General features: G+C 34.0%; 1 long non-coding RNA gene across 2 annotated transcripts; it reads left to right on the plus strand.

Annotated features, from left to right (window-relative positions):
• The first annotated feature begins 12633 nt into the window (after nt 1–12633).
• On the plus strand, nt 12634–36699 carry LOC131858039 (uncharacterized). 2 transcript variants are annotated; one of them, XR_009358842.1, is made up of 3 exons: nt 12634–13206; nt 18800–18900; nt 36496–36699. It is a non-coding gene; the product is annotated as an uncharacterized LOC131858039 (long non-coding RNA). The 2 variants fall into 2 exon arrangements; XR_009358843.1 differs by lacking the exon at nt 36496–36699 and having other exon boundaries at nt 18800–19678.
• Nucleotides 36700–72089: the final 35390 nt, after the last annotated feature.

Below are 72089 nucleotides of genomic sequence, written 5' to 3' on the forward strand. Positions count from 1 at the left end.
CATTTGTTTTTGTTGTTTTATGAATTGCTGGTATTGAGCTCTAGTCCAAACTGGCATGTGATTGCCTCGAAAAATTTATCAAGTTTTGACCTTCTAAAAACAACTCAATAGGTGATTATTGGTTTAGGAAGGTACGCTTTGTTGATTTTACCACTATTATTGGTTCATTGTGATAAAACGTCTCTTTGTTGAAAAGCACGTCCTTGTAAAATTTCTCCGTCAAATTCTATCCTACAACCACGTAAATAGTGATAAAACGGTGTAGGAATGTCCTGTGTTTTAACAAGATCTTGTGATTGATATACAAGAATCTTATCCTCTTCTGAGTAGATTTATAACTGGGTTTTGTTTTCTTAAGCCAATATTTAAAAGTCATATAAGCATATGATAGTTTACAAGTTTGTTTGATTCCAATGTGAGTGCAATTTTGATTTTGATAAAACCTAGGTTCAAAATAGGAACGATATATCCAAGATAATGAACAAAAGGTGGATTGATCAAGTTTTGTGATAGAGGATTTGATATATCCTGATGAGAAACTGATAATGATGTTGATTTTTGCACTTGAGATGATTGAATCACTATCTTGTTGAATGTTTTATGCTTATGGAAACCTTTTGGAAATAGCCTTTTGGATTGGTAACCCAATTATCGAACTAGTTTGAAGATCTGCGATAATTTAAAGACAAATCTACTCAAGAAGGGTTCTTTATACTTAATTTGAATTTTTGGTCTGATATGCTCTGCCTTATATGCGAGAAAGAATTTTGTGCTAACTTTTTGGTTAAAAGTGCTACTTTGTTGCTTGAAAGTACTGCTTTGTGATACTAAAAGAGGAAAACTTTGTTATAAAAGTGTTATTTCATGTTTGAAAGTGCTAATCCACTGATCAAATGTGTGAACATATGACATTAAAGTGCTACACTATTGTTCAAATGCATCATTTTGCATAATAAATGCGTGATTCTGTGCCTCAAAAGCGTTGTTCTGACTGTGTTAAAGGATTTTTCAATTTTTCTAGAAAGTTGTTAGATGTTTGCTCATTTTTAGATGATGATTTTCTTCAATTTTTGACCATTTTGAGCATGTTATAGACATAGAAGAAACAATGTTTGAAAAACAAAAATGCACAAGTAAGCACGAATCCTATGGCAGGCTGCGACAATAATTATTGAATCTCACATGGGGTTTCCCTCGAGGCTACGCTATTCAAAGCAGATATTTAGATGCTTGACCCCACTGGATCCACCCTCGACACTCACTTCTCTGGGGCAGCCAAGCACCAGTTTCCATGAAAACTCCCCATGGAAAACTTTATATCTCTACTAAGAACTGTATGTGTGTGAGCCACTTCAGAGATCTGACCTCCTGCGCCAACAATTAGAAGGATTTTGGCAACTAGTACAAGTGGTTTTTAGTAAAGACTTTTGGTCATGTGGCCATACATGTGGCACTTTTAGCTCTGTAAATACAAAAGGTTCCCAACCTATAGAGGTTACACTCCATAGGGTTTATGGGGAAACATAGTGTCGGTATGAACTTATTAGCACATGTTGTTTATGACTTTCATCACAAACACGATTTATTTATAGTGGATCAAAAGGACTCGATATTAGCCCGTTTCCACTTAGGTCAGTCCCCTCTCACTGGCCCCCTTAAGGCAGCTCGGGAAGGTAGGCCCTCTAAAGGTTACACATTAAAAAAAGAGTAGGTCTGATTTTCTTATCACAGTATGAGGGTGAGAGCATACTTACCTACTACTTCATCAAGCACAGAATAAACAAGTTTATTTTAGCCTTCTACAATCTATGTGCAACTACTTTAAAGAAGTCACTCAAAATGCAAGTTGCATGCTATCAATTTGTCCCCTTAGTTAAGCTACATGAGTAAGATATGATGTGTTACTCTCCAAAATAAAACTCCTAATTAACTATGTGAGGAAATGCATGAAATTTTCTTTTAAAATAATCCTGCACACATATATGTTAGTAGTTTGAAATTTTCAGTTCTTGGACATTCGGACTTGCAGAAAAGTTTGTTAGCTGAGAATAAAAGAGCTATCTTAGCAAATGCACGGTCTTCCACCTCAAAAGTGCTGACCTAGGTGACAAAAGCGTGAACCTGTGATACGAAAGCGCTACTCTTCGGACTAAATGAGTGATTTCATAGACAAAAGCGCTAGAACCTAAATGACACATGCATTAACTTGTGAGACAAAAGCGCTAATTTGAGAATTAAATGCATTGATTTGCAGACAAAAGCACTCACCTAAATGTCAAATATGCTAACATGTGAGACAAAAGTGCTAATCTATTAAATGAAAGCGCTTTCAGAATTCACACAGGTGTGAATTTGGATTACAAATGCATTAAACTTATGTTTACGATAACTAGACAGGATATTGGAAAGATATATGTGAGGCTCCAGCCCCACGATGGGCGCCAAAATGTGTCGACTTGAATTTCATCTTCAGAATACTACCTGCAACATATTAGTTTCACAAAATACAAAGGAAATGCTACAGGAAATCCAAACTCAAGCAATGAAACTACATGAAATGAATATAAAATAAAAACACTATTATTACCTTCATGATTTAAGTCTCATTGTGTCCTAACTCCACTATTCCTGGTTGCAGGTGATTTGCTCTCAGACAAGCACTGGAAGCTTCCAAGATCGCATATGAAGAATGGACTGATAACTGATAATTAACTAATACTATGATATGCAATGCAAATGATTATTCTAAATGAGAAATGTTGAATTGCTTCAAGATAAAAACTCACAGGTGCATAAGTTTACTCAAATTGTTAACTTGAAGACTAACTCTTTCTCAACTCAAACTCCTACTTTTATATACTTTGAGAGGATAAGATGATGTGTCTAAGATCAACGGTCATGATTAGATCTGCAAATTTGGATGGTTGTGAGCAAAGGTGAAGGTTGAGAGAAAGGGGGAAGGAGAAGACAAGTGGTAGTCATCTCACCTTGACTAGGTTGTAGACTGAGGAAATCTAGGGATGGTTGGAGAAGATTTAGGCATGAGAGGACAAGTGGACTCAAGTCCTTCCTAAGATATAGGGATGTTGGAGAGAATATAGAAGAAGGTTAGGAAATATGTGTACGTACACAATATTTCATTTATTTTGGAAGTTGAAGATAAGTGGCTAATAAATGTTTTATTTATTTTAATTTTGTTGAATTAATTTAGCCACATGATTGATGAGTTGGCAATGGAAAGATGAAATTGAGATGGAAGATGAGTTGGAAAAATGATTAAATAATTAAGAAATTATTTAATATAATGAGACTATAGGATATAAGAATAACCATTAATAGATATTTAATTAATTGACTAAAAGAAAAGGATAAATGAATTAATTAATAAAATATTTTAATTAAATTAATTAACAGAAGAATATGAAATGAATTAAATAAATTAATCTTTTCAAATTAACTATTTAATAGAAGAATAATTATTAAATAAATATAAAATATTTATTTAATTGCTCATAGCCATTTTTATGTGTATACAAAATGAACTGGAAATAAAGGGGAAAAGGGTTAGAAAGATCTAAATCTACTCCTAAGGGCAGCGATATCAACAAATAATGCTCTGATGGACGGATTCCAAATAAACCAAGCTCTACTTTGCCATGATAATCTACAACTCCGCAAGAACCGGTGCAATCTTCTGGGGATGCTAGAGGATTTTCAAATTGAGAAAGTGCATTTGAATACCCAAAACAACGCAATTCAAATGACCATCCACAACCTAACTTAGCACAAGTTTAGTGGCTCAGGCTAACTTTACACTGCAACTTACAATCAATTAGATGCAAAAAGTATGAAACATAGAAATTCATCAAACTAGTCATTACAATCAAAGCACTTTATCTAACAACTGAGAAAATAAAATTCTACTCTAAGTGAGGAAGGTGAAACCATGCAAGTCTTGAAAAAATAACTTAAGTGGACACCATCAAAGAACAATGTTTCATTGTTATTGTCTCAAAACTTATCGCAACAATTTCATACAAATCTCTCTCCTTTACAAATGAGGGGGGTCACCCCTTTATAGAGGCCTCAGGTCATGATTACATGCAAAACCGTAATTAGGGTTTCACCCTAGAAGATTCCCCACTCAAGATGCAACAAGGTGGGAATTAACAATAAATACCCCATAAAGCCCATATACAATTAATTGCAATCCTTCCAATAATGGCACCCATAAAGCATTAATTAACCATTACATTCAAAAAGTGCCCACTATGCAATGAATGTACCCTCATGCAAAAATTGCCCATGATGCCATAAATGCACCATCATCTCTTGAACGTGACGACTGCATGCAGAAGAAATCTGCCATAATGCCATAAATGTGATGACTACATGCAAAGAGATGCTTCATTAATTGAACGTGCATTGACTTGACTGCCACTTGGCGAGAAAACCTTGGAGAGAGAAAACTTCAGGAGAGAAGAATTTGATCCATGAAGAATTTTCTTGGAGTTTCTCAAACTTTCCTTTCTCTTGAGGAGATTTTTAATGATTTTCCACCATCTCTTATTTTTTAGGAACTTTCCCAAAATAGGGTTCTAGGTTACAGGAGAGAGAAAAGTCTCCCACGAATCCAAATCTGAAAGAATTTTGATATTTGGATGTGATTTGATGCCCAAAAATTGATTTTTCAAATTTTTTCCCGAGGGGAATTTTCTCGTTCTGTTCATCTTCGATTCCTCCCTTGCCTTGGAATTTTTATCTTCTTCCTTGGGCGGAATTTTCATGTCATGGATGAATTTCATCTTGGAAGGAAAATTTGTTCCTTACCTTCATTTGGCACCCATTCCTTTCTCGGAGCGCATTTTCTCCATGGTGAAGGAATTTTGATACGGAGGAAAAATTCCTCCTTAACCTCATTTTGACCTTGATTCTACTTTACCCATTGAGGAAGGAATTCCTTCATGCCTTAGCCAAATTTCACATTTCCCAAGAATTTTGTCCTGAAGGAAGGAATTTCCAATACTTAGTCAATTTTCACTTTCCTAGAGTTCTGTCCTGAAGGAAGGAATTTCCAACACAGTTAATTTTTCCACTTTCTTGGAATTTCTTCTTCTTGGGTGCAATTCTTCCCTAAGGAAGGAATTTTTTTGAATTTTTAAAATTTCTTCCTGAACCTTGATTTTTATATCATGTTTCCAACCTTGGGCACATTTTGGAACTGGAGAAGAAATTCTAGAAATTTGTTCCTTGAGGAAGGAATTTTTGTGCTCTTTGAATTCATCATGTTCGTAGGGAGCTTTTTGACCAATTTTTGACATCTCCTATTTTTTAGGAACTTTCCTAAAATTTAGGTCCTAGGTTGAGGAGATAGAAAATTCTCCTACGAATCCAAATCTGCAAAAGATTTGAAATTCAGATGAGATTTGGTGTCTAAAAATGGGTTTTAAAAAAAAATTCTTGATGGGATTTTCTGTTTTTTCAATCCATTCGTAACCTTCAATCTCCTCATCGACCCTTGGATTTTCATGCCTTAGATTGTTTTTTTCATTTTTCCACCTTAGGCATGAAATTCCCTATGTGTTCGAATTTCATCATTTCCTTGATTCTCTTTGACTTAGCCATTTCAACATTCTTCCTTGCCCAGGGCGCAATTCCTTAAGGAGGGAGGAATTCATGATTTTTTAAAATTTTCCATGTATTCTTCATTTTGGCGCCCCTTCACAATGCTTGGGTAGATTTTGACCATGAAGAAGGAATTCACACTTTTTCCATTCCTCCCTGACTTCTCCATTTTGGCGCCCTTTTGAGGAGTAGGACGAATTTTTGCATAAGGGGAGGAATTCATCATCTTTCACACTTTCCATGCATTCTTCATTTTAGCGCCTTAACTCACTCATGGGTGGATTTTTACATAGGTGGAGGAATTCATGATTCTTTCAATTCTTCCTTGACCACTCCACTTTGGCGCCCTCCACAATGCTATGGTAGAATTTTCCATGTGTGGAGGAATTCATGATTTCCTTTCTTCTTCCCAACTTAGGTGAATTTCTGAGCTTCTTTCAGATTAGGCTACCATATATGGATTTGAGGTGATTTCCCAGACAAGACAAATTTCTCGAGCTTTCCACTTCAGGAATGAGCTTCCAATACTTAGCCAATTTTGACTGATTCTATCTACTTTTCAAACCTTATGGATTTAAAAGTAGTCGTGAATGCTTGATCTTCATTGCCTGCTTGAATGGTCCTGTAAAAAATAAAATTTCCAAAAATAGAAAATTTCAGAACGTCAACGTTATACCCCAAAACATGACACAAGAATGACTTACTATAAATAGAAACTTACTAAAAATAGAAATTACTAAAAAATAGTAAGTTTGTTTTTTGGAAAAATGAAGACATTCCAGGACTCAGTAAAATCCCTAAAAAATAGGAACTTTCTAAAAATAGAAAGTTGCTCCATTTTTGCTCAAATTTTATTGGGAGGCTCCTCGAAGGGTTTTGATTCTAGTTCCATGTTCATTTTTTCCAAAACCCTAGCAGAAACTCCTAAAATCTAGGACTAAAGGTAGAAACCCTAAAATTGACGAAATAAGCCCTAGACTTCACCAAAATCACTCCAATGAAAAGAAGACTTGACCAATTCAACCGCCTAAACACCTGCAAAGAAAAGAGATTGGAGAGATTGCCACCAAAAGACCCCAAAAACCAAAACAAAAGACCTTGAGGGCCTAAAAAGTAGGGGGTCCCCATATGGAATGGGGCGATGTGTGAAAATGTCACAACATCTCTTTAGTGGTAAAACCCTTTTGATACATTCACGATGAATAACACTCTGATTAGGTCTGAAATGTTATATAATGGCTATAAAAGATATCATGACCTTGTGTTTTTTCATTATTTGACAACACCTATCGTTCACCGCTCTTACCATCTTGGTCTGTCTTTACTGTTCTTTCACTTGTATGACCATATACTCTAAAGTTGTTATACTATTTCTTTGTGTTTTCCTTGGCTTTGGACTGCTTTTTATCATCATTCTACTGTGTTCTAAGACTGCTTTGAGCATACATTTGTGTTCATATGCGTAATATGGTTGTTCTCTATGAACTTCAAGTCTGAGATCCTCTTTTGAAGTGCCATGACTATTGATAGATTGTCTTGTGAATGCTGATAGTTTGTCTTGTGAATATTTGCTGCTATGAGATCTTCATGGTTTGATTTCTTGTCTCTGATTCTTTTTTCTTCAAATAGTCATTATGTTTATGATTGTTCTTTCAAAACACTGTTCTTAATGTTTTTTGAATTCATTGTTTTCAACCTCCATTGTCACTATGTATTGGTTGTGTTTCTCTGTCTTTTGTAGCCTTGAAGGGACTGAGACTACTCCTTATAGCTGTGATTGTACTATGCATGAGGCTAGCTATCCTTATTGTGTTGATGCCTTAAAAGAATAACTCCTCTAAGGTTTTGAGAGGAAGCTTATAAAGATAATAATAATAGGATTATATTTCTCCCATATTTCTTTGTTGCTTTATGACTTTGATTGTATTTTCTATGTATAAACAGTGAATTCGTTTACTGTCTTTTGGCTCATGTCCTAAACACCTTTTTTATTATGACCTTTTAATGATCTTATTCCACCATATACTCTTTGTCTAATGGGTCTCTGTCTTAGATCTGTTCATTTGTGTTTTTCAATGCTACCCTTTGTGACTATGAATGTGCTCTTCATTGTTCTTGGCTTCTATTAGTAGGCAACAAAGCTGCAAGGTTTTGGTTCATTATTATTTCAATGTTTGTGTTGATTCAATGATATTTCTTTTTCGTTTGTGATATTTTTTGATGTCTTGGTTGTTTGAAGATTATTTTTCATAGTAATCTCTAGTTTGTTCTAGGTTTGGAAACAATTTAAGAACAACAATAATGCCAATATTATCATTATCCTAGAATTTAACAAATTGATTCTACTAATAATAAATGAAAGATATCGAAGTACCCCAAAGAATCTTGATTGACAAGGCAATTATTATATGTACTGAAGTAAGCTCTTTGAGTTACTTCGATAATGAGGGAATTGCTCATTATAACATCAAAGTTAGCAGAACGTGCATTATAACTTGTCAAATCAATAATGCTACGCACGCTTTCTGGGCTTTTGTTTTAGCTTCAAAAAGCTTTCTGTTTCACTAGTTCTGTAACCTGAACTTGACTATGAGAAACAACACCATGGGCGGAAATAGGAGAAGATATGAGCCAGGAAGTTGCAAGGAGTGGAAACAGAAAGAAGAGGTGTGGGAAATTTTGCAGAAGGGTGGTCTTTTGAGCTTCCTTGAGAGACTCCATGGCCGTGATGGAAAGATAACCAGCTTCTTTTGCAAAAATTGGAAGAAGGGCAAGCTTAAAATGGGCGACCAACTGGTGGAAATTGACGAAGAGTTAATAGCTAAAGCTACGGGACTCAAAAGGGAGGGCTGCAATTTCTACAGAGACAGGAAGGTCAGCAGGGAAGCCATTGAAAGGTACCCGGTCATAGAGAAAGAGAAGAAAAGACTGGTAAAGTTGAGCAAAACCTATTACCTGCCTAGGGCTTTTGCAAAGCCCTGGCGGGAAATTCTCTTTGTTTTAATGAGGTATATAACTCTAGATGGCAGGTTTACGAAAGTATATGGATATCACTTTGTCCTCTTAAATCATTTTAGGCATAACGATAAGGTGAATTTCCCTTATTTCTTGCTCTGTTCTATGAATGCATCCCTAAAAGCATATAAAGAAAATCCTCGGGGTGACACTGCAATGCACCAGGGACTTATGGTCCTCATTTATGATCATCTAAAGGCCAGTAAAACCAATCGAATGCAGCTCTCTGTGGATTCGGAAGAAGAAATGTTTGATTTTGATTTCTCGGAGGAGGAGGATTCAGATAATGATTCCTCGACTGAAAATGAGGGAAGCTCTGACGACTCAGAGTATGAGAGGAGCAAGAAGAGGAAATCAAGACCCTCTTCTTCTAAGAGTAAAAAACGCCAAAGCAAACCCTTGATTAGTATTTCTTCAGAAGAAGAGGACTCTGATTTCCCTGAGGAGAAGAAGAACCCTAAGGGAGTGTTGAAGGAAAAAAGTAAAATCCAAGCCCAACCCAGGAAGAAGCAAAAGAAAATAGAGGAGATTGGCAAAGATCCGGAGGACACAGACAAGGAACCAAAAGAGGACAAGCAAACAAGAACTCTGGAAGCTGAACAAAGCCTGGAGATGGAGACTATGGAGGAGACCCTCAGGGCCGCTGACACTATTTCTGCCCTCCATATTGCTAAAGATGAACAGATAACCCCTGATAAAGTTACTTCTTCTCCTGGTCCTCACCTCGAGGCCTTGAAGGGTTTTATGAAAACCATTGAATGGCTTATTGACGAGAATAAGAATACTGTGGATGAATACAAAAAACTCTGCAACAGAGTCATGATCCTGGAGACTATTAACATTGGAGAGGGGAACACTATGGCCAATTATATTGAAGATTTGAAGAACACAATTGCCAAAGCGGAAGACATCAGAGATGCCTTTAATCCTCGGTTTGAGAAAATTGAAAAGGAGATACAGGATAGAAAAACCTTGGAGGAAACTAACGAAAAAACGCTCTCGGATACAGTTGCCAAAGTGGACAAGATAGAGGAGTGCCTCAAGAACATTGCGGAGCAGAGTCTCAGCATTCTGAAAATCTCAGCCAACAACACCCATACCGTCATCAGCAAGCTCGATGATGAAAAAGAAACCCAGGAAATTGACCTGGATGCAGAAGGAACCGGGGAAGCCCAAGGTCCCAGAACTCGCACCCGTGGAAAGAGGAAGGAAAAGAAAGTGAATAAGGACCTGGAGGAGCTAAAAGCAGTTGGGGCGACCTATGACAAGCTGGTGACTAAGGCAGAGGATCTGCTGAAGAAAATTACTATGTAGTGTCTCCTTGGGTTCTTAGCTGTTTTTTGTTGTTTAGCTGTTTTTTCTGTTCGCTGGTTTTTTGGACCAGTTGCTTTGTATGAGGACTCTATTTTCTCAGCTTTTTATTTTAACTATGTTGTAATGGTTTCGGGTCCGTAAAACCTATTTTTCATTCAATCAGAACGAATTGATTCTACTAGATATGAACATTCTCACTTTCTCATTAGATTATAAGCTATGTACACCTTTCTTTCACAATTAATTTTTAAAGCTAACATTTATTTCTAAACTATCTAAACACCAGTAATGATTAATTAATCTAGATTAATTTATGTTGTATATAATTTATAATTAGTAATAAAGACACTTCTTCATCAAAAATAAAAAATATTTCTAAAAGAATTAGTGTGTCATGTGACATATAAATCATGTTTAAATTGGACAAGCAACTAAAACCATGATAATAAAATCCTAATAAAGAAGAAAGAAAAATTATAATAGTTGAGAAAGAAAAAGAAGAAAATGATTGCTAACCAAATATTGACAAATTACCAATAAAAAATAAAGAAAAAGTTGTAATGAGTGAATTCATAAATAGAGTAAACCATCAAAATATATTAAAATAACATTTTCTAGCTAATATTAGCAAGAAAACATGAACACTAAATTTAGACAGTTAAAATTTAGAAAAAAAAAAAATAGTTAACAATTAATTTAGATAGTTAACACTAAATGCCTCAATGTTGATTATTCTAGGGTTGATTTGCGCACATTTCCAAAAGTGCAAATAAAAAAAAAAGTAATCCTAAATTTACAATATAAAAATTTTTAACAAAAAATGTTTTACTTAATAACAATCTATGTAAGGAAAGGAATGTAGACTACAAGCCACATTTAACAAATCTACAAGATACGCATGAATAATTCAAAATGAAGTAGCAATCAATCCATTGGTAATTGTTAAACTTGAAACATATGTAGTCTACAAATGGTGGAATCCTTCAAAATAATGGAAACAACAAGCACAAACTTCTACAAGAATGCGAACAACAAATGCAAAGAAATTGGGTGAAAAAGGACTCACATACAACCATGACCTAAATAGTAAATACTTAGAATGTGCTATTTAAATCTCACCAAATTAACTAATGATATTTTGTTGAATTTAAAAATATGAGTCAACAATATCTGTAGTGTCAAAAATAATAATTAAACTAGCAATCGTAGTACATGAGGTAAATCAATAAGTCATTTACTAAGTGATTTGTATGTGCAACAAAGGTCTAAATGGAGAAGTGATAGCTTCAAATCAACCATGCATTCACATATAGGGGTCTAAGCATGATTGAAAGAAAGCCTCTAAATTAGTAAGATAATAAAAATTAATTACCAATAGGCTCATGTTTTGTTTGCAATATGGAGAGAGAGAGAGAGATATAGATATAAGAAGTGACAAGTAGAGAGAGGGAGAGATATAGGGGCAGAGAGATGGAGATATAACAAGATACAGATATGGGGAGAGATGGATGAAGAAATATAGAGAGAGGAAGGCAGAGGTAGAGATGAATACATATAGGAAGAGAGAAATAGATAGTGAGATAGAGGTAGAGGTAGAGATAGAGATAAGGAGAGAAGTAGAGATAAAAAAATAGAGATGGAGAGAGAGAGATAAAGAGAGAGAAATAGGGAGAGATAGATAGAGATATGGGAAAAGAGGGAGAGAGATAAAAATATATGGGAAAAAGAGGGAGGGAGGGAGGGAGAGAGGGAGGGAGAGAGAAGGAGAGAGATCAATAGAGAGAGAAGAGGGGGAAAGAGGGGGAGAGAAGGAAGAATGGGAGAGAGATGGTTCAATATATAGAGAGGGAGAGATATGAATAGAGATGGAGAGATATACATAGAGATGTATCTATCTATCTATCTATCTATCTATATATATATATATATATATATATATATATATATATAGAGAGAGAGAGAGAGAGAGAGAGAGAGAGAGAGAGAGAGAGCTAATTAATTTATTCTTTTACTTAAAAGCTAACAACCTTGTATTTATTATATAAATTAAAATTATATGTACAACTTTCGTTTGTTTTATAGATAATGATGTGATCTACTAGAAACATTAATATCAAGCTTTGTTATTGCAAATAGAACATTTCTCCTATCACATATAAATTTGGCTCCAAATATAATTTTTGTCATGTGCATCACCACTTGTTTCATTCCTTTCGTCAATACACGAGTTTACAATTATGTCGAAATTATTAATTATAATTGCCTAACCTAATAGAAAACTATTTAATTAAAACATTTGAAATAATTATATTATTTAAAATAATAAATAATTAATATTACAAGCATAATATAATCGATTAAAATATTTATAGATATTTAATAATTATTTTAAATTTTGAAATAACAATTGATAATTTAAAAAAATATTTAATATATATTAGAACCCTAAAAATAAACAATTAATAATAACATAATCTATATAATATCGATTTTAATTCTAATTCAGAACATTAAATTTTATTAATTAAATATAATTATTATTCTAATCTAATTAAAAAGTTATCTAATTATAATTATAACTTAATCTACATAATTAAAATAATAAAATATAATACGAAACTTAATTTCAAAAAAAAACAAAAAAAACTGAGAGATAGCCCAATAGTGAACATCGCCCAAAAATCCCTACGAACTGCACTGCACTCAGAAAACGAATATGAAGAAAAGTAATGTAGTGTCGAGTGGGAATGGAATTTGTACTTCAAGTGCAGATTCAATCCATTTTGAGTCGATTTCCGAACGATTTCAAACGTTCAGAGGAGCGTGCTCTAACGACACAAGTGCAGATTCAATCCATTTTTACGAATAACTGTCCAGATTCAATTCACAACGTGCCATAACGGCACTCAGATCGTGTTACCGTTGGAAAAAGCAGGATTTCAATTCTTTTAAAAGGAGATAGACTAGAGAAGCAGAGCAGATTATATTGTTCTTTCATTTTTTTGGTTTTCTTTTTAAGTTTAATTTTTTTTGGTGTGGCCATGCCTCTGAGTCTTGCTTTCCTGAGTTTGTAATTTTTACTTTTTATACTCACATGTTTTCATTTGCTTTCTGGGTTTGAATTGCAGTTTTTTGTTTTGGTATTTTGTGTATTTCTTTTCTGTGGGGCGTCATTTTTGATGGGCATGGAGGTAGGCAGCGGCAAGAATTCTACGTTCTGGAGTGGCTGATTGGAGTTATGGACAGAAAATGGTGAGCACATCTTATACTCTGCTCTCTTGTTTTTTCTTTCATTTTGAAGAATTTATATGTTTCAAGTAGTTCATTTACAAGGGAATTTGGTGTATATTATATTATTGAATTTCTCCATCCATTCAGTTGAACGGTATAAATATCTCTTCTCTCTACCCTCTTTGGATTTCTGTATAGGATTTGAAATTGTTAGGGTAGGGTACTATCAGGAAAAATTCATAGGTATTCTATAAGGAAAAATACACGTATATGAAGTTATGAGTTCAGCAATAAGAAAATTTATGCATTCAAATTCAAACATGTATGTATTTTGTACTAAATAAGATTCATGTATCCTGTTTTAAATAGAATATATGCATTTCTACTCGCATTGTACATTGCATTTAGTTATGAGCAAAATCAATAGAGTTGAGAATTAATTGCAAACTATAAAATGATGTATCATAGAGAAGCTTGTTCTTCCAATTAGAGAAACCCTTTGCATGCTGCGGAATATCTGTCAGCAGCCCTTTTTGGCAGACGTTTTCGGAAGATTTGTCAGGATTAGTAATTTAATATTTCAGGTTTTTTTTCTCCATTTGTAATCTTTTTTTTTTTTTTTTGGTTAGTTTGCTTTCTGAGAAAAGGGTTTAGAAATTACAAGAACGCTTGTCAAGACTTAAGTTACCTTTCAGAATAAGAGCATTGAGATTTTAGAGCAAATACATTTACATTTGAGTATTTATGTGAAACTTTACTTCTAAAATTTCATCAAAGATGGGTTTCACTTGAGTAATTGAAAAACGAATTTGATTGGAGTCAAATGTATACTCAAAGCTACAGTTGCCTATGTTTTAAGCAGAGTGGTAGGAAGCCATTTTTTCATCTAGTGACTAAGCTCAGTTGAATTCGAGGTTCTTGATGTGTACTTCAATCAATTCTGCCAATTGTGCGCTTGTTTTCTCGAAGGTGTCTCTGAATTTCACGGTGCATTTCCTGGAGTACCTGTTTTCTTTGTGCTTCTTCATCCTCCATTTTTTTAATTAGATATTTCGGATTCTCGCTCGTCTACTTTATGTGTAGGGGCTTCCTCTGTTTCTTGTTCAGGCCAAGTTGTATTTCCTTTCGTCTCCATTTGGTGCTCAGTCTTCTTTGTTTGTGTCTGTTTGACTTGTTCTTGTCCTATTTCTGCCATGATGGCACTAGGTTTTGTGTGGCAAGTATTTTGGCTCTTGCTGAGGATATTGTGCAGAGGCTTGACAACCTTGTCATCCTATTTGACGGATGCATTTGATGCATCATCATACTCTTCCCTTTTTGTTAATGAGGACTGTTTTGGTTTTGGTTGAGATTCTTGTGTCCTCTTTTGTTGATTTTGGGTATTCAGCAAAAGAGGAATAGCTGGGTTTGCTCGTTAGCACCTGTATGCAAGGAATTCCGTGGACAAAATTGTGATCAGAATGTTTATTTTGAGACTGTTACATAGCATAAAAACTTTATTTTATAGATTCTTTTTTTAATATGTTCCATGGCCATGTTGTGGCAAAAGCGAAATGGATGATAAATTAGGTTCCTGTAAACAAATTTGACCGACATAAAAGGTTTCCCTACCATCAAATTTACACTGCAAATGCATTACATGTATTAATATTATAATATATTTCCTCCGTTTTCTAAGATAGACATTCTTACCCAAAAGCCAGTACAACAACTTATGTTTCCCGTCACTTGGGGACAGATCTCTTCCCATCTCAGTAGTCACAATTGTGATATTTTTACAGAATTGAGATGAGAATGCAAAGGTAGAGGTGGTTATCCTACATTGTAGTACATTGTTCCATTCTAACATATACAATTTGCAACCTTACATCCTTAAATAAATATATCTATAGGTGAAAGAAGTTATCCCCTTACTGTGAATACTTGGTTGCTGTAAATGTAATACTGGAGCTCTTGAATATCATGCAATGCTATTATATAAACTTTGTATCTGTATGCCCTATTTTAGTAAGCTAATAGTTAATCTTGGCAGTTTGTGTTACATGTTATGTGTGGGAGGGGGATAAATATACATATTACCCTATGTTTTTTTAATAGTATTCTGAATCCAATTACTGCAAAAATAAAATGAAGGAATGATAACTAGTGTGTATTTTGCAAGTAGTTAGTGTTATTACTATTCAAAATTGTAGAAATAATATAAATGAATAAATAAATAAATAAGGGATTATTCAGTCAAATCCCCTGTAACTGTAGATGGAGTTATTCAAAAGAGGGAGGTTTTAAGCTTGAGAATAGGATTTATTAATGAGAATCCCCCAACAGTCAGTGTCCTATGTTTGTCTTTATAAACTTCGAACGATTTATAGAATAATTATGTATTTATGAATTTTTCCTTATAAAATATCTATTTATTTATGTATTTATGCTACTATAAAATTTATCCCAACGATATATAGAATACCCTATGTATTTATCTATTTTTCCTTATAGAATACCTATTTATATATGTATTTATGCTACTGTGAAATTTCCAATATGCACAGGGTTTCACAATCCTATTATATAGTTAGCTCCTAAACTTATTATTGGCAGAATAGCTGCCGAAGATTTGTCAGGAGCTCTTTTCGGTAGTAATTCTTGTTAATTTTTATATAGGATTAGTAATTTTGTTGGTGTTGAAAATAAGTCACACCTGGACCGATAATGGACTGGTCCAAGAGGGGCTAGTAGCTCAGTGGTAGAGCACTCCAGCAGCGTATGGAAGGTCCTAGGTTCAAGTCCTAGCTGGTCAATGTCTCAATATGGTATCAGAGCCAGGTCTAGGCTAGGAGCCCCAAGCACACGAGAGGTGTGGCTTAAGGGGGGTGTTGGTGTTGAGAATAAGCCACACCCGGACCGACAATGGACTGGTCCAAGAGGGGCCAGTAGCTGAGTGGTAGAGCACTCCAGCAGCGTATGGAAGGTCCTAGGTTCGAGTCCTAGCTGGTCCACGTCTCAACAAATTTAACGTTTCATGTTTTTCTGCACCATTTGCAAACATTTTTTGGTTTTCATGTTAGTTTGCTTTCTGAGAAAAGGGTTACCTTTCAGAATAACGGCATTGAGATTTTAGAGCAACTTTTTGTACTTGTGAATTTTATTTCTAAAATTTCAGCTAACATGGGTTTCATTTGAGTAATTTAAAAACGAATTTAATGGGCTCCTTAATGGAAGGTTTGAAGTGATTGCCGAACATGTATACTCATGTTCGTGTTTTGTCTTCTCTTTAAAGTACATGCTGAGATTAGCTTTTAGGGTTTTGATATTTACACTTCATAGAGAAATTAATATATAAACTGTATATTGAATTGTGCTTGAGGAAAGTGGGCCAAATATTGTAATTATGAGTTTATAATGTCGTGAGATTTCCAAGCCAAAGAACACCGTAGACTAAGACAAATAAAAAAATATTGAACTTAACTCAAAGTAACTTGACCATTCGATTAGGGTCATAAATCAGGAAAAACATTGGAAAGGTGAAGATTTAGGCTATACTAGCAGTTTCTTGCCTCGTGCCCGAAAACAATTTTCAACTCGCAACCAATATTTTCATTTAAAAGATTGCAAAACAGTTTCCAAAATAGTTGAAATATTCCTTGACTCGCACCTGAAAACAAATTTCAACTCGCAACCAATATTGTCATTTAAAAGGCTGCAAAAATCTGTCTCGAACTCAAGAATCCACCAGCTCTAAAACCCATCATTTATCCACAGACTGTACCAAGTATTAATGGAGCAAATATAACAACGGTTAGGAATATTCTATGGTTGTACTTAGCCTTCTAAAATATAGGTCACTTGGGATTATGTAAACGTTCACATCATGGTTAGTCTGTATTGTTGAGAACTAACTTGTCCTAGGACCACGCATCCATGACATTGAACATTATGGCTAGAATTGTTAGATGATCATTGGCTCACTTGATCACCTTTTTTTTGTCTGTAATGTTTTTCAGCTGTGAAAAGATCAGTGTTTAGTCTCTGCAATTGATTTTGCATTGATCTTGTGCTTTACTCTTGTTGCTAGCTAATTCTGAACCTATGACTTCATTGAAATTTTTCTTCAGCAGGAGTATGAAATTGTGGGAAATAATTCATGCCGTAGTTTAATTTAATTATTTACTGTTGGTAGATCATCTTCTTACTTAACTTATTATGTGACATTTGTATGATAGTTTCACTGAACAGTATAATTCAATCCCAAACCTCTTTTTGTCTGTTATGTTTTTTCAGCTGTGAAAAGATCAATGTTTAGTCTCTGCAATTGATTTTGGTCTGATGGCAGGTTGCAATTTAAACTTGATCGATACGTGAGAGCCAGTTCTTATTAACTGCTCTTCTATCTTATCTGATCGATGGTGATGATATTGGATGCTTTTGATTCCTTTCCTTTTCAGCTGTACCATCGATCAGATAAGATAGAAGAGCAGGGGATTATTTCTGCCCTGTGAAAGGGACACAACCTTTCACAATCAAATCTGCACTTCTTATTTAAATCGGATCTGCATTTCTGATTCCCCAAATTATCCCCTTTCAAATGAGAATCTCTTCTCTCTTTTATATTTCATGTTTGAAGGAGTCACAACTTTTCATTTTGTCTTTTGACCATTCATTAACTTAATAAAATTTTAATAATATTTAATTATATTATTTTATATTTTAATTTTATTATTAATTTATATTATTAAATTCTATTTCAAAATAAGGACATTACACTTTTCAAAATTTATGATTTATCAAATAATTACTCATTTAAATGAATATATTGCAAACTATTCTCTAATAATAATCCCAAAAATCATTGTTTACTACGAAGTATTTTTAGCTCTTCAGATTTTGTCAATACAGCAAGATATTACAAAAGATAGTACCATAGACAACACGAGATCTGCATAAACATATTTTATAATCCAAGGCTTAACAAAATATCTTCACTCTACAAGCCTGCAAGTTTCCAGTACAGATAAAAGAGTTCTGTGCTTCCAAATCCTCATTCCAAAATCTTCTGCAGCCAAGACATTTGGAATTTGGAATTTTCAACAATTTGCTGGGATTTTCGGGAGGTAGATCCCCTGAAAAAATGCAACATCACCATTCCCAGTAATATAGACTTTTCAAGTTTCAACTAGGTAAAGCTCTTCCATATATTTTGATAGGATCCAAATGACTTTAATGCTTATCTAAGATCAATTGGAACTTTTAGTAGAGGCATTAATGAGGATAGAAGAGTAGATGGTACCGTTAATTCATAGTTCAGAAATTAGCTAGACAAATTACAAACAAAGATAAAAAATGCAGGAGGATAGAAATAAATTTGTAGATAATGATTCTCTGTCTGAGGATGGTTTTTGTCAGGTAGACCTCAAATTACTGTTACTCAAATTACTGTTTAAAATTTTAAGCTAATTATCTGAATTGAGTTAGTAATTCTAGTTAGATATAGTGGCATCCTTTACAACACTTTCAGTTTGAAGCATGAAATTTGGCATCCTCTACATAGCATGTAGCAATCAACTAGTTTAACACTCGAAGGCATTATATATTAACTTTTTAATATTTTTTCTCTGAACAGGGCAGAGCCGTAGATTGACTCCGCTCGACCATTATAACAGTAGTAGAATAAACCTCACCCCACCAATACGTTCACCATATCTTGGTCACCATGTTGTCGAGGTAAGCTTATTTCTTTGTTTCTTGTATATGGGGTTTCATTTTCTTTTAAATGTATTGGGTTTTTATATTGGTCTCTTTGTTCTCTTAAATCTGTTGGGTTTTGTAAACGACTCTCTGTTTTGCAATGCTCATTCTGCATGACTTTTGGTGGGTTTTTATACTTTTATGTTTTCAATGTTGCTCAATGCTTTAATCACAGGCGTGCCATCGTAATTGTAATTGATTCTTATACATTCTCAAAACCCCCAACATAATTTAAGATTAAGATATCTTTGTGTGCATTTGGATCGGCTGCTGCATTATTAACATAGCCTTTTTGTCAAATCCATTTTGTGCATACACTGAAATCATTTTATTCTATTTGTTTTATTTTGAAGCATTATAAGCTGTACCTTGACCATACTCCCGCATTTTGCATGCATGTCGACTTTTTTATCTGTGTAAATGAATGGTGTGTTACCCCTTTTATTTTATTTTTACAGTTTGCATGTATACAACTTCTGACAGATGAGTTTTGTATCGATCTCTTATTTTACAAATAGTTTGGTTAACTTATTTATGTTCTGCATTTTGCATGCATGGTTACCAAACATTTGTATTACCATAGAAAATCATTCAGAAATTTAGATATTATTGGTATTTCCAAGGTGAGTTTTCCCTCACTTAAATAATATTTTGAAAAATTCTGGATATTACTGGGCCATGAATAAGAGTATCGCAATAGTTATGTTTCAAAATACTTCATTGTCATTGCCACTCTCCATGGCTTTTACATTTCTGTAGAGAAGAATTTTAAACATATTTTGTGTTCTTCATTAACAAGGGGGTGGGGCATGCTTTATGACATTTGACATAGAGGAGTGCTTTTTAAGTGTTATATTTTGTCTAGACTATCATTTTGTATATTTGTATATCAGAATTACAAAGATTTATAATTTAATCTTTTTTTTTAAATTTTTTTTAAGGTTTTGGTGTATGTAAAAGAATCTGCAACATTATTTGTGTATTTTCATTAAATTCATTTATTGATTTTTCTTATGTCAGTTTAATTTGAATAATAAAATATTTAAATATTGTATAGTACATTGGCAGGGGGATTGATTTAAATTTCAATCATGGTTGAGTTGAGTGTTTGACTTGTATTTTCTAGAAATGTTTGAATGCAACATTTAATATTTAAAATTGAAAAAAATATTGTACTTTTGAATCAATTGTTGAAATCAGTGTTTGTAAATTCATATTTAAACAAATTTGTTGTATTGTACTTTTGAATCAATTGTTAAAATCAGTATTTGTAAATTCATATGTAAACAAATTTGTTGTTTAATGCCAAATTTTAATTTGGAAGGGGTTGAATTGTGCCCCCCTTCCCAAGGTTGTGGGGAATGGTCATTGGCCATGTCCATTGTTTTCATTCTAGTGTTCATGTTTTTCTTTTTTTGGTTATGTTTTTTTATTGCATAAAATTCAATATTTTTTAATTTTTTTTAATTTCACCATATTTAATGATATGACATCTTAGCATAGTTTAATTATTTAAGTATGACAATGCCCTTCAATTATAATGTCATGTAGTGAATTGTAGTGTAATTGTGTTTGAACATTGATTTACTTATTGTCTATTGAAACATGGTTTTGAAGTTTGGCATTAATTTATATTTAATCCATTTTGACTAAATTTTGACACTTGCCTTTCGCTTTGATTGCATTTGTTGTTGAACTAATTTTTTGTGTTTACTTCATTTGCATTTACTTTGTGTATGGTTGAACTTTAAGTTTACTTCATGTGTAGTTGAACTAGCTTTGTGTGGTATGTGTTTGGATTTGAACTTACACATTTATTGTGTTTACTTCATTTGTGGTTGAACTAATTTTTTGTGTTTACTTCATTTGCATTTACTTTGTGTATGGTTGAACTTTAAGTTTACTTCATGTGTAGTTGAACTAGCTTTGTGTGGTATGTGGTTGGATTTGAACTTACACATTCACTGACTGTAAAAAGTTTGCTACTTTAGAATTCACTTATTTATTTAAGTAAGTTGTGTTTTCACTTTTACTTTCACTTTGTATGAAGAGTGTGCTAATTTTGACATTCACTTATGTTGCATGTTTGAAATTTAGTGTTGAAGTGTGTTTGAACTTTGACATTCATTTTGTGTGTGTGTGTTTGCATACATTAACATGTTTGAACTTAAGTGTTTACTTTGTGTGTGGTTGAAGTAACTTTTTGTGAAACATGTTTACAACCACTTTGTTTATATTTATACTTTAGAATGTGCATTTGGGTTTAACTTTCAATTTCACTTTGGATGAAGAGTGTACTAACTTTACTTTGACATTCACAATGTGTGTTTGTACATTAACATGTGTAATCTCGAATGTTTACTTTGTGTGTGGTTTAAAACCACTTTGTTTATATTTTATACTTGGCATGTGTATGTGTGTTTTAACTTTCATTCACCTTATATTAACTTTGAGATTCACTTTTGTTGCATGTTTGAATTTTGTTATTCATATTCTATTTGTTTGTACCTTGTCATGTTTGAACCTAAGTGATGCGTGGTTAAAGTATATTTTTGTGAAACTTGTTTAAATTAGGTGTGTGACCACTTTTGTGTATGTATACTTTGGTATGTTTGAACAAACTCAATATGTGAAGTGAACTAGCTTTGTGTATAAACTCTAGTAGTTATTTTGTATGTGTATAAACTTTTGCATGTTTGAACAAGCTATATGTGAAATGAACATTGTGTAATAAGTGTTTTAACTTTGGTAACCACTTTATTTGTGTTTGTACTTTGGCATGCGTGAGTATGTTTGAATTTTCACTAACAATAATGTTGGATGCTTGCACTTTAGTATGAGGTGTCTTTGAACTTTAATATTCACTTTGTGTGTGTTTATACTTTGGCATGTTTAAACTGTGTTTAGTTTGTGTGTGATTGTGCGTATATATTTGAAATTTAATATTGACATACAATTTGTGTGTGTTTCAAATTTGGTACTCACATTAACTTTGACATTTAATTTATGGAGTGTGTTTTAATGTTGTCATTTTTTAATGAACTTCTTATGTGTCTTTGTTTGAAAGTTAATTTGGATATTCAATTTTTGTGGTGTGTATTTTCACTAAATCTGACATTCATTTTGTGTGGTGTGTGACCTTAAATTTACTCATATTCAAGTAAACTCTATGTGCACAATGTTTCGACTTAGAATGTTTTTGTTTTATGACTTTAGTATTCACTTTGTGTGAAGTATGTTTGAAATTCACTTTTTGTTTGTATGTGTGTTTTTGTTTGAAAGTTAAGTTTGGCATTTACTTCTATGTGTTCTTATTTGAACTAACTCTCAACTTTCATTGTAGTGTGCGTATGTTGGAAAGAACTTTGACATCCATTTTTTCTATCTTATTTTCTATGGAATGTATGTATAAAAAAACTTCTTTGATGTTCATAGTATTATAGTGCATGCATACGTGGATGTGTGAAGCATTAATTGTGTGTGTGTGTGTGTGTACATGTACGTTTGGATGTCAACTTTAAGTGTGTTTTGTGTTTGAACTAAATTTGACATTAACTTTGAGTGATGCATTTGTTTTTGTCATGTTTGAATTGAATCCAATGTGTTGCATGTTTTTCAGTTTTGTATAGTTTATAAATTCGATTTTTGTTATGTGTGTATTTAGCATCAACATTCAATTTTTGTTTGAATAAACATTAGCATGGACACTCCATGTGTGTATGTTTAAATAAACATTGGAATTCAATTTATGTGGAGTGTAGTGCGTTTAAATTTTGTAATTCAGTTTAGTTGTGTGTCCGCGTGCGTGTGTACACAATCACTTTTATGTTTTAAAACTAATTATGCATTCATTTTTGTGTGAATTGTGTTAAAAAAATTGGTATTTCCCTTTGTGTCATGTGTGTATTGATTCATAATTCGACATCTCTTATGGCATGTGTGTTCTTAAATAAACTTTTTCAAAGGAAGAGATAATGTGAGTACATTATAATTAATTACATATGTAGAAAATAAATAATAATATTTAAAACATGTCAATTTCAGAATTTGACATTTCTTGTGGCATGTGTGTTTAAATAAACTTAGGGTTTGGTAGTTTTCAAAGCAAGAGATAATGTGAGTACATTATAATTAATTACATATGTAGAAAATAAATAACACTATTTAAAACGTGAATTTTATTAATTAACATTGACATGCTCTTAAATCCTTAAAAACTTCATATTCTTTGATGTACAAACATTTTTTTGTTTTTTGTTTTGAGGAATTCTAATAATTGTTTGATTAATTTATCCCACTTCTTTCTTCTATGTAAAAAATTAAAATAACATTTTAATTTGAAAATATTGGACAGATAAATTTTTTCATATTTTGAAGAATTTGAATGATTTTTTTTGCATATTTTAAATTAAATTTATTTTCTTATTTTTTTTTATATTGCTTATAAGGAGAGAAGACTATTACAAAAACATTTGCAGTTTTTCAACCTGGACAACAGGTCCAACCTTCACAAGTTTAACAGTTTTACCAAGAGATATAGACAAAGATGTAAAACTTTATACATATAATACTCTAATGTTTAATTCAAAAAAGGAGTCACTATGTGGAGCATCCATCCATGAAATATGTCAATTATCCTTGTAGAATTTGCTCCTGAGGAGTATCCATCCATGTGGTCCAACCCCTGGGGTCCTCCATCCAAACGGCTTGTTTTTCGTCAAGGAGTTCTGTGAGCATCTGAATCTGATCTTGGGTAGGATCTTGCACTCTAGCCACCTCTGCTTGCACGGTCTCTAGAGCCAGGTCCACCTCTTTCTTCCCTTTGAGTATCCTCTTCCTATATTCGTTATCCTCTTAACAGTTTTACCAAGAGATATAGACAAAGATGTAAAAATTTATACATATAATACTCTAATGTTTAATTCAAAAAAGGAGTCACTATGTGGAGCATCCATCCATGAAATATGTCAATTATCCTTGTAGAATTTTCTCCTGAGGAGTATCCATCCATGTGGTCCAACCCCTGGGGTCCTCCATCCAAACGGCTTGTTTTTCGTCAAGGAGTTCTGTGAGCATCTGAATCTGATCTTGGGTAGGATCTTGCGCTCTAGCCACCTCTGCTTGCACGGTCTCTAGAGCCAGGTCCACCTCTTTCTTCCCTTTGAGTATCCTCTTCCATTTATATTCGTTCTCCAGCTCGTGAAGGAACATCTTTGCGTTTCCATCCTTTATGAATCTGAAGAACTTGTTCTTCTCTACATTCATTGTCACTGATACCTACAAGAGAATTCAATGAAGGGCGAGTCCACGAAAAGACTCAGTAAGGGCCCTACTTGAGCCCTGAAATTTATCTTCATTTCTTAATTTCCAAATGTGCCATAAAATCTCAGAAGTAAGAACATACTAGAAAAGGTTAGTGTCCTTTTTTAGATCTTTAATATATCCAATTATAACCTCAAGAACAGTGAATTGAACAGGAAATTGAATACCAAATAATAACCAGATTTCTTTAGCAATGCTATAATAAAAAAATATATGTCTAACTGATTCAAGAACCCTGCAAATATTACAAATATCACTGCTGTTATGATCTTTTCTGATTGGTAACCTGTTTAAAATCAACAACCATTTAAAACATTTCTCTTTAGGAGCGACATGGCTACTCCAGAGCCTATTGAACACCTTCTGCCATTGTTTAACTGAAAATTCTGCAAACCACAGCTTGTTAACATGAGAAATTATTGCTTCATCATATGTTAGGGTCTTATAAATAACACTATTTTTAACATTATGAACTAAGATGGCATTATTCCACAAAAGATCCTTAGAAAATTCTATATCATTTTTGCATTTCTTGGGCAAGAGCTTTTCACAGGCTTTTTGTAACATACTATATGTGCGTTTATGGGAACTCAAAAGGTTAAATCTAGCTCTAAGGGTATCCCAATCCAGTAGCTTATCATCCTTAATAATATCTTTAAAGAGGCAGATGCCTTTTGCCGGCCATGCTTTGGTAGAGCACCCCTGAGTGAGGGCCAAGGGTTTGGATGAGTGCAAGAGGTTCCACCAAATGGATCTAGTACCATGGATAAACTCATTGTTGCTTACTCTAAAGTTGGTGATGAAGGGCTTAACACTACTCCATGCCTCCTAGATAGACTTGAAGATAGTGGACCCTTGTATTGATACCTCGAAGTCTCCAACCACAAGGTCACAGAAAGGGAGGGATTTCCAAGTTTTGGCCTTCTTTGGTACGACCTTCAAAATATTATTCCTAACTAGCACTTTCCACGGTTCATTCCCAGCAAGAGCCTGGATAATCCACTTTGTTGCAAGAGCAATTCATTGGATCCTCAAGTCCTTAAGTCCTAACCCTCCCAAACTCTTGTCCTTATGGCACCACTCCCAATTAACAGAATGCATTTTCTTTTTACCTTTTCCATCAGACCACAGGAAGTTCCTGATGGTTTTTTGTATTTCTAGGATCTGGTAATTGGAGAACATCCATACTGATGAGTAATAAATGTTGTAAGAGGATAGAACTTTTTGGCAAACCTGCATTCTCTCGACAAGTGAAAGATATTTGTTATCCCATTTGTTAAGTTTTTTTTCTATTTTGGTTCTAACCCATTGCCACATTTCTTTGAGAGATGGGGATATTGCAAATGGAATTCCTAGGTACTTGACTATCTTGTTAGGTCCTCCCCATTGGATCCCAAATTGCTGCAACCAGTTCGGAGGTTGCTCCTCCCATCCAAGCATGGTAGATTTGCTTTGTGAAACTTTAGCTCCTGAAATCTCCTCTAGAAATTTGATTTTACCTTCTAGGGCTTCAAAGTTATGTTTACTGATATCTAGAAAGAGTGGTCTATCATCAACAAACTGTGCATTGATCAATTCTTCCCCATTTGGAAGTTGGATCCCCTGAACTTTAGGAGAGATGGTAGAATCTCTAAGAATGTAGAACAGGGCATCGACTGCAATAAGGAAGAGAGCAGGGGCTAAGGGGCAACCCTGTCTAATGGACTTGCCTAGAGAAATTTTTTGAGTCAGGGATCCATTAACTTCAACCTGAGCTGAAGCGTCTTTGAGCAAAACCATAATCCATTTACAGAATTCTGTTGGAAAACCAAAAGCGTATAACATAGTCGGAATAAAGCCCCATTCTACCTTGTCGTATGCTTTTTCAAAATCTAGGAGAAACATGGTTGCGTTTTGTCCTGAAGTCCTCACCCATTCCATGGCCTCCTAGCTGGTAATTAGATTTTCTAGTATATATCTTACTTTGATAAAGCCTGTTTGTGTGGAGCAGATGAATTTAGGGAGAATGTTTTCCAATCTGATCGCTAGAGTTTTGGCCAATATTTTGTAAGAAACGTTAAGGAGTGTTTATCGGTCTCTAGTTTTTTATAAGGGACTTGTCCCCATCCTTAGGAAGTAGTTTGATAATCCCACTATTAATTCGTTCCCCTAGAGAGCCAGTGTTATTCATATTCTATGTGTTTGTACCTTGTCATGTTTGAACCTAAGTGATGCGTGGTTAAAATGAATTTTTGTGAAACTTGTTTAAATTAGGTGTGTGACCACTTTTGTGTATGTATACTTTGGTATGTTTGAACAAACTCAAAATGTGAAGTGAACTAGCTTTGTGTATAAACTTTAGTAGTTATTTTGTATGTGTATAAACTTTTGCATGTTTGAACAAGCTATGTGTGAAATGAACATTGTGTAATAAGTGTTTTAACTTTGGTAACCACTTTATTTGTGTTTGTACTTTGGCATGCGTGAGTATGTTTGAATTTTCACTAACAATAATGTTGCATGCTTGTACTTTAGTATGAGGTGTCTTTGAACTTTAATATTCACTTTGTGTGTGTTTATACTTTGGCATGTTTAAATTGTGTTTAGTTTGTGTGTGATTGTGTGTATATATTTTAAATTTGATATGGACATACAATTGTTGTTGACTCTAAAGTTGGTGATGAAGGGCTTAACACTACTCCAGGCCTTCCAGATAGACTTGAAGACATTGGACCCTTGTACTGATACCTCGAAGTCTCCAACCACAAGGTCACAGAAAGGGAGGGATTTCCAAGTTTTGGCCTTCTTTGGTACGGCCTTCAAAATATTATTCCTAACTAGCACTTTCCACGGTTCGTTCCCATCAAGAGCCTGGATAATCCACTTTGCTGCAAGAGCAATTCCTTGGATCCTCAAGTCCTTAAGTCCTAACCCTCCTAGACTCTTGTCCTTATGGAACCACTCCCAATTAATAGAATGCATTTTCTTTTTACCTTTTCCATCAGACCACTGGAAGTTCCTGATGGTTTTCTGTTTTTCTAGGATTTGGTAATTGGAGAACATCCATACTAATGAGTAATAAATGTTGTAAGAGGATAGAACTTTTTGGCAAACCTGCATTCTCTCGACAAGTGAAAGATATTTGTTATCCCATCTGTTAAGTTTTTTTTCTATTTTGGTTCTAACCCATTGCCACATTTCTTTGAGAGATGGGGATATTGCAAATGGAATTCCTAGGTACCTGACTATCTTGTTAGGTCCTCCCCATTGGATCCCAAATTGCTGCAACCAGTCTGGAGGTTGCTCCTCCCATCCAAGCATGGTAGATTTGCTTTGTGAAACTTTAGCTCCTGAAATCTCCCCTAGAAATTTGATTTTACCTTCTAGGGCTTCAAAGTTATGTTTACTGATATCTAGAAAGAGTGTTCTATTATCAACAAACTGTGCATTGATCAATTCTTCCCCATTTGGAAGTTGGATCCCCTGAACTTTAGGAGAGATGGTAGAATATCTAAGAATGTAGAACAAGGCATTAGCTGCAATAAGGAAGAGAGCAGGGGCTAAGGGGCAACCCTGTCTAATGGACTTGCCTAGAGAAATGTTTTGAGTTAGGGATCCATTAACTTCAACTTGAGCTGAAGCGTCTTTGAGAAAAACCATAATCCATTTACAGAATTCTGTTGGAAAACCAAAAGCATCTAACATAGTCGGAATAAAGCCCCATTCTACCTTGTCGTATGCTTTTTCAAAATCTAGGAGAAACATGGCTGTGTTTTCTCCTGAAGTCCTCACCCATTCCATGGCCTCCTGGCTGGTAATTAGGTTTTCCAGTATATATCTTCCTTTGATAAAGCCTGTTTGTGTGGAGCAGATGAATTTAGGGAGAATGTTTTCCAATCTGATCGCTAGAGTTTTGGCCAATATTATGTAAGAAACGTTAAGGAGTGTTTATCGGTCTCTAGTTTTTGATAAGGGACTTGTCCCCATCCTTAGGAAGTAGTTTGATAATTCCACAGTTAATTCTTATTTTGAATAATTTGAATGATTATTTTAATGTCTTTAAACCTTTTTTTTAAGTTCGATAAATTTTCATCTTTATTTTCATTGTTTGAACCAATTATATTATAGATTGATAGATAATTCAATATATTGTGAAGTTAATAACCAAAAACTTAAACATTGAAGGAGCACAAACCTAAGAATGTGAAGAAAAAAGAATATATAAGACAATTCATGTAAATAAAATATTAAAGTACATAGATGAAGATATTCTATCTTTGCCAATTCAATTAAATCATGATATGAAAGAGACCAATTTTAGAGAAACATGCAATGAATGAAAAAACTTCATGCAATTAAACCCCTAAGTTGAATGAGTGATTAAATGTTAATTATGAATTAAAAATAATAAAATAATCGATAATGATATAACTTAAATATAAATCTAGATGTCACACGAATTGATAATATCAAATCTTATAATGAACTAAATTTGTGTAATGTAGAAAGTTTACTATTGAGAAACTCCTAGAATTTTTATATAAAAGCATAAATTTTGAATTGCGTATAATGACAATGCCCCTAAGTGGACCCAAAATTATTGCACATATTTCATAACATGTGGATTTCCAAGTCTCTAACACAAAAAACAATAATAGATCAGATTTGCAAAACAAACCCACATAAGAATAACCATAGGTCAATAAGAACCCTCCCAGCGAGCATGCAAGTCTATAATTGTTTTCATTTAGAACACCTTCAATACAATCTTACCACAGATTTTAGTTAACATGTAAAACCTGCAAACCTCTGTAAATTTGAATCCACTTAAATATCTAGACATTCACATTAAGCATGTCATCTGAACAATTGGATAAGCAAATATCTACAAACTAGCATATTAAAAAGAAGATAAAAATTCAACTCAATAGGAAAACCAATTCAAGAGCTTAAAACATCTGAAACATATCAACTCCACAACTCATAAAGAGGTCAATGGCTTATCTTTCAACAATTGCCTGCAGCCATGGGCTAAAACCACGAACCCAACATAAGAACTCCATTTTGTAATCTAAGTCGGTGTTTCTCCATATAACTAGGATGCCAATACCTATCCAATATGAAAACCTTTTCACTACACATGATCATAAGGTAAAGGAACAAAATCACCGAACAAGAGGTTAAATATTGTCAAACAAGAAATCTTTTATCAATCTGAAAATACTTCTAAAAAATAGATCATAACCAGTACTGATAACTACTCAATCAATCACTTAGAGCAAATCTACCAAACTCCTCATTCATGTGTTCATCAACATGTAAGCAATGTAATAGTATTAAATCCACATATAAACAAATCAACCACCATGTGAACATTGAGATTTTTCATGTGGAAACCCAAATGGGAAAAACCACGGTGGGAATTGGTACCCACAAAATTTGCACTCTTTCGGAATGCGCCTTGTTAAAGGCCTAGCTCGGTTAGGAGCTTTACAATAATGCTTGATTAGGAGTAGACCCTGTTAGGAGTCACCCAGTGAAGGGATTTTAACCTCAACCCTGTTAGGAGTAACATTGCTAAAGGGTATAAACTCAAGTTAATGAGCCACCCGGTGAAGGGATTTACAATATCAGGCCTGTTAGGACCTACTCGGTAAAGGGATTTTAATATTGCTATAACTGTTAGGGAACAATAGGTAAATGAGCTTATCACAACACTGCCTCCTTGCTAGTATAGATCCTTTTCAGCTCAATCTTTGCTTCTCACATGCAAACTCTTTAATCTGGTTCGTCACACTCTTCTTCTCTGATCACTGACACAAAATCTCTTCTCAAACTCGACCTTAATACACTATTCAACTAGGTCGGTTACATAACCCTAACTTACAATGAATTTACATCATAGATCATATCAGATCATTACAAATAATTACAGATCATCATTTTAGACCATTACAACAAATTTCAAGACAATTACAGTCGTTGAATGATCATAACACATCACCACATATCGATCTGATAATCTGTCAAACCCTAATCACATTCTACTAAGCACTTCACTGTTTCCCAAGAAATTCGCTCCTTGATCATGCTCAAACAACATCTTATCACTTTACACCGATTTTGACACGTCACCACTAAGTAATGAACATGATAAGATTCTAGGTGTCCACATATGGGGAGAATAAGATTAAGTAATTATGTTCACAACCCACCTTTACTGCTGCTAGTGGAACCCATCATCCCTAAATGTATTACAAACAATAGTGAGAATTAAATATTACAAATTATTTTTTCAATACACCTTAAGTGCCTTAAGACAACTTCCAAGGATGTTGGAACCATGCAATAGGATGTATAAGATAGATGACACCTTAATCCTAACATAACCATGTCCCTAACTTCTCTTCATTTGCATTGGGATGCAATATGATCCCAAGCATAGTGGATTCCATCCCTATCCTCATTTAAGCAGATTTGTAGCTTGTGATGAGAGAGTAGATAATCAACTAGTCTAAAGTTCAATAGGTCAACTCCCCAATGACCATTCACCTAAGGTGTTACCTACAACTAATAAGTTAAAAGACCATTTTCCTTATTAGGATGCAACATAACTATACTATGAGGTTTATGTGGTTTGTTATCTACCTATTCTTCATTAGAAAATATATTTTCCTTACCTTCTATAGATGAATATATAAACAAAAACCTCCATTGTTGTCTTGTCATTGGCCCTAAGACCCACCCACTCCTAGTAGAATCCATCTAACTATCTAAGTGGCACGACTAATAGTCCATCAACACAATATGCTCCTTGAATACTATTTTTCTTGACTATCAATAAGCTTTTCTTTAAGAAGTCATAAAGTTTATCAATTGGTGCTTATGTTGGATGGAGAGGATTAGCCTATGTATTAGAGGTATATGGCCTCAAATTATGCCCTCATAAGGTCCCGATTCCATCCATTGTCATAAAATTCATCACCTGTACTCATCTTAGCAATATATCTAAAAATAAATTCCTAATTTGAGAATTATTTTCTAAACCTAACTCCCTCTATGGCTCACCTATATAGATCCAACAATGGTAGGATGAAAAGAATGTATTTTAACCTTTCCTTTCCCTATATACTTTTAGCTAATACTCAGCCGATGGAAAGTATACAATCATACCAAGGAAGAAAGGAATTATAAGTAGAAACTTGCTACCCATTCTCATACGTTAGATTGCTATTGCATATCACATGGCCTAAAAGGAACTAGAGTTATTCTAAATTTAATTATAGTGTTGGTTGGCTAGCTAGAATGCAAGGCATGAGTTAAAGAGAGGGCTTGTTTGCCCCCAAAGTCCTAAGGTGAATATAAAGTTAAGCCATTCTTTCTTTTACAACCTGTTTGGTGAACTCCTCTCACTTCCAACCTTAATTTAGTAATTCCCACATAATGTTTACCAATATTGACCATTCCCTTCTATCCCTTTATTAAGGGTCAATGGAAGAAGCCGAGTCCAATTTTTGGCCAAAAAGTGGAAGTGTTTTCCCTAATTTTTAGATTTTGTCTCATTTGAGCTTAAATTTTGAAACATTTGGAGATTGAATCTTGGAAAAAGTCACTAATATAAAAAATAGCCATCTGAGTCTTCTTTCCAAATATGTAATTTATTTTAATACCTACATCATAAAAAATAACTTTTTGAATGGAGTTCTAAAAACTATGTTTTAAAAATGTATGTTTCAGGACCATACCATGCATGTGTACGACCCACACTTTTTGACACAATTAAAATTACTTTCTCAAACCGTTTTGGGAAATGGTTTGTAACACACTGAAGATTGATGAGCATATTTTTATGTACTTTTTTAAAATTTTTTTTTTTAATTAATTTTTTAATGACCGTAATTATCTTTTTAAAAATTTGACGTGTACGGCCCACATAATTTGATGTAAACTTAACATTTTTTAATTTTTTTTTAAATAGAAAATAATTTTGTGTAGATTGATGAAATATAATTTTTTTTTCAAAATTCATTAAAATAAAAAAGTTATTAAATTAACAAAATTAGTTAATATTTCAAGTTTATAGACCCGATTTAGTATAAATTAAATGAAAAAATAGTTAAAATAATAAATTTTTAAATAAATTTATATATTTATAATCTAGACAGTATAATTTGAAATGGGTTTTAATTTCGTATAAAAATTATCTAATTAGAGGCACGTAAACTATTTCAGACATTCATATTTGTGCTTTTGTTCATGGAGATTTGAATTTGCAGGTCCATGTCTCAGGTGTGGCCATAACAGGCCTATGTCGGACCTAATCTCGAGGCAAGTGGCGGGTTGTGGAATCTACTTCTATAGAACGAGAAAATGGGGGCCTGTTCCTTTTTTTAACCGTTGGTTTTGGGAATGGACCCCCATTTTCAAAAGGAGGACCCGTTCCTAAATTACCGTTACTATAAAAAAAGGACAGTTTGCATCAAATTACCAGATTATCATTGGAATCCGTACTGACAAATATTTTTTACAACATTTGGCACTACTTTTTAAAATCTTTTTTACACAAATTTCAAAAGAACTGGGTAAAAGGAAATATTATTTTTTGAAGAGGAGTTTGTAAAGATGGGTTCTAAGAAACGACAAAAGAAACAAAGGAAGACAATGACAACAAACAAAATTCAAGCACAAAGAGAGGAGGCAAAATGCCAAAGAGATCGAAGATCACAACAACAACAATTGAATAACACTAAAGCATCTAGTTCAATGCCCATTGCAGATGAGACCATTGAAGAGATCAAGATGGACGCAAGAAATGTAGAACCAAACACGGGTATGACTGTTGATGCAAATGTTTATGTGGATGCAAATCTTGGTATGTTTTTAAATCCCCAAGACTATGATACCAATCAAATTGCTGATTTAAATGAAGCTGGATATAAATTTAATACACCAATACAAAAAGAAATAAAAATTGAAAATATTACACCACCCTCTCTGAAAGAAAATGAATGTAATTTGTTTACTATTGATAGCAATGTGCTAGATAATCTTAATGGGTTAGTTTCTTGGAGACAAATCAGAACACGTGCGAACATATTATATAAACAATTTTTCTATAATAAAAAGTTAGGATTCCAATGTGAATTAATGCTACAATTAATAAAAATGTTAAAAATGCGTAAAATAAAAAAAATAGGTATTTATGCAAAACCAAAAAGAAAAGATGAATCATATAAGCAAGTTGTATCTATTGTTGCCAGTGCCATCAATTCTATCAAAGAAACAAGTTGATCTAAAGACAAGAATGCGGCACATAGAGTTATAACAACTGCTACAGTTTACAAAACAATTGTTAGTAAAAGTATGTTAAGTGACATAAGTGGCTATTTAAACTTACATCATAGAACCTTATTAAGAGCGGCCAAAAGAAGAGACACAATTGAAATTGATCCACTAAACCATTGTTGGAGTTTTAGTGGTAGACTTCAAAGGTCGGACATGAAATTAAATGATGAAACTAAACAATTAATCGCAAAATTTTGGCATGATAACACTAGAGTTTCATCAAATACTAGAGATGTTTTAAAATTAAGCCTGGGATCAAAAATTCATGATCGTCATCCAAAAGCTCACCCGATCGTGGATCGCAACTTAAGGCATGGGTATGCTCCCCATGGTCTTGAGTTCGAGTCCCCGGCTGTGTTAACTCTGTGTGTGTTGCTACCTTGTGAGTGGGTTGTACACACTGGGGGATTAGTCTTGCTTCGGCAAGGACACCTCCAGATTCCACAATAGTGAATATAAAAAAAAAAAACATCTTCTTGTCATGACTCAAACTGAATTCTTTAAAAATTTAGTGATGAATCTGTGTTAATGAATTTACGAATTAGTCAAAGATCATTTGAAAAATGCAAACCCTGGTATGTTAAAATCAATAAACAAAGAAAATCTTGTTGTTGATAAAAATGTTCAGTTTCGTTACTATTATGATGTTTTTCGTTATATATGTTGTATATTGCATGGTAATGATCTTGTGCAAGATTGTGGTGTTTATGTTCCACCTGAAACTATAAAAGATTTTATTGCAAGTTTATTTTGTGAACCACCTAATGAGCAATTATTTCTTTCCAGTTCATGCATTTATGACCTTTGCAATTTATGTGGGAACTATTCTTTGATAGGTGAATGTTTGCACATGAACATTTTTCATCTGAGTTTGGACAAAAAATGATTGATGTTAAGAGATTTAAAAATATATAATACCCTTTAAAGGATGGAAAGATGGGGAAACGTTTAGAATTGATTACAAAACATAATAGTGTGAATGCACTTATCAGTGAGTTTAAAAGTCATATTGTTCAAACATATGTGAAACATTCCCAACATGCCCGATGGCTTGATGGACAGTTTCGCATATGCAAGAACACAATTCCAGTTGGAACAATAGTATCAGTTGTGGATTTTGCAGAAAATTATACTCTAAAACCACAAGAGGAAACTCAATCACAATACTACAACTCAGTGCAAGTGGCCATATTTGTGCACATTATATATAGACACGACCATGACAGTACAAAAGATAACATAATTTTTTTGAGGGAGTATCATTTCTATGTTAGTGATAATCGATTACACTCATCAGAGTTTTTTCAGCATTGCTCCGAGGCATTTCATGATAATCTTAAGGAAAGAGAAATTGACATGAAACAACATATGATATGGTCAGATAACTACATTGGACAATTCAAAAATGCAAGAATGTTTTATTGGCTACACAGAGTTCACAAGAAAACCAATGTCCAACATTTATGGAGTTTTTTGAAGCAAGACTTGGTAAGGGGGAACACGATGGAGCTAGTGCCTGTGTAAAAAAAACTCTTGCTAGAGAACAATTGAAATTTGAGGATGGAGTGAAATTAAGAGATGCTCGTGCAGTTGTAGATTGGTGCAATTCAAAGTTGTCAAAAGGATCAACTGAGAACTCTGCAATTCGACGTTTCTTCTGGTTGGTAGAGGAAGATAGTATTCCTATTCGACATGATTGTAATACCATCATTGGATCAAATAAATGGCATTCGTTTAAGAGTTCTAATTCAAACACATGGACTATATTCACAAGGGAGCTTGCTTGCTTTTGTAAGTTTTGTGTTTTTTAGAGATTGAGAATTTTGTGAGAATAAAGAATGGGTTGAAGAATGAAAACAAAGATCATTGACACCCATAGATGCAAATGATCCACATGAAAGAACTGATGAAGATATGGACCACATGTTTGCATCAAATGACTATGATCGAATTTCAGATCTTATACAACAAGGTAAAATTGTTTTTGAATTTTTTATTGATTTATTAAATAGTACATATATGAAATCTTACTATATATATATATATATATATATATATATATATATATATATATATATATATATATATATATATATATATATTTATTTATTTATTTTTCTATCTCATTAAATATTAAAATAAAATTGTTTTGTGCACAGGACATGTCTATGTTGTTGTTGCACCAGAGGACAATGAAGAGGGGACAGAGTATTGGTTGGCTCGATGTGTAGAGCCAAACATAAGCTAACCACTCCTTGAGTAGATGATGATGGTTATGACTATCCAGTAGGATCTGTGGTTGTTGTTGGCACCTAGCTACGCAAATATCTAACAAGAAATAATGGATTTACCGCATTTGAAGATTATGAATTAGAGAAGAAGATTATACATTACTCGCATTTGGTAGTGGCAACTAATATAAAATTGGATAGATATCATGGAAGACCTGCTAATAAACAATTATGGACTCTCTCTACGGAAGAGCACGAGACAATTATAGATTCTTTTCAAAAGAGAGAGGATGCAGATGGTATAACAGAATAAATATATACAAGTAAGTTATAATTTTAACCCTTAATCTAGTAATTTTGTTTCAGGTCTACCACAAGTAGAAGGCATCAATGAAAACCAAGTTATTTGTGCATACTTTATATTTCATTTTGAATAATTACAAGTAAGTTATTTAGTTTTGTATCCTTAAGGTAACTCCCATTGAAGAGTCATGATGTATGCTTTATGTTGTATTTTAAATTGAATGCATCCTCATTATAAAAACTAATCATGACATCAATGAATATTATTATTTGTGCATTTACAAATATGTTTAAGGTTAAATTTTTAAATTTTACTTGAGTAAAGTAATATTCTTGCACTTGAATGTTGAATTATGATTGTGTATTTTATATGATATGTTTTTTTTTGCAGGTCCCTTAGTAGATGAAGTCAAAGATTTTAGATAGGTCTACTTGATTACACTTTGTGTAATATAAATAAATGAGAGTCTATTGGTCAAATTTATGAATGAGATAATTATGTTTTAATCAAGTTCTATTCAATATATCATATATTCAATGGGGTATATTTAATTTCATACATAGCACACTGGTTCTACTTGTTGGACCCCACCATACCACCTACTTTGTTCCTTACATTTTTCTCTTATCATCATTGTTATTGAAATGGTAATTACATATTTAAACCTATGTTTTGATACTTTTCTCTTATGATAATTATTATTGTAATGGTAATTATATATTTGATTATATATTTTGCATATCTATATGATGATTAATAATTTTTAATTTAGTTTAAAATATGTTATAATTATAAGATATGTTTTGATACTTTGGTCTTATCATCATTGTTAGTTCACAATGTACACCTTTATTTTATCTAATCACAAGTTATTTAAATAAAATCCCATAAATAAAATTTCAAGTCCACATAATCCATATAAAGTTATTTAAGCACAAGTTCCATAAATAAAATTTCAAGTCCACATAATCCATATATATCTGAATGGTAACATGATGAACTCCACATAATATCTAATGTATGTATATATATATATATATATATATATATATATATATATATATATATATATATATATATATATATGTATATACATATATATATATATATATACATATACATATGTATATACATATATACATATATATATATATATATATAAATATATATATATATACATATATATACATATATATATATATATATATATATATATACATACATATATATATATATATATATATATATATATATATATATATATATATATATATATATATATATATATATATATATGGTCCAATCCTATTATGCAACTATCCATATATATAAAGTATGTGCACATCCAAGACAATATATACAATGTTAAAAAGTATGTACACGTGTAAACAAATGTGTAAAGTCCATAAAAAAGTACATATCATATAAAATAGTATGTGTACATCATATCAGAGCCAAATACATAGTAAAATCTAAGTGCTATCATCAATAACATCTCGTGGTCTCTTCTCCCCGGGACGTGGACCAAATCCACCCATCTCATACTATACAAGGAAAAAATAATATTAAAATACTTGATTAACTATAAAAAGATAATCATTTAGCAAATACAGTTGGAATTCATAAATTAAGTTACAAACTTACCACGGTATGCATGTGCACATCAACTCCAGTAACTTGTTCTACATGTACTATATGCTCTGGAGTTGTGCCATCCTGTATACAAGATAAGAAACATGATATAACGAACATGAGCACATACACGTGTTTATTTTTTTATTAAATAAAAATGAATAATTATAATTTGATTAAATAATCATCTAATAAAATATCGTACATAAGGTTGCTCATCTCCTCTAGTAGTATCTTGTGCACCTTGATGTGTATGTACATTGAAATCACTGCCAAATGTAGTGCTAGCTAAGTCCTGTACAAGGTCAAATTCAAAGTGTCCAATTAAATGTCAAATTAAGAGTCAAAATAAGGTCAAATTAAGTATTACATATTAAGACCTCAAAGGATGTCGATGCCCGTTCAAATTGGCTCTGATAAAAATGACGAGGATAACATATCCCGATAGTAGTGTCCACTTGCAAAGATGCATTTAATGAAATCATATTTATTAAATAATTTCAAGTTAAGTTACAATGTTGTAAGAACATATTTAATTTATGAATTCTAAGATACATACAATAGATGGTGTCACAGTTGTCACACCCTCTTCTCGATGTGATGTAGAGGGTCCCTCATGACTTGAAGCCTGGAGAAAGAAAAATTCAATGTATCAACATGAAAATATATATAGTATACAATGATAACATATTAACTTAAAAAGCTAGTACAATGTCTAGATAGAAATTGATACTATACCCCAAAAGGCGTGCCAAGCTGTGTAGGAGTAGATGCAATATTGACTTTAACATTTGCTGTAGTCCTTATCTACATAAACCAAATTTATTTAATGAAGTATTAGATTGTATAAAAAAAGACATGCACTTAATTTATACCTATATTTAATGAAGTATTATATTGAGGTGTACATGTATATATATCTATACCTGCTCAAGATGATCATCTGAGCAAAGAAAATCCATATATGATGTCATCATAGTATCATCTGTTGCATCATGCTCAGTTGCAACTGATGCGGATCCTCGATCAGTAGTAGGACCTACACACATTTGATGACAACTCGTACACATATGTGGCATTGATCGAGGAGTGGATGCCATTTATGCAGCTTGCTCACTCAGGTTACCTGTGAGGGAAGTCAAAGCATCTAATGTTGAAATGAATGATGTATTCTGAACATCTGCAGGAATCGATGGAGTAACCAGTGGAATCATGGGATGGATCTGGTAGGGGATTATTACTTCATGCCCCTAATCTATGCTGTGACATTCCATGACCAACACCCTAGAATGACTTAATATCAAAATAATTTGGTTTTTGGTGCATTACAAACTCATAGTATAATTTCTTCAAAAAATATAAAGGGACCCCATAATTACGATGTGGTGCATAATAAAAAACCATCCACCATCTATCCCAAAAGTGTCTAGCCATTTCTGGATGATCACACCACCTAATTGAAATTATTTTTTGGGTAGGTTGCTTTGGTTCTCTTGTTTTTGGGTTCATAAAATATGGACATAAATGAGCTTTGGTTATTTTAAGATCAACGATCTGCCTATAAGTTAATCCATCAGCATAAAAAATCACGCAACTCTTGTCGTCGTCTATGAAATTGATCTAATTGAGAATCAACTGATCTAACTGACTCGACAACAGTTTGCATTGATTTTGCAAACTCTAGAAGATGGGAGGGAGGAGGGGGTAATTGGCTTATTTTGGGTTGAAGTAATATTTTGTTCAATAACTAGTAGGTTTTTATTAATTCTTTCTCTTAAACGGATTTCATCTAATCTAGGGGGTGGAGGTGGTGGTGGTGGTGGTAGTGGTGGAGATGGAGGATGAGGGGGTTGTGGTGGGGGATTATCACCTAACAATTCATCTATGTTAAAAACATCCATCATAACAAAGAGCTCGTGCATATATAAAGATATACATAAATTATATACAACTCTATGTCAAAAAAGAATCTATTTTAGTTTTAAAAAAACATTTATAAATAATAACATTTCTATGTTTTTGAATGAGATACATATGAAATATAATATAATATTGAACTTAAAAATATACATGTACATACTATTGAATCTTTAAATATATAATTTGTGCACAAAACTTAATACAAACTTTAATTGAAACTTCATAAGCCTATTATATATTCAATTTAATGCATCCGTTTCTTGTAAAATGCATCAACTATTAAAATCAATATAAAATATTCCATACATGAACTTGTAAAAAAAGTAAAATAAGATCAACATATATAAAGTAATTTATATAATAAATAATTAGTCACAACTCTGGTAAACATGTTGAATTAGTACTTTGTGTTGGAGATGAATTAGATGATGAAGTTGGCAATTCGAGAAAATTATATTACTATTATGCAATGCCATGGCATAATATGACTTATTATGCCGTCATGGCATAATAGGTCCTATTATGCCATGACATGATATAATAGGACCAACTATGGACCTATTATGCAATGTCATGGCATAATAGGACATATTATGCCATCATGACATAATGTGTCCTATTATGCCATTAATTGGTCCTATCATACCATGAGATGGCATAATACGACCATAATAGGTCTTTCATGCCATGACATGGCATAAACCTAAGCCTAAACTTTGATATCTAAAATTTGAAGCTCGTAATGTTAATTACTTAAGGTTATACATTTGGATTTCCCTCTTCTAAAATGAATTTTTAGTTACCCTAATGTCTAGTAGCTCAAATTGTGGTTTTAATTATGGATTTTGTCTAATCCATTAAATTTAAAATGTATCTCCAATTTTTTTGACTTCCCATAACCCACTAGAATATCCCAAAATGCCACATGGTCACCTAAAAATGATCCAAGGCACTAGAAAGGTACCAATAACTAATAGTGGTAACTTTTGTATTGCCTAATGAGGATTAAGAATAATTTTGGTACATATGTTCAATTTAAAGAATTGGAAGGGTGGTTTTCTAGAAGTGGTTAAATTTTTTCATTTATTGGTTGAAAGGCACAATACCTAAAAACATTTAACCAAAGTATCACAAATTCAATATTGAAGGATGAATTGAAATTTACTATAGTGGATCAAATCTTACTACAAGTAAAGTCTCTTGATGTCTCAGTAGTTTTCACTATGGATTTCATGAATTCATTGACTATCTTGCATGTAGATGGTGATGTGATTGGTGAGAAAACTAACATATCTTAATGGAAAGATCTTGATAGTTCAAGTATGGTTTTTGATGTCAGGATTACATTTTTCAGACAACACGGTGCAACATGCAACATTTTTGATAATGGCATAATAGGTCTTATTATGCCCTGACATGGCATAATAGGTCCATAATTGGTCCTATCATACCATGACATGGCACAATAGGACCATAATAGGACCTTTATGCCATGACATTGTATAACGGTCCTATTGTGCCATTTCATGGCATAATAGGACCTATTATGGCATGCCATGGCATAATAGGACCTATCATGTCATGATAGAATAATAGGTCCTATTATGCCGTGACCAACTATGGACCTATTATGCAATGTCATGGCATAATAGGACATATTATGCCATCATGACATAATGTGTCCATAATAGGTCCATAGGTGGTCCTATCATACCATGACATGGCATAATAGGAACAAAATTTTCCATCATGGCATAATGTGTCCTATTATGCCATGTCCTACTATATTCCTATTATGCCATGACATGCCATAATAGGTCCATAATTGGTCCTATTATGTCATGTCATGGAATAATAGGAAAATAGTTATCAAATCTATACTAATTTGACTAGGTCAATGGCTAATTCTTAATGAATATTTCATTTTGGTTTTGGTTTTGATACATCCATTTAGTTTCGGTTTGGTTTGGATTTAGATTTGGTTTTGATTTCCATTTAGTTTTGGTTTTGTTTTGATTTGGTTTTGGTTTTGATTTCCATTTACTTTCATTTTTTTTTAATTTGGTTTTGGTTTTGATGTTTGTGAGATATCTTGTATTTTGTAAATTTGATATTTTGTTTTGTAAACTATCTAGATTTGGTTTTGATTTGTAAATTTGTTGATTTTGGTTTAGGGTTTAGGGTTAACTATGGAAGAATATTTCAGATCAAAATTAAGAATTTAAAAATGTAAAAACAAATTTACTTATAGGCTACTTTAAAAAAAAACTTAAATAATATCCAAAAAATAGAAAAAATATACAAGAAAATTACAAAATGTGAAAATGGATGGTCGAATGTGTACCTGGGATAGTGGTGGAGGCTTGAAATGGAGTCTACAACATGACGGCTTATTTACTTATGTGCCCTAGAAAAAAATGGGTAAAATTTGATTTAGAAACGGGGGCCCATTTTTTAAAAATGGGCCCTCGTTTTGTTTTCAAGCGGGCCCCCGTTTAAGAACAAAACAGGGGTCCATTTAGTTTCACCTCCTATCCCCATTAATTTTTGCCTCAGCAGCCGAAGCAAAAATGGGCCCCCGTTTCTAAGAGCACGTTTTCCAACGCGCGGACTTCCACCAATTTGTGACCCATTACCTTGCACTTACCCTTAATTTGATTATTTCTTTCATCGTTTTACTTTCTTAACAAAAAGTACTCACATATTCATGATCTATAGTTTCACCATAGGGAGTTATATCATTTATTCCTCTATCTCCTCAAATGATCTTTTCAAATGAATAAACAGGGTTATTACAATTTTAGTTTAAGGTTCATGTCATGCTAATATATTAAAAACAAGAAAAACATAATAACTTTTTTTTTGGCACATCGTAATAGCATCCTTTTCCTTATGAAGGTGGACCTTGCAATAATTTAACATGCAACTACGAAATTCACTTATTGGATACTGCTACTCCACTTGTAGAGACATACTTACAAGAATAAAGCACAAGCCACACTCCACTAAGAAGAAAAATATTAATTAAAGAATGCTACACAACTACCTTTTTGGGTGTATCCCCAAACCAAAATACATTGAATATTATTATTTTTGATTAAATAAGCAACAAAACAAGTGTGCTGGCCCTTTTACAATCAACCCATAGGAATTAAAAGAAAGACAACAAAAGAAGGGTGTTGGCCCTTTTACAAGCAACCCATAGGTAGAAAAAGAAAGACAACAAAAGAAGGGTGTGAGCTTCCACAAATTACTTCCTAGATTGCTTTGCAAGTTGGATAGTCTCTTCCTTTGTTTTAGTAAATTGTTTAGAATGCTCCTCTTTCTTCCAAGTTGGATAGTCTCTTCCTTTGTTTTAGTAAATTTTTTAGAATGCTCCTCTTTCTTCCTGTGTGTTTGTTTTGAAATTTTAAAATATTGTTGGAAGTTTGTTTGGCATATGGAGTAGTTTGTTATGTGATTCAATGAAATTTGATTTTTAATTTGTTTTGTTGAAAGCTTCTCCAATCTCCTTTTTGGCTGCGTTTTCTATTTCATGCATATAATTTAGTTTGTGATCATTTCCTCCATTTGTGTAGTATGGATGGAATTGATTTTCTGAGTTTTTACAAGTTTTGATTTGTGCAAATTTGGGGGATATGCAAAATTTTGCCAATTTTTCCGTCTTTGTGTTATCCAAAGAAAATTCTTGCTGAGTGTTTGAAAAAGAAAAAGAAAAAATTGAATTAAATCTTCACTCTTTTTCTATTAATTACCATTTATATTTTGCCTAGATTATGATTTGGGTTTTGTCATTTCTTTTGTTTTTTTGTGAATCTTGTTTGGGGAAAGAAAGATTTAAAAAAAAAAATTGTTTGTTGCTCTCTGTTTTGTCACAATATTTTTATAAAATTAATTAAATTTTTACCAGTAGATTTATTTAAATCGGTTTGTATAGTTTTAATTTTTATATAAAAAATATAATTAAATTAGTAATTGGGTTGCATGGCGGGGAGCTGGGCTCGACCTAGCCACGCACCGAGCAGCTGAAGCTGCTACCACATACATGTGGTAGCAGATGGATGTGGTAGCAGGCTTCGCTGCTACCACATATATGTGATAGCAGCAGTGGGCCCCACCGTTTATTGCTCATGTTTCTTTTTTAATTATTATTTATTAATTAAAGTTTTTTTTTTTTAATTTTTTATATTAAAATAAAATAAAATAATGATATTAATTTAATATTGATTATTAAGAAATATTCATGTTTAATAAATATTAATAATATAAAGTTAGTATTTTATTAATCATTAATAGTTAATAATTATTAGTATATATATATTTTTATATATATTAGTTTTTTATTAATTTATTAATAGTTTAATAAAATGGTTTAAATTTATAAATTAAATGATGCCTTTAGAATAAATGTGCTATTTGATTGGGGGTGTTTGTTCATTATTCATTGTGATTTTTGCTGGTTAAAATTAAAAGAATTAGATTGATTATTATGATTAGTTAGATTTCTAATCCTATCAGTGCAATGATGACTTGAAGTTCTCGTTATTTCCCTGTTGGTGTTTTATTTAATTTAAAAAGATGAAATTGCAAGTATATATGATGATGTTCTTTTCAAAGATTGACTGTGTTGGGACTTAGTGAAATTTAGCTTTTCTTGCAAGGGGTTTAATTGGTTGTTATCCCTCATTCTTATTAGTCGTCCTGTTGTGGTGTATTTTGTATCTCTTGACCAAGTAATGCAGTATGACCTCGTTGTCTTAACCGTGTAGTACTTATTCCTTATGGTTAACTAGGGGCTAATATGTCTTTGTTTTTGGCCACTTGTATTTGCATAGTGGTGTTATGGCTGTCTGTTTCACCATAGGGTCCTCGCAGAGTGACCATGTTCGTTTAGTGTCCTATGAGAGAGTGGATTTTGAGTGGGGGCCGCACCTGAAGTGGTTGGTAGGATAACCCCTCGAAAGTCAGTTCATAAGTGATAACTTAATAATTGATTAGGGGGTGGGTAGTTTTAACATTAATTAAGATATTGTACCCCACGCATGGTTGAGTGATCGTATAGGCTCAAGATGTAGTGGGAAGGCCTGGAATGGCAAACCGACCACCTTTTCTTCACGAAGGGCTGGTAGGGTCCGCATGAGACTTAGATGGAGCCAGTTGTTCGGGAAAGTTTACTAGGATAACCCAGGATGGGGCCCGAGACATATGGAGGCCTACCTAAGGTAACCATCATAAGCTATCCGATGACACTCTCTCTTTAGGGTCACTAGTGTCTTGTGAGGTTGAGTCACATGGAGTATTGTGGAGTCATATTGTACTGTCGTCCTTGTCTATTTATGCTTGTTTGAGGGTCCTCTACTATCTCCTAGCATGGTGGGGTGATTCCATTTTGGGATCACATGGTCGGGTGGTAGTGCCAATTTCCATAAGATATTCTTGTTCGTACCTTCATGCGAGCATTGGCTTCACAAGTGTTCCTGTGGTTTGTGACTCATGCTCAATCTCATGCTGGAGATTATTATTCTTTGGAGACCTATGTGGTCAATTGTATCAATGAATTTATGTAACCTTGTATTTGATTATATGTTAACTTTGAATGTATTATTGGAAGCCATGTATTTTTTATGATCAATATAATCCTAAGATTTGGATGTTATTTATCAACTTTCTATATGATTTGTGTAAAGGCTTAATTTAAGAGAAAATTATATTGTTACTCTTTCAATCTCTAAATGGTGTAATTCTATTATTGTATATGGTTTTTTTTAATGTTCAATGAGTAATGATGGATAATTGGATTAATCATAATTATGGAATTTAACTTTTAGTTTAATTCTTCGTTGGTAACCATTTAGGAATTCTGGTGTAAGTCTTTCGCTTGTGTTATTACTGTGCAATGTAGTAATTAATGCACTTTTGCGATTTATACTTAAATTTTTTTTATTTCACCCTTAGTTGTTGGTTTTCCTTTGGGGTTCCTTGCGGGGCATTACATGCAATACTTCTATGGCTAGGTGTGATTATTTGTGGAGCACTGTATCATTTTTTTGGGTGATTTTGTTCTATTATAATGAGCATTGTTTATGTTAATGTTAGCGCCTTTGAATGCTACACATTAATCATCTTTAGTAACAAAAATCTCTTTCATGAGTATTTGTGAGCCTCATCCCCACTGTAATTAAAAGGCAAGCCATAAAAGTTTTAATTTCTAATGTATGATTAAACTTTTATTCCTCCTGTTAATTGAATGTCGTTGTGATAACCATCATCACAATCACCTACCACAAAGTTCCACCTACCTATCACGGTACACCCTGAAATCCTACATCACAATCCAAATTTTCTCAATCCCATTCACCCACAGAAGCTACTATAACCCAATTGGTAAAACATATTTCATATTTACAAGAACAATTGACCAAAATACTGCATTACTGTGCTTGGTTCCTTTAGAGAACCAAAAAATGCAAGATTATCTTGAAGGTAGATTATGAGCCGAGTTTAATTGAGCTGAGAGTAGAATCAGTAGCTCTGGTAGCTACAATGATTACTTATGTTAAGCATATCTTTGAATTGGAGAATATCATTAACTATATTGCACATGTAATGTTAAAGGTGGTCCATAAACTAAGAATGACACTCTAAAGTCTTAGATCTATTTAATAATATATATACAGTAGTATTAGAAATGACCAATTTATTGAGAGTTACCACTATCCTATAAATTCTTCTATGAACATATGTAATATACGAATATATTGAAAGATGACTAAAATGCTCCTACTTTTCTTAGGTATATGAATAATGTACTTTTGTTTGGAGTGTCAACGGTTGAGAAAAATGTTGGTTTATAACAACCCTTAAGTTCTCAATGATGGTGATTAATTGGTACAACTATTTAAGATGATGATCACTATTAAGAAAAATAACCTTGTTTATAAATTTCAATTTATATCCAATTTTTAATTATAATTGAAAAAGTCCCATAAGATATATGAATTTTAAGATTTAGTTGAAATATTTTAACATAAATGCATACATTGAAATTAAATAAATCTATATTTAACTACACATTACAAATTTAAAACTATTTATATAAATTACCATGTCCTTCACATACTCATTTATTAACATAATTTGAACTTTTAAAATTATACATACTGAAGAATTCTTTTTAATATTTGAAGAAATAAACTATTTGATTATACCAAAAACAGAAAAAAAAACATATAATATTTTGTTTTACATAGATTTTTATTATAATTTATTTATCTGCATTCTCCCACTAGAGAAGAAGCACTTAAACTTAGGGAGTAAATATTGATGAGAAGATTTCTGGAGGCAATAACAAGCAAATCCATGTGGAGTGTTCCAGTCGCAGAGGCCAGCCGATTTCTGCTCTTTCTTCACGCATGCATCGTTGCACTCACTCTCCCTCCATGCTACGCATTGCCCACTAAATGTACCACTCCAGCTGGTACAATTAGTCTCATGACCCTTACATGGGCAAGGGTTTTGATCCACAAACAAAAAAAATCAGTAAGTAGCTTAAAACAAAACCATGTATAAATATTAATCAACAGCTGAACAGCTGAAAACAAATATGATGATTATTGTTATTACAAGCAAAAGCAAAAGGAGTTGTAAGCAACAAAAGCAGGAACATAATATATATGCCCTTCGCCATGGAAAAAAACTGCACACCTGCTTTCCAACCTCCATAATTAGAAATTCTAATGTTGCATCCATCATAGAAGCCTAGCATATTAAAGACCAAATAAATTTAAGAGAAATGGACAACTCTAAGTAATACTATTAGTGCACATTCAGTTTCTAAAAGAAAGATTCATTTTCAAACTAATCTGAATTTAATTTCACATTTCCAATCCAATAAAGTTTTAGATAACCGGTCATTATTCTTTTTCAGTTTCTCACCATATTCACTTTAAATTATCGTCTCATCAGTCAATAGATGTATGCTTTCATTAAATAATTGAAAACCAGGTAACTGTATAGTATGCCTATAAACTATACCCATATATTAATATTTGAAAGCTAAAAGCAATAAAAAGTATGTAAAATTAATTTAATAAAAATCTTAAATTAGGATTTTCATATTGGCAAGAAGGAAATTGATGTTCAAATTAATAGCAAGACTGGTATAACAATAAAATCATATATATGGTTGATGAGGTGTGAGAACCTCACTTGGTCTGCATGCACTCTTGTTGGATAGTTAGTGCCTTATTGTTTGCTTCATAAGTTCAATTGGACAGTTGACATGTTGACCTCTGTACATCACTATTCAATTAGTTTTTTTTCTTAGTGTAGGGAAAATGATTCTATAGTTGAGCATGTTATAAAAGTTTTCATAAAAATTGTTGATATATATCCAATATTTTTAATAATATAGCACTAATAGTTGTAACTTTATAGTTTCACCCACTTGGTTTCTCTTAAGAGGCTTAGTGTGTTTGTAATGGGGGGTGGGGACTTAATCCAAGTTGAACCTGATAATTGTGATGAATGCAAATGCAAACCCCAACTTTGGCAAAAAGTGATCAAAGGGAATTTAGACAACTATGTGGAAGGCATGCAGGGTTTCGACCCAGAGCTCTATAAAAACTTTGTGCAAGCGTAGTAGAAGGCATAAGTGCAAATTGGCAAGGTTTCTTTCAAAGTCATGTTTGAGTTCAAGTGTTACAACCATTACTAGACTCCGTAGGGTGGTATAACATTCCCTAAGAAGTAGAAGGGATCATATAAGAAAAAAATTAAATAATTATTCAAGAAGGGTGAAGGAGTGCCGAGGCTATAAAGTGGTTACAATAGGGAAGAGCTCCTTGGGAAATGGAAGGATGCATCCCTTTTATTGATAAAATTTATCACCCTCAATGACCGGTTTAAAATATTTCATACCTAGATCTTTCCTATGTTAACCACCCAAGGTATGTAATTTAAATGAACTTTGCTTGTTGGGTTTGTTCGTCTTTATCCCAATCTATTTCTAGAGGCAAAGACAAGAAATGCCTACCCCTCCACTGGGGTTTGATCCTCGGTATCTATAACTTTTATCTTGCTTTAACCCCTCTAAGTGAGTCCCTGCTAACCCCATTAATCCCCTATCGGACCCAAATTTGGTGATTGAGATCTTTGGGGCCCCTATGTCAAATACTACCGCAGTTATTGGTTCCTCCACCAAGCCCAATCTTGTCCCCAACTATTTTAATCCTTACCCCACCTCCCCAAAAAGTGGAGGTGTTGGAGTCTAGAGAAGAGGAGGAAGTTGAGCTCTTTAAATATTCTGATGATCTCGAGTCTAAGTGGTCCCTTGTTGTGTCTAAGTAGGTTTCCCCATCCCCCCCTAATCAAGAGAACTCTGACCCTAAAAAAACCCTATGGATGTTGAGGCTACGATGTTAAAGCTGGAGGAGAATATGGAGTGACAAAAAATGGTGATAAATGGCTCCTTTCACAATTCGATGTGGCAATCAAAAAAATTAATAGACTCAAAGAAGTGGCTAGGGCGGGGGCGAGAGCATACAAATAGATTATGGACATCAAGGATGAATGTGTTTGGGAAGTAGCAAGTAATATGGACAAGAAGTTGGAGAACTATGAGAAAGTGGAGGGGAGATTAAAAGATCTCTCTGAAAGGGTGATATAGAAAAATTAGGATAAAATTATTCTAGAGCTGAAGGAGAATTAGGATATACTAAAGGGAAAAATTAAGGAAATGGATAAACATAGCTAGGAAATGGTGGTAAGGATTGTAATAAGAAAATTTCCTTCTTTGATAAAGTCCTTAGTCTTTTTAAGTATTGATAAGTTTGGTCGTATAAGGATTGATTGGTTCCAGATATATGGAAAATCATGTGGGTATGTTGGGATTCAATGGTAGGTTTCAAGATATCTTCCACCGGGAATTCATAACGTTATTGATTCTCCCGATTCTGCAAGAGAGATGCTATTGTAGCCATTGCATTTGCTGCTTTATTCTCATTTCTCAGGATATGAGTGAATGATACTTCTTCAAAGTATTCTTTAAACTCTTCTACCAATTGTTTGTAGGACATGAGCTTGTCATCCTTAGTTTTATAATTATCATTTATTTGGTTGATTATGAGCAGTGAATCACCATAAACATTTAATTCCTCAATGTTCCATTCAATAACCATTTTGAGCTCAATAGTCAAAACTTCATATTCTATTATATTGTTTATGCATGGAAACCATAGTCTATATGATTTCAAAAATGCGTGTCCCTCAGGTGTGATGAACAAAATTACCGCACCTGATCCATATTGTGTATAGGAACCATCAAAGTACAACTCCCAAAATTTTGTACTTATTGTCAGAATGTCTGCATCAAGAAATTCAATTTGCAAAGGTATGTCATCTTGTAAGGGTTCTTCAGCTAATTGATCAGCAATGACTTGTCCTTTGATAGCTTTTTGATCAACATATTCTATATCAGACTCACTTAGTACCATAACCCATTTTGCCAGTCTGCCTGTCAAAGTTGACTTGTTCAGCAAATACTTTAGTGGATATATTTTTGCTATCAGTTTCACAGAACGAGTCAACATATATTGTCGCAGTTTTTGAATTGCAAATACAATTGCTAGGTATGTCTTCTCTATTGATGTATAGTTCAATTCATAGCCTACAAGTGTTCTACTGATGTAATACACTACTCTTTCTTTGCCTTCTTCATCATGTTGTGCTAAAAGAGCTCCTAATGATATATTTATCGTTGAGATATAAAGAAACAATGGTTTCCCTTTGATTGGTGATACAAGTAATGGAGGATTCATTAGATATTCTTTAATTTGCATAAAAAATTATTTGCACTTACAATCCCATTTGAATGGAACATTCTTATGTAAAAGATGAGGGAACGGATGACATCTATCTACTAATTGAGAGACAAATCTTTTGATTGATTGCAATCTTCCTTGTAGAGAATGCAATTGACTTATGTTTCTAGGCGACTCCATTTCCATAATAGCTTTGACCTTTTCTGGATCTACTTCAATTCCATGAGCTGATATAATGTACCCAAGAAGTTTTCTAGAAGTTACTCTGAATGCACATTTCTTTGGATTCAATCTTAACTGATATTGTTCGAGCCTATCAAAGATCTTGCCCAAGATGTTCAAATGTTCTTTCCTTGTATGAGATTTTGCAAGTATATCATCTACATTATCTTCCATAAATGTATGTATCATATCATGGAAAATTGTTGTCATGGCTCTTTGATAAGTTGCTCCTACATTCTTAAGCCCAAATGGCATAAAATTCCAGCAGTAAGTACCCCATGCACATGTGAATGTTGTCTTTTCTTGATCTTCAGGGGCGATTCTTATTTGATTGTATCCTAAGAATCCATCCATTAATGAAAACATTTCATGTCCTGTTGATAAGTCCACAATTATATCAATATTGGGTAGTGGGAAATCATCTTTGGGACACGCCTTGTTAAAATCTCTAAAATTGATGCAGAATCTTATGCTTTTATCTGGCTTTGACACTGGCACAATGCTTGAAACTCATTTTGGACAAGCAATGGGTCTTATGAAACCCACATCCAATAGTTTCTTTATCTCAACTTTTACAAGGAGATTGATGTGTGGATGCATTTTCCTTAGCTTTTGTTTAATAGGTTTTGATTTTAGATCTATATTGAGATGATGCATGATTAGATCTGGATCAAGTTCTGTCATGTGTGCATAAGACCAATCAAAATTTACCTATCTTTGTCTACATAATTTTATTTATTCTTTCCTTTCTTCATCTGATAATGATGCAACAGGATGAAGTATCTTGGGATCCTTTGGTGTGCCAAAGTTTATTACTTCTGTTGGCTCAATTAGAATAGCAGATCTTTCCTAAAAATATGTAGGGAGGATGTCAAATTTTCCATCTTCTGGTGCCTCAAAGAGGTTTTCACCATCAGATATGTCCTTTATTTTTCCTCTTGATTGATCTAGTGTTGCCATGAAATGGTTTTCAGCACTAGGTCTTTTTCCTTGTTCTATTTCAATTTTGCGACTGGAAAGTTTGGCATTCTCTTGACTGCAAGAAACGTTACTTGATTCCACGATGGAAGATATCTTAGGTGTTACGGGTTTGACAACATTAAGATATACAACTAAGTCATGGTCATTGGAAAAGACATCCAATTCAGGGTTTTCTAGGTTATCCCAAGCAATTAGTTCTGGATGAAGAAGGGGTAAGTCATAGTCATTATTAGATGATTCAAGGATCATGACATAATAATCATAATTTGGCATAGATTAGGTAATTTCTCCAATCATAATCATAAGTGTTCTCCAATCAGTTCTAACAAAATCAATATTGGTATTTTGTGGTTCACAATCAAGAGTCTCTTCATCTGACGTTTGTCCCTCAAACAAATGGATTATATCAACACATACATCTTTAATACTACAAGTTCCTTCTTGAATAATTTAAATAGATTAATTTGTATTTTGAAGTTGACATACTTGTGTACATGACATAGAGGATTCTTTTGCTATCTTCCGTCTTCTCTCGAACTCAGCTTCTTCTGGACTAATAGTCAATCTTGCTTGACTATCTATTAGTTCTTCCATTCCTTGGTACATCTTGTGCATCATTTGATATAAATCTGATATTTCTTGATACTGATCAATAATTGTTTGTGTTTCTTATGGTGTTACTTCTTTTTCTTTTTCATCATCTTTCTTTTGTTGTCTTGTATATGCCTCTTTCCTTTGAATTTTGAGTACTTGTCTTCTTTCTAACTCTATCCTTTGTTTTGTGAAATTGAGTATTCATTTATAATAGCTATTTGTTCTTCATCCTTTTCTTCACTTGATACACTAGATGATAAATCTAAACCCCATTCATATGTATTTGAATCTATCTCTGAACCATTGTCTAGGATTATACCACTATACCTTACAAGAATATTGTATGGTGCAAATAGTTCTCTGATTTTGACCATCTCTTCTTTCACCGCTTCTGGAATATCTTGCTCAGATTCAACACTTGTTTGTATTCCTTGAACTTTTTTGCAAGATTCTTCTTCTCTTTTGATTGCAAGTTCTTTTTGTTGTTTCTCATATTCTTCTTGTTTTTGTTTGTTGGCTACTATTTCTGCTGCTTGGTGTAGCTTTTCTTGCCATGGCTCTTCTTTAGGAAGTGCTTTCTTTCTCCACCTTGGTTGTTGATAATTATGTTATTTTTTATTTGATTTTGGATATCCAATTCCTGATTTATCTTCTTTAGATTGCGAGTGAGGATAAATAGGTTCTAAAATACCTTCTTGTCGCTTACCAATTGGTCCTTTTTCTTCATATCCCATTTTTTGCATGATCTTATAACCATTGCTATATTGCTCTATGGGAATATTGACTTCTGCAGTTGTTGTTGTAGTTTCATTTTCATCTTTGTACAACCAACTAAGAATGTCCTTGTTTTTAGTTTCTTTTGCAAGTGTTCCAACTCTAACAAATGCTCCATCAAACATTTCTACTGATTTTTCTAAGATCCATGGTTGAACATTCGTAGGCTTTCCATATGATTTAGGTGAAAGTGGCAAGCTATGTAAAGAATATTTTCCCATTCCTTCATCATTTAATTATATTTTTTTCTCAAAGGTTTCCCATATTTTTTATTGAAATTCTTTGGTGGGATAGACCGATTCTCTGTAATGTGGAACCCTTGTATCTTGTGTTGGCTTCAGATTATTGCAATATCAGCTGGAGTTTGCAATTATAGTGACTTATTATCCCTCATGGGGAAGCTTTACACATTGGTGATATCACTAATACATTTGGACTAGATTTCCGACTGAGGCTTCCGAACGGAGAAGGTATATTGTGGCCAAATTTGATTTTTTTTTGAAAAAATGCCCGTATTCGTCATAATTCCGACGGAAATTACCCATTTGGTTTCGACGAAGAAGGCATTAGCAATGAGAATTTTCTTTTTTTGAAAAAAGTGCTCAAGTTCATCATAATTCTGATGACAGCAGCCATTACAAAATAAAAAAAGAGGTGGGGAATTAATTTGTGAACTGCAATCCCGCGTAGGCGTCCGTGGCGACTTCAACCCCCAAGAACATCAAACCCACGTCGAAGGCAATCCCATGCAGGAGGTAGATTCAAATTGCCCTAGTTTTTGATTTCATGTTGCAAAAAATATACATGTGGTGGTTTATTGTCCTAGTTTAATCTCATAAAACCATAGAACTGTGATTGAGGAGTGAGCATTCAATTTTGTATCAGCAATCCCTTCCTCCCGTATACGCGCATGTTGATTGTTCACATGAGATGACATCTCTTTGTGGCATCGTATCAAACAATTCACGAGCCTTGTCCATGTTTCCACATTTTGCATTCATGTCAAGTAGGGCATTTGCAAGTACAACACCTAATAAAATTCCTCTATCTGTTATGCTTTGATGGATGTCCATACCCTGTTCCAAAGCTCCCATTTTTGCATAGGCAGGGAGGATGCTGGCAAAGGTTGTGGAATTTGGCTTTATGCCTTCCAATTCATTTGCTTGAAAGTGTCTAAAGCCTTTTCGACAAATCCATTTTGTGCATATCCAACAATCATTGCAGTCCACGAGACAACATTCTATCAAATAGTTCACATGCCTTGTCTATGCTTCCACATTTTGCATACATGTCTACCAAAGCAGTTACAACTACAACATCTTACAAAATTTCTCTATCCTTTATGCTTTGATGAATGTCTATACCCTGTTCCAAATCTCCCATTTTGGCACAGGCAGGGAGGATAGTAGCAATGGTCGTGGAATTTGGCTTTACACCTGCCGATTACATTTGCTTGAAAGTTTCTAAAGCCTTATCAACAAATCCATTTTGTGCAGTTGCAACTACATCTGACAAAATTCCTCTATCTTTTATGCTTTGATGGATGTCCATACCCTGTTCCAAAGCTCCCATTTTGGCACAAGCTAGGAGTAGGCTAGCAAATGTAACTAAAGAAATGCAATGATCAGCTCCAAAGGCATCAAACCACTACTAACAAAACCGAGAGTCTAAAATATGATAGGGAATAGTGTGAGCTGTCCTGAAATAAAATATTTTATTTTCAATTTCAACTAAAACATAATTACTCAACCATTTAATGTTATTAATAAGTGTTTAATTTATGAAAGAGATAAATGGTTGGCCACAAGTACATGAGTTACTAAATGCACACAAATAAGTGAATTTTATATTCAAAACTATCTACAATAAATTCAATTCTTGTCCATTAGTCATTTATGTTTGCAATAAGCATCTTTCTTTGTTTTTCTTAATCTTTATTCATAGTTATGTGCATATTTCACATTCTATAGTTAGGATATTAATTGCTATGGCTGAACACTAGCATGATGTTTGTGTTGTGGTATAGATGTGTGGAAACATAATTATGGGATTGTTATATTATAGAGATCATAAATCTAGATATCACATATTAGTTATAGCTCTTCTTGGATTGAGTCTAAAGTTGACATACAGTCATAAAGCCATTATTAGCAGATCTATCCATTTCTAGTAAAGACAATTGAGAAAGTCATTTTGATATTGAGAGTTTCTTATCTATTTACCTATTGATCATTATTAAGCCATAATGTTTATGTCTATTTATCTCTCTTGCAAAACCTCTGTAAGTGTCCTAGATTGTCCCTACTACTCACTCTTCAATTCAAAAAAATGGAGTTCTAAAGATTTGTTGCACAAGATGGTGTTGAACGTATCAACAAGGCTAGCATGGAAGGCATGTTCAAGCTTCCACTTGTACAACTTACAACAAATGATTTGTTGATAGAAGAAATTCTTGAAATAGGGATACAATCGAAAGACAAGTAAGTACATACAAACCTCCTCAGTTGAAAGTAAAATCTGTGTATAAAAAGAGTCCATTGAATCCCAATCCATAAACACAATAGAGATACCGATGGAGACTTAATTGGATGTAGCATGTTGCACCAAAGTTGTTAGAGTATGCTAAGTTAGTACATAATGTTTCGTAAAGCCACATTAGTATTTTACCCATATCATTATCTACCAAAACTAACTATAGTAATCCTTTTGAGGATTAATTTCATGGTGCCAGATCTTCATTTAGTTCCACTTCTTGTTGGAGAAAAGAACAGTTATTTCTTGAGGTAGATGAATATCCCATCAACAAAGGACAAGACCCTTTCTAGAATATAACAAATTCTACTCCAACAAAAGATCATGGGGGTTTCACTAGAGATATTGAATAAGAATAGACTTCTACTGCTGCATTAAAAGCATTGGCATGTTCTTCATTTATTGATGTAAACTCTTTGTGATGCCACCACAACCAACAAAGGTGTTAAAATTTGTTTGCAATGCATGGATTTTTAGGATTGTCCTTTGAGAAAATAGAATTAAAGTATGGAAGTAGGATTTGCCAGCTCCTGAGGGAAAGACCATGTCAGACAATATCAACGAACAACAAAATAAGGAGACAATTGCTAGATTGTGGTCTAACTTGAAAAGAAAAGGTGATGGAAAATGTTATTGTCCATGCAAAATTTGTAAGGGGTTAAAGACTACAAGACTTCTAATCAAAACAGTGAAGAAACATTGTAGGTTGCATGGTCACATTGAAGGTGGACATGATTATCATCCATTGGTAAGTTTTTCATTATATCGTTTTGACAAGTTATATACATAATAAATCACGTGATGATGAGATCATGATCACGCTTTATTTATGTATATCAATTTTATATAGGTCGAGCACCCCGGAGCACATGGTATGGATCAACACAACCCTGAGAATATGGTTTTCAAAGTGGACAAACATGGAGGTGTGAATATCGAAGCTGAAGATAATGATCCCATGGAAGATGATGATCATGAGCCAGAAAACACAATTGAAGATGATGGTACAAATACATTGATCCATGACTCATTTAGTACTCGCGCAGCTGATCATGATGATGATGATGAAGATGACCTTGATGTTGTTCATGATGTCCCTCTACTTGAGAAGGCATCTGAGGCCCTTTATGAAGGCTCGTAGGCAACTCTTCTCTTCGCTGTATTGTTGTTGGTAAACTTAAAGGTTATGAATGGTTTATCCAGCATAACAATATCACGTATGTTAACGCATGTCATATATGTCATAATAAACTGTGAATCATGTTGTACCATTAATATTCTTTATTATAACAAATTATATTTTGTTGTTGTAGATTGATAGGTGAGTTTTTGTTACCACCATCAAATATTCTACCTCGCTCATATCGAGAATTATCTGTCGTTATGAAAGATATTGGAATGGAGTATCAAGAAATAGATGCTTGTCCCAATGATCATATTATATATCACAAACAACATGAATTTCGAACTGAATGACCTGAATGTCATATCAGTAGATATCAAATAGATCAAATAACAAAAAGGGTTCCTCGCAAGGTTCTTTGCTATATTCCCATTATTCCACGTATGCAACGATTATTCAAGTGCACTAGCTTGGCACAATTTATGGATTACCATGCACACAATAGAAGTTGAGATGACATTATTCAAATTTCTGTGGATGGTTCAACATTTATGGACATAGAGGAAAAGTGGCCACACTTTAAAGAAGAACCTCGTAATCTTAGACTTCCATTGGCAGCGGACGATGCCAATCCATTTGGAGAGATGAGATCTATTTACTCAATGTGGCCTATTTTTGTTATCAACAATAACATTCCTCCATGGATGTCAATAAAGAGGGAGCACATAATGTTGGCAATGATTGTTCCAGGTATTTTATCATTTAAATATAGTCGTCTAAATTTAATTATAAATATTGCAATAAAATGGTAATAATAATTATGTAATGTTTTTGTTCATTCAATTAGGTAAGTACCAAGTTAAAGATATGAATGTATATATTGAGCCTCTTATCGACGATTTCCTCGAGTTATGGAATGGCGTCACTATGTATGACGTCTCTAGACCAATAGGACAAAGACAATTTCAATTCCATGCGATGCTTCTATGGACAATACACGATGCCCCGAGGCTAACACATTTTTGTGGTATGTTATAGTGTTTAAGTTGTGCATGAACATTATAATTCAAAAAATTTTCATATTTAATCCAATTATACATTATCTTGTAGGTCTTCAAACAAAGGGAAAATTTGCATGTCCTGTTTGTGGTCCAAAGATGAAATATCGTCATTCAAAAAGTTTAGGAAAGCAGGTGTTTGATGAGTATAGGCACTTTCTCCACAAAAATCATAAGTATCGAAATACTGAAAAACATCTTTTCAATGGGAAAGAAGAGAATACATCATAGCCATGAAGAATGACACCTCACGGTGGAAGTTGGAATGTAATAGAATTAATTGTCAAGGTAATGCCATTCCATCTTTTGGTTTGTCATAAAACATCTTTTCTATTTTGTTTTGTTTACTGATGATGTGATTGCTGATCATGAAGGTCATGAAGGCATAAATGACCAGATTCCTAAGGGAATAAAAAGTTATCCCCGACAATTTAGTAGGTTGCCCTACTACGAGCAGTTACAAATTGTTTATTTGTTTGACAGTATGCATATTGGAAAGAATATAATAGAGACATTATGAAAAATATTGGATGGAAGGCGTGACAAAGAAAAAATTATCAAAATATGTAGTGACATTCAGGATTCCAATCATGCAATGATAAATGTCATTCAATCAAATAGCCATGGAGACCAGATTAATATAAGTGAGCTTCATTGGTTATTAACGGACCAGCAAAGCAATGCTATAAAAGAAGTCATACGAAAAATTCGATTTCCCACAGGATTTTCAGCGAACATAAACAATCTCATATCAAAGAAAAGTGAATTTGGGCTAGGGATGAAAACACATGATTGACATACCTTCATTAAGGTAATTCATGTTCTTGTGTTTTTAGTATGTATTTAAGTACTGCGCGTACGTGTACTTTTCATTATGTTACAAAAAAATGAAAAGATAATTTTATAATTGTTGCAGTACGTTCTACCTCTATCTCTCCCAGACGACTTCAACAATAATGTCAAGCAAGTCATATATGATCTTGGAAAATACATGAGGTAAGTAGTGATATTTGTTTAGTTCGTTGTATAGATATTATATTTGCGATTTGTTTTACTTCTTATGTAATATATTTTTTGCGTCTTGAATACCTTGTAGGTGGTTGTCATGTAAAGAAATCCATAAAGACGATATAAAATATTGGAAGAGAAAAATTCCTCATTTAATGTGTGAAATGCAAAAGTGTCTACCTCCAGCTTTTTTCAATGCACAAGAACACTGCCTCATATACCAAGTTGAGGAGATTGAATTGTGTGGACCTGTACACACTAGGTCAATGTGGATGGTTGAGAGGCACTTGAAATTTTTGAAGGCTTTGGTTCGACAAAGAGCACATCCTGAGGGTTCTATGGTGGAGGGATATATGGTATACCAGACTATGGTGTACATTTCTGAATATCTTCCTAAGTTTGTAGCAAAGAACCACGTGGATCGCATTTGGGATCCCAACACCATTAACAAATTCAAAGGGGAGCACTTGATGGGGAAAAGTAGATTGAGGAAAGTGAGAGGTAATTATAAGATGTTATTGTAGTTAATTATTTCTTAATCTTCAAACTAAATTGATTGTAAGATGTCTATTTATTTTTTGTACAGTTGGTCGAGAGTGGGATGCACTACATTTGTATATTGCAAACAATCTTGATTGGATGATGATATGGATTGAACATTGTCAACATTCTGGGTGCACGTTAACATGGGAAGGTGTGGCTTCATTGGTTAAAGAAGCACATCGTAATGGAGATTCCAATGTTACGCAAAGGGAAATTGATTTAGCATATGGTTTAAGAGATAAATAGGTATGTATAAATTTATTAATCACCCATATGTTTATCAACTCACAATGCAATAAATTTTACATGTTTGACATATCGCAGGTCAAACACCACAACGCTATGGGCTACAATGGTCATAAATTTCGCATAAAAATGTTGGATGACACTAAGAAAACTTGTGATTCTGGCATCACTACAGTCTTTGAGGTGACAAATATTTCATCGAGAAATGACATTCATCCTCAATAGTCTCAAAATCGATACTATGGCATTTTGGATGATATACTTGAGTGTGACTTTAATTCCTTCAAATTAGTTTTGTTCGTCGTCAAATGGTATAGGCTACGATTGAATAAAAATGATCCTGATAGAACTGTTATTGAACATGATAATGGTTTTATAATGCTAAATACAAGGTCATTTGAACCAGTTGGGGATGAACCCTATGTTCTTCCAAGCCAATGTGAGCAAGTATTTTACTCAGAGGTTCCACATAAACTGGGTTGGTCATTTGTTGTTAGACATAATCCAAGAGGAAGGCCGATAAAGTATAATGTGATGGAAGAAGAAGATATCGAAGAAGTAGAAGATGAAGTGGATGATGATCACGATCGACAGTTTCACAATGACGACGACGACGAAGAAGAAGAAGAAGAAGAAGAAGAAGAAGAAGAAGAAGAAGAAGAAGAAGAAGAAGAAGAAGAAGAAGAAGAAGAAGAAGATGATGATGATGATGATGATGATGATGTTGATGATGACGACGATGGTGATGATGGTGATGATAATGGTGAAGACGTTGATGATGATGATGACGACGACGATGATGATGATGATGACGACGATGATGACGATGATGATGACGATGATGACGATGACAACGATGATGATGATGATGATGATGATGATGGCGATGATGACCTTGATGTTCATGATGATGAGGAATGAAATGTATGAGGAATGCGTTAGTATATTATCTATTGAATATTGACTTCTTGATAGAATTTTTTTTGCATGATTAATTCATTCTGTTTTGAATTCTAATGCCATTACATAATTAATTCATGATGTACCTTTTAATATGGAGATGGAGATAGCGGGTGTGACTATTTGTGTGACAATTTTTAAACTATGTTTATTTATGGAAATTGGATTGTTTATTAGCTATGTGACTATTTATGTGACCATTTAGTTGAGGATCTTGCATAGTCTACATAAAGTAAAGGTAAGGAATTACAAAATATACAATGATTTTGTTGACAACATCTTTTTATTATTTAATACTCTTTTTGTCTACAAATTTCATGTTGTTCATGTTGTGTATGATGTAATTGTGCTAATGTATTTTATATTTTTTCTTTGTCACAAGCCGACATGGATCTGTCACATATTGCAGATAGAGATGTACCTTGTGACACTTCTACCGAGCAGGCAAACCTCATTGTAATTGTACAAATTAGGTAGAAGCAAACTGTTACATTATTATGTTCTTGTTTTTAGTGATTTATACTAATTTTGTAATTGTTAATAATATTCTTGACACAGACGGATGTTCGGGAAAGGGAAAGGGAGTTGCAGTACCTAAGCACCTTTCTCTGGATGTGGAATCATTAGGGTTAAGAAATGACGACCCTGAAGATCCCACAGACCTTGTGAAATTCTTTAAAATGCCTCTTATAAAAATTAGAAAAGAGATTGTTGCTTTGGCAGCCGTGCATCCTACCACTGATGAGATATAACAAAGGGTGGAATTATTGTATAAGACAGCAGAAAACTTGCAAGTAAGCAGTAATGAAAGCTTTAATTATAACAAAAGTTCAATAATGGTTTATATTTTATTCTCTTTTTATGTCATTAACTAAAATATGTACATATTGTTTTTACAGCAATTTATCCGCCCTCATGAAAGTCATTCCTACGATCTGGGTGTTGCAGGATCAGGTGATGACGATTTTCTTGTATTATCACTTGCTTGGCTTATCACTTTGAGTACCCAAAACACATCATACTTGATACTGTCAATTTTCAAAATAAAGGTTCATCCTTGTTTACAATTCTTGCACTTTTCATATATTTAATGTTTGATATATTTAATGTATTATTCTTTAGGTGTTGTCAATGTTACTGTGCAAATGTCGACGCTGCCTCATCAGAGGTCACCCTCACCTGTATTTCCGACTGTAATGTCGGCAACACGTAGCATGCAAACATCCTCTAGTGCACGTCATATTGGCCCACCCACTTTTGGTAGATCCCTCTTTTTCTCTATCTTCTATCATGTGTTTATTTCCCTTCAAGTGTTCTTTCTTGAATTATAATGCCATTTCATAGTGGATTCATTTTTTGCAGGAGGAGATGCACATGAGGATGTGCTACAGGCGACTACTGCTGATAACATAGCATTGTTTCCTAGATCTTCTCGTATTGCTAGTACGGGAACATTGCAGGCCACATTCGTGGTGAGCGACGAAGAAATGTTTTCCTTAAAGATACAAAAAGTTCCAGGTACTTTTAAATTATTATTATATATACTCTAATTGTAATTTACTTTATGATCACTCATTTTAGACTAATATTGATCCCATGAATTTTTTGCAGGCAATGATATTTTCTATAAACATCTTAGTGACATTGCATTGCAGATATTTGGGCCCACCATACGTAAAAGGTGGTACATCATATGTGAACTAACCCTTATCCACTTTTGATTTCATATCATTGCTAGAATACTTTTCCTTTGATCCATTTCTTGATGTGTAATAAATGTAGCTTCGGTTCATTTTTGAATCTAATAGGTTTGTTTTTTCTTTAAAAGGTGGAATGACCAAGAAAAAAGGTTAAAAGATGAATTGACGAACCAAATGGTTGAGTGGTCTCGAAATGACACCTTTGACAAAACCAAGCTCCTTGAAAAAGTTGGCACATAGCTAAAGTATGTGAGGGACCAATATAGGACCCATTTGGAGAGGAACCTAAATTATGAGTGTCCCCCCATGATTCCAGAGAGGGAGTGGAAGGACCTGATTTTGGATGCCAAGGAGAGAATTGAAAGGAAAAAAGGAAATACACTAGTAGACGACAAAAGAAGGTACGGGATACCATTAAGAATGTAATTACGTACTGATTAATTACTCTTTATATTTATATAATCTAACATATTTCAAAAATTTTATAGATTGAGTGACACGTCAAAGGCAACCAAGGCAAGGCAAAAAAAGCACGAGCAACACAAACTCGGCTCTGGTGGTTACATGAAACTTGCTGCATGAATTGTAAGTATCTCATGTAAACTCCCATATTGTCTCAAAATATTAATGAATTGCAAACGTTTTTTTTCATCAAACAATGCAAGCAAAATTCACGGTACCAAGCAAAAATGCAGGGCTCTGAATTCAATAGAGCGCCCACAGAAGATGACAAGAGAATTGCCTACCAGCAAGGCTATTTAGTCGTGGCTGATCGGCTACGAGAATTGAGTGGGCATACACAACATTCGAGTGTATCCGTCACACAGGTAAATATGCTAAATGGAAGTTGTTTCAAATTGAATACTTTACTAATAATCTAATTGATGTTGAGTTCCAACATAAAATGAGTATATTTGTTTTAAATAAGCAAGCAATGATAACAATGTGCATGTCATTGGAATACAGCCTGCTAATTGTGAAACACCACCTGCACATGAAGGTTCGGATGTGCATCCCAGTAGTGGAGGTATTCATTTGCTATTCAAATTTATTTATTTAGCTATTAATACAATTAAACATCTTAATTTTTAATTAGAGTACTAATTAATGTAACCTTTCTTGTTAATATTTTAGAGCATCTAGTCGGTGGTGAGCAAGTGGAGCATGATCTGGGTACACAACCTCAAGAACGTGATGTTCCCCACTCAGATAAAGAAGACCGTGGTGTTCAGCATGTTGAGGTTGAGGCTACACAAAATGATGTGGCCCCATCAGGTAAAGAGCACAACAATTATGTTCTCTAAATTAATGAAATACTTGTAACAATAATAATATTTTTTTTTGAATTTAACCCATTTCTTTGTTATTGCAGAGCACCCCCCTTCGCTTCAGTGTCCTCGTCCTCAGTATAGGACTAGGCATACATTGAGATCATGAGCAGTTGGCGAAACATCTGCAGAGGGGGGAAATGATGAAGACACCGATGTTCCACTTAGTCTTTTCATAGCTTCAAAGAAAAAACAAAGAAAGAAATGATTGTAATCTAACTTATTTAATAATGACTGATTTTTATGTGTTAGTGAATATAATTATGTGCTAATTAATGGTTATGGATGATATGTGTTAATTAATATTGATGAATGTTGCGTGTTAATTAATGTTAATCAATGTTATGTTAATGAATGTTATGTGATATTAATGAATGAATGTTGTTAAGTAGAGAATATTAAACTATTCTCGAAACCAAGTGAAGCTCAACAAGGTAACACACTTTTCAATATTTCATTATGTTGCACAGTTAATCTTATTGAATAATGTATATTGAATCTTAATTGCAGGGTCCAACAGAGCCAACACAAACAACAACACCACGAGTTGCTGGGTATAATGAACTCCCATATTGTCTTGTCTGTACATGAACAATATGAGTTGCTTCTAGTGTTGATATCCAAGGTGGGACTGCAAAAGTCATGAATATGCCTCATCCTTGTAAGTTTTTTTATTACAACTCCTAATTCTTGAGACTAAACTTTTTGTTCTTGATGTTTTAAACTAGTTGTCATAACCTCTGACTTTGATGCTTGTGCCTTAATAGAACTAGATGTTTCTTGTATGCATACTTGGTCAAGGACTGCATTATGATGCTATAGGGCTACAAACTAAGATTATTTATTCTATTGAGTTGCACATTTGACATGAGTTTCCCTATGACCGCTATGCACATTTATGTATATACACAATTTTTAGTCTGTATATTGATATTAATTTTGAGAAAATATTACAAAACTCGGAGTATTCTCCATAAGACTAGAAAAAAGCTCAGATAAATTTCTGCAGCATTTTATTAGAATTACTTGTGATCATTTTTTAGGAGTCCTGGTATCCATTTATAATAGTATGGATGCATACAAGCTTTGGACCCTTCAAAAGAAAGTTTGTTACAAACAACCAATCATTTTCAAGAAGCAGTTATAAGTCCTTTTTAACATCTGCGGCTTCCTCTGCTTGTCGTTCTTTTGCAACCTCCTATAACTGCTCCCGAGCATCTTCTTTCTGTCCCATATACTTATCTTTCCACTCCTAATATACATCATCACTAGGCCAAGTAAAACTAGCAATCTTCTGTTTCATATCTTCTAGCCACTTCCAAGTGACTCGTACATGCCCAATCTCTGTTTCTATGAAACCATAATGAGATTTCACTTTTTCAATTTCCTCAATTGTTTGGACAAATAAGGATGTGTAATCAGTACTAATAATCTGATTGATCCTTAGGGACTAATTGTGGTCCACCTCCTTTAACCAAGTCTTCTCTTCCTTTAGCTGGACAGGACCAATGAAACCTCCTGGAAACATTTCAAATTTATGATTTGAATATTCTTTCCTATAAAGTTGGGCTTTTCTTTTTATACCTGCTCCTTCCACTGAAAGAATATTCATCTCTTTTATAAACTCACATGTGGACCTTAGATTGTCATTCTCTTCTGCATCTGCATGGGAAGAACACATGAGCTCTAACTCTTTACCTCTAGGCACCCACTTATTCAGGATTGGTTCCAAAGTGGCTTCTTCTTCTCTCAATTTGATCAAAACCTCAAGAATCCTCTTCATATTTATGTATACATTGGACGTTTTGACTGAGTCAGCAAAATTCAAGATGGTGGCTTTCACCTTCTCCTCATATTTGTTTGCATACAATGTCTGAGCTTGTTTCAATTTTTCCAACTCATGTTGGACATTTTTAGGTAATTGGGAACTAGAAGGCATAGGAGAGGGGCATATTCAATGATGGGACTAGTAGGAGGGGGTCTTGCTGGAGAGGAGGCTATCATGAGTGTAGAAGATTCACCGGGATGATATTGACCTGCCAATTGACTCTAGAGTCTAGCAATTATGTTGTCTCTATTGGCTATTCCTTCTTTAGCATCATTGTAAGCTTTTAAAATAGTCTCCAACTTCAATTGGAGATTAGCCTTTTCTTGTGCCTCTTTCTCTGCCATCGCAACACTGAATTTTGCAGTCTCTAGGACTGTGCTTGTAGCTTCCACTACCCCTGTGTCTTGGACTCTTTTAACTATCATGCCTCCTAAGAGGCTAGAATCTGATGCATCCTTCCTTCTTTGTTTTCATCCTTCTTTAAAGACCACATGACAAGAGCAACATTATCTTTGCTGAATGTCACTCCTTCCATAGGCTTTGTTTCTTTCCTCACTCCATCAAGCACTAAGGCATCAACTATATCCCATTCAGGGAGAATCAACACACCAGCCTTTGCTACCATTTCTCTTCCTTTCTCGAGGGTGATTGCTTTGAACTCCTCCATCATTTCTTTCTTAACCTCTTCTTCTACCTAAGTTGTATTTTTAAGAGGCTGTTCACTTTTCCTTTGTTCACATCTAGTCTTGAATTGATCAATATTTTGCTTCCATAGAAACTGTATAAAAGCTCCTGATGTGACAAAATTACTTTCAACTAGGAATTCTTCGCTATCTTGCTTAACAGTAAGGTCCATTTCTTGGCCCTTTAACTCACCATCAGTCAAATCCATTTCAGCATTAGGTGGCTCTTTGGGCATCCCCAGCTTGTTCATCTCCAATGTGGATAGGAGACTGAGATGGAGAATATTGAGGCTCATCAATTTCAATTTCCTTTCCCACTCTCTGCTTCTTAGGGGAATCCTGGATGTCAATGACATCTTCAATTTTCCTCTTCCCTTTTGAAGTGGAAGGCTCACCTGTCACTGGCATTATCATGGTGCATTACATAGTCACCACGTGAGATATCTCTAGCAAAGGCAAGCTTAGCCAATACCATCTTAGCCTTATTAGGCTCATTTTGCATTATGGCCTCCCTCTTTTCTTTTGAGGTCTGCATGAGACCTTCAAAATAAAGAATTAGGAATTTTTATTTTCTCCTCAAATGGATTGAAGCTAGAAAGGGGGTCATAGCTAGTGTCAAATTGATGGATAAAATCAAGGGCTTTCTTATGTGCTACCCACTTCTCCTTCCTCAGTTCTTGCTCATCTAAGCTGAATTCATTTCTAATCAGATCTTCTGGAAACTGAAATTGATGTGGCCTACCTCTGCACACTGCTCTTTTTCTGAACATGCCATTGAAAAAATCCTCGGGGTCTGCACATCTTGACACTGCAGTAGATAGCCTATATGGCTTAAATAATTCTTCAAAAAATCTCCATCCACCCTTAGTGATCACAAATTGGTGAGCCATGGTAATAGTCGGGAAAATAGTCCCTTTACCTCTATTGGTTAGCTCCGCTTCTTGTACTCCCCCAATTTGTCTCAGGACTTCTGCAATCCCTATCTTCAATGGGACCTGATAGGGTAGTAAAAAGGGGATGCCTCTAAATCCAAACACTCTAGAAACAGTAGACACAGGGTACAAATAAATGTCTCCCCAATTGTGAACAATCTTGATATCCTTTGCAAACTCCTTTGGTCCGAGAAACTCCAAAAGAGCCTTAGGAATTCTAGGGTTTTCTCTGCATGGAAGAATCCTAATTTTAGATGCAAAGCATCTATCAAACTTTAAATAACTTGCATCTTCTCTATCCCAAGATAGAACAGTACTCCACAATTGCATTGGCATCTCCTCTTTATCCTTGACCTTAATCAAGTCCATTTCCTTTCCAAAATAATCAGCCCCTTTGAACAAAAACATATGCATTAACATGGAGTACCATCCAAATGGCCTATTCACCTTACCATTTTTGATTCCTACTAGCCCTTTATGAATTGCATCAACAAGGTATGAGGCATAGTCAGATGTTATTGCTAGGGAGGGGTTTAGAATTTGTGCAATCCTTAACATATAATGGGTTGGCATATTCTTTTCAGCATCCTCTCCAAAAATCTGACATAATGCCCAATACGTACCCTTAGCTCTTAGAGTGAATAGGTTGAGAGAGAATGGTTCCATTGTGCTGGGGCCTACAACTGTTAACCCCCTATCTTTACAATGAATTCTTTCAATGGGCCACTTCTAAGATGATCCCTTTGTGTGTTGTAAACGTGGGCTAACGACTCAAAGTCAATAGGTTCTAACAAATTGGAGGACTCACTGAGTTTAAACACTTTCTTGAATTCATCTTCATTTATCTCAATCAAGACTGATCCCTTTATGTTCCTGATGCATCTTGCCACAGAGTCATAATTCTGTGCAATCAGGGCTAATAGATCTACATCCATAAAAACACCTGGGACCATAAGCTTTCCTGCATCCTGCTCCCATATGCCATTCAAAGGAGTTGGGGAATGCCCAAAACCAACTTTGAAGAGTCCTAAGCCTGACAATCCTATTTCAGGGTCCCTCAACCAATTACCCTTATCATAAAGGCCATCTCCAATTTTTAGATGAGGGTTCTTAGGTACTAGATCTTTGGCCTTAGCCCCAACATTGGTGGACATGGTTAATTGCTCTAAAAAATCATCACAGATATTTTGGTTCTGGTAATTCGCTTTCCCTATAAATTCTCTTCTGGGTGCCATTCTGGTCAAACAATTATACCACTAGAAGCAAGCACAAACCTCTAATGAAGTAATTCACACAGCAGTATTTGAGAACAAACCAAGAGTTATCAAGAAAAGCACAAGAAACTTGATTATTCGCCTAAAGAAAATCGCTTTGCAACAATTCACTTTGCAACAAGCTTCGATGAAACAATACTTAGCAATCAAGTTGATGCGGACTGAAAATGGCAAGTTGGCATTTAAGTTTTTAGAAATTAACTCTGCATGCTTCGGGTTTCTTTTCAAAATTAAATTCGCCAAATCGAATTCAAAATTGACTCCAATGGGTCATAATTTCTCTAAGTCTTTCCCTTGTTTCGCTCTTTCGCTACTTTGCAGAACATAAAACCCGTGCTCTTTTCTTTCATGAAACAATGCTGGCCGTTGGATCTCGAGAACTTACATCGCCTTTATCTCTGTTTAATCTCTTTGCTTTAGTGTCGGGCCCTACCTCCTTTTCGCCACTTCACGAAGTTTAATAGTCGTGAACTTTTCCTTCGCGAGGCTGCGGCAAGCGTTAGATCAAACTCAAATCACCCGACCTTTAACTCCAACCGGGATCGTCAATCCTTTTAACTAATCATGCCTCATCTTGACGGCTAACATTTTTTGCCATTTCGCTGAGGTTAAGCTGCGGGCAACTTTGGGTCACAAAACAACGAGAAGTGTTTGATCAATCTTTAGATGAATGCCTTTTAAGTGGACCCTTTATCCGGGAATTACTTACCCCACTTGTTATCCGGTTAATAAATGCCACATGGCAGTCGGCCATTAGCCCTGGAAACTCCTTTTGGTTCCACCCTTAATCTGCCACGTGTTCCCTTTTACTATTCCCACATAACTGCCGGTTACACCTAGGCGGGCCCTCAACCACTTTTTTAAACCATGTGTCACTCGACACATTACTATCAAGCTCTACAAAAAGCGGCAGCTGTTATGCCATGTCACTCTTCCATGTGATTTCCACCTGTCTTTCACGACTTCGCGAACATTATTCTTCATTTGGCTTGCAGCCACGAAACCACGAGAACCGTTAGATCAAAATAGACCTGACCTACTTTTAACTTCATGCCATGCCTGTCCCTTGGGCCCATTGGCCTTTTTGCTACTTTGCAATGACTAACTTGCTAGCATCTTATCTTCGTGAATTCACGCGAGCCGTTAGATCTCAAGAACTTGCTCGTTGTTTACTCTTTTTATGACAACCTTGGCCAGACCCACAACATACCACCAACTGAGTGCCTTGTCACCACCATGTCATCGCCAACTGGGGTTACCACATTTACTACCACTCTTAGCGGGACCCTCCACCTTTTCTCTATTTCACTGAAGGTATAGCTCGTGCATCTCCCGGCCACGAAACAACGAGAAGCCATTGATCTTTTTCCAACCCGATCATTCTTTAACCAAAGAAGACCACTTATCTCTGGGACCTGCCAAACCCTTTCGCCACTTCACGAAGGTTAAAACACATTCAGCTTGATCTCACAAAACCACGTTGTCCGCCCGATCAGATGAAACAAAGAGAGATGGCTTCTATCGATGAAACAATGTGTATCGGAGACATGCCTTTTAGTCTCCTCGAAACTCATTCTCATCGAAATCTTTTTGCTGTCTGTCGGGTTTCATGTCAAAGAGACTTTGGAATTTAGTGACTTCTTTTGTCCTCCCATCGAAACTCATCCTTATCGATATCATTCATCGATGTAGTTTTCTTCTGTTTTATCGATATCACTTTTTCGATGAGAATGCTTCTTTTGGTGAATCTTCTTTATCTTGCATCGATGATATTGTTTCTTCGAAAGCCTTTTCTCATTGGTGGGGGTCACCTCTGCTTTCTTCGATACCTTTTGTTGGTGGGACCATCCCTTTCGGTGAGTCTTTTTGCATCGATAGTGTTATATCCTCGAAGATTTTTTCTTGTCGATGAGAACCATCTCCACTTTCCTCGATATCTTTTATCGATGGAGTTACTATCTTCGATGAGTCCTTTCTGAAGTTCATCACCGTTTGCTTTCTTCGATACCCCTTTTATATTGATGAGACATCACTGGGTCTCATCGATACTGTTTGAATCTTAGATACTTTGATAGAATGCTTTTAGCCAAGAAAGAAGTCCTTATCATTGGGTCTCGCCAAACCTTTTCGCTACCACACGATAGGTAACTTTCGGGCATATTGAGTTTGCGAATCCACGCGGGCCATCCGATTGACTGAGAGTTGCGCGATAATTACAAGGCCCGATGGTCATTAGAAAAGACAATTTAAAGGCAAATAAAAATTAAAACATTTAAAAGGACCGCCTAGGTAAAAAACAACGGGGGGAACACTTTGCATGACAAAAGGACCCATTACTTAACTGAATAAAGTAACACGGAAATAGAATTATAAGGGTTTTTTCTCAGACATTTTGAAAGTGATTAAACCTAAACCCTAAACCCTCTTTAGGACCCAAAGCAATAGAAATCACAAGGCCATACCAGACCCAAGAATTTCATAGACTTAGCCAATTATGGAAAAGAATACCCATTTTTTAAACAGTGATAACAGTAACCTCTGAACCTTTATCTCTTCCCTCAAAAATGAAACTTGCCATTTGAATTCCTTTCTGATATTGATTAGCTTAATAATATTTGTTCAATGTTTTTTATCATTAAAAGATTACCTATCTTTAGATAAATTAGTTAGATTCTTATTATGTTGAAGAACATTTAGTTAGTTTTCTCCTTCAACTAAAGTAGTTATGTTTTTTTTTTGAAATGCTCAATTTTTTTATCTTAATATAGATCACAATTTATTTTCTTCAAGTATAGAATTAATGGAATATTACATATGGTATCAGAGCAACCAAGTTTGACATTGAACCTCAGGCTTTCCACCTATAAACAAAACTATATACATATGCAGGCGCACCATGGTTGAGATAATATGCATGTGCACTATATAAAAAACTATATTCGCAAGTAAATCTTTTATTCAAATCCACAGTATAAAACACAGAGTTTTACTGGAAGAACACAAGTAACCTTATCTCCTTTAGATAATATCACAAGCAACTGCCTACATAAAGATGCAGTAATCCACAACATATACACAAAGGAAAGACAACTGATTATATTATGTATGTTCACAAAATGGTAGAATAGTAAGCTTGAGGCTATATTCTACTTCTTCTCTAATGATCCTTATTGTTACAAAAACTCCCTCATTTATATGAGGGTATACATTGTCACCAAGCATCATGGCTTTTCAGCACATAACTATTAATTAGCACTTTTGTTAACAAACTGGAAGATAAACAAGTTCAGCATTCCTATGTGTTCAATGTACTAATCATCTTTATACATTAGAACATCATTGTTTAGTGTCCTCATGTCACTTTTTGTCTGGAAATGATTGGATAGAATATTGTTAACACAAAGCGATAAATCTTTGTCTCGATCCAACTCTACTACCACTCGATTCTTCTCATCATTGAACTCTTGTTTCCACTGTTCCAATGATACTAACTCACCATTACTGTAAAAAGAGGGTACCCTAGGGGTATTCCCATTGTCCAACCTCTAATTCTCTTTCCTTAATTGATTTTCCAATTCATCATGGGACTTCAAGTGAGCCTCGACTTCAATTTTCTCACCTAGATTCATCAGACTGTTGTCATTCATCAAGCCTTCCAGCCGAGACCTAAGCCTTTCATTCTCTTTCACAGCTTTGACTATTCTACTGTATGTCTTCCAATAGATTTCTACAACCTGCATCATACTTTTGAATCTATGGTCAACGACCTCGAGAACTAACTTATTCATCTTTTGCTGTTCCCTTTTTAGTTGCTGAGATGTCTTTT

This window comes from Cryptomeria japonica, chromosome 9 (genome assembly GCF_030272615.1).
Source record: "Cryptomeria japonica chromosome 9, Sugi_1.0, whole genome shotgun sequence".
In the NCBI taxonomy this organism is placed as follows: Eukaryota; Viridiplantae; Streptophyta; class Pinopsida; order Cupressales; family Cupressaceae; genus Cryptomeria; species Cryptomeria japonica.